General features: G+C 40.6%; 1 non-coding gene and 1 pseudogene across 1 annotated transcript; one reads left to right on the top strand and one right to left on the bottom strand.

The window, feature by feature from the left end:
* The first annotated feature begins 18,212 nt into the window (after positions 1-18,212).
* Positions 18,213-18,543, top strand: LOC138435183 (SH3 domain-binding glutamic acid-rich-like protein 2; annotated as a pseudogene).
* A 21,626-nt stretch (positions 18,544-40,169) lies between these two features.
* On the bottom strand, positions 40,170-40,280 carry LOC138438430 (U6 spliceosomal RNA). Its single transcript, XR_011256365.1, has one exon. It is a non-coding gene; the product is annotated as a U6 spliceosomal RNA (small nuclear RNA).
* Positions 40,281-72,089: the final 31,809 nt, after the last annotated feature.

The following is a 72,089-nucleotide window of genomic DNA, read 5'->3' as shown; positions in this document are numbered from 1 at the left end:
GTCCATATGGTCTTAATGAATTCCCCAGGTGCTGTTCACCATCCAACCTGTATTTTTGGCAGCCTGCAGAGGTACTTAAGCTTGCCTCTGTCTTTCTTCCTAATGCTGCTTAAGATGTTTTTTAGAGGAGAAAGTTTGAAGTGGTTACTGGAAACAGTTGAGTTTTACATGCTTATATTTATCAACGCAAAAGTACTGTCAAGGAGAATTCACTTCTGAGAGAAGGAAACAAAGCTGTTCGCTTAATAACTACAGAGAACTACTATTGGAATATATGTTTGATGTTATTTTTTATACTTTTAGATTGAGTTTACTGCCTTTCTGGGCTTCCCTGGTGGCTCAGAGGTTAAAGCGTCTACCTGTGATGCAGGAGACCTGGGTTCGATCCCTGGGTCAGGAAGATCCCCTGGAGAAGCAAATGGCAACCCACTCCAGTATTCTTACCTGGAGAATCCCATGGACGGAGGAGCCTGGTGGGCTAAGAGTCAGACACGACTGACTCACTTTCACTTGCACTGCCTTTAGCTCATTATAAAAAGCAATGCACAATATTTTCTTCCCCTAACTGATAAATCTGAGAAAGTTCAGAGTGAGCACAAAATTGGCCCAATTGTCAGCCTTGCTTATTATAGATTACAGATTAATTTTAGAATATCTGCATGTATTATTGGCTGCTGCTAAGTTGCTTCAGTCGTGTCCAACTCTGTGCGACCCCATAGACGGCAGCCTACCAGACTCCCATCCCTGAGATTTTCCAGGCAAGAACACTGGAGTGGGTTGCCATTTCCTTTTCCAATGCATGAAAGTGAAAAGTGAAAGTGAAGTCGCTCAGTCGTGTCTGACTCTTAGCGACCCCATGGACTGTAGCCCACCAGACTCTAGCTGAACTGAAATAATGGCTAATCAGTTAATGATAAAGGTAGGTAGATAATATTAAGACCACTTAGAAAGGAAAAAATGTTTCAAAATCTTCAAACTATATTTAAAAGTTAATATGTAAATCTATCTCTTTTATGTCTTTTTGAAACCTCTACTTTACAAATGTTGCCCACAAAACCCTAGGAGGTAGGCATTAGGAATACATTTACAGAGCAAAGATTAGAATTCTGTATTCTCTAACTCTGAAACCAGGCACTTAAGTACTTATGCTATTTTGCTCAATCTGAAAAATATGTTGGTCATTATAGTGCACATTTTTGACATTTTTAAATGGCTGATCAGAAAATGAACCCCCTGTCCATGCTTTGGGTCCAAAATTGTACAAATCAGTCTCTGCAGGAGGCAGCTCCGTCTCCCATTGCCAGCACCTAGAGGGCCAGACACTCGAGCTCCCAGACCCCTGGCAGCTCAGATTCAGACCCACGTGCTAAATTCAACATTCTGGCCTCCCAACCTAGGATTTTGAATCTGGCACAAAGATTGAAGGAAAGAGAGAGAGTTTAAAATTCATTTCTAGCTTTGGCAGCATCCAGGGATGATATTTCAGTTTCCAGTGTTGATATTCACAACAAAATCAAGAGTCTTACAGTCTAATCTAAGACTCTAATCTGAGTCACCAGTGGCACTATTATCAGAAGATCATTCCTTGGTGTGATTTGCAAGTATCTGTGGCTACACTGTCTTAAGCCTAGTTCTGTGCCTTATTCTCCAAAATTTTCATCAGTTCTATGATGTCTAGCCAGTCAGTATCTTTCCAACCTTAATTAACTGTAATTGGTCTCTGTAATTGTATGTACTTACAGGTTGCCAAAGCTAAAGGATAATCATCTGTTTACCCCTGTACCATGTTATTTCTCTATTCCCTCAGTTTTACCTGAAGTTATTTATAGTATTATCCATTCTGTCTCAGAATCCATCCTTCACTTTTCCCTTTAATTGTAAAGCCTTTGATTTTTAGCTAGACAGGTGGCCACCCAACCAAAATCTATATTTCCCAAATTTCCTTGCAGCTACATCGGTTCATGACTAAGTTCTGATGTGGGATGTGAGTGAAAATGAGTGGAATGACTTCTGCATCACGACAGTAAAGGAAAGAAGCACTGTCTCCGCTTCTCCTTTTTCGTCATAACTTACTAGAAGGCAGACATGACGGTGAAAGCTGAAGCAGCTATTTCAGACCTTAAGGTGGAAACCACAGGTTGAAAAGACAGAGCAACAATGTAGAAGGAGTGTGGGTCGTGGATGAAGTGCAGCCTTCACCCTGGTCTGCTTACCCTTGAATTGTCACTCATAAAATTAATGAACTTCTATCTTTTTATAGGTCACTGCTATTTTGGACTTTGTTGAAGAGCCAAACTAATGTGACCATTAGCATTTTCTTTAAAAAAAAAAAAAATCTCCATAGCCCCTTTTGGCCACATCATGCATCATGTGGGATCTTTTTTCCGTGACCAGGGATCGGACCTGTGCCCCTGCAGTAGAAGCACAGACTCGCAACCACTGGACTGTCAGGGAAGTCCCTTGGCATTTTCAGCAATATTCTAGAACTTCTTGCCAGTTATCCTCTACCTTGGTTCTGCTGAAGCTTTGTCATGAGAAGAGGAACACTGCTGCATGTGCCTCCCACTTGAACTTGAAATGGATTTAATTGTTAACTTTTCAGCAGTAACAGAAGTGAGAAGACACAACAGTGACCACTTCTGCCACAGAGGCAGAAACAGAAACCCCAATGTAGCATGAAGGCATGTAGCAAATTCTAATGAGCATGTAAAGGTCAGGCATTAGTTTTACATGCTTCTTGAAAAGTGATATGAGGCCTGTTGGCAGTTCTTAAATAATGTTGCAGGATTTGTTTTCATTCTGAGGTTCATGGCACACTACCTAAATAGAACAAATAAAAGAAAACAGCTGTGTTGTGGCTTATGATACTCATGTTTGCTATTGACAGAATTGCAGCTGAGGTTTTCTTTTAATTAATCACACAAAAGTAAGTCTCTCTTTTTCCAATTCAACATAATCTCTATGCCATAAATTAAAATGTAAAAAGTCAAATGCAAAGCAGTTATGAAGATCATCCTTTCTTTTCTAAGCTTACAGTCTGACCATTCCCACAGGCATAAGATAAGAGAGTAGGGAAACAAGTCGCTTTGCTAAACATTTTGGTATGTGGAGAAACCATTTCGGCACTGATGCTATGGCACTGCAAAAAAGTTCAAACACAAATGAAGCCTGCCTAGTGTAATAAATTACTGGGCACGTTAGAGCCCTGATTTGACCCAAAATGCTTCAATAATAGGTGTTTTATTGTGTCTAAACCTCTACTTTCTTTGAGTTTAAAAAAACTGCATCTTTTCCCATCTATGGTTCATGTTCTCTAGCTAGGGGGAATAAAAAGAAACCCTATTTCTGTGCTGTTGGTGTTGCAAAAATGTAAAAGTTTACTGCTCCTAGGAAGTCAGATCAAGTCATTAGTAATTATAAGCACTAAAATTATTATCACTATTAATTTTCTTTGGATTTCCCTGATGGCTCAGAAGTTTCCTTTATCCATCTGAAACACAAGAACATTTTTAAAAACTGCTGAAATTGTCATTTAAAAAGACACACACACATGACATAGCAAAAATGATCTTCTTCAGTCATTATCAACTTCCTTCCACACATGTTAGAAACCCAAGAGATTCAATAACTTCTTCCCTCTGTTCTGTTACTTATCTGGACAAGTATCACTCAATACCGTGAAGATGACCAGCTAAGAGCTCAGCTGCCAAAGATGACTGCTTTAAAGTCCTTGTAATATCAGTCTAAGACAGCCCACTAGATGAACAAGGAGATTAATCACAGACCTTTGAAAATGGGTAAGCAAACCACAGCCAAATGGATACTGTTTCACAAAGAACATGTAATCTTTGGATGCTGGGGCTGATTTTACCACATGTATTCCATAATGGCTATGAAGTCTTCTACCACGAAACACCCACTGAGCTCTAAGCCAAGAGGAGCAATGAAGTCCTGCCTATACAAAGTCAAGATGGCAACTGGTTCAGTTTACTTCACCAAATATTTAATAGTACTCTCCATATGCCAGGCATTAGGGTAGGTGATGAGGATGTAGCAGCGAATTAGACACAGCTCCAACAAACCTTGCTTTTTTTTATTTTTTGCATTTCTTTTTCTTGGGAATGGTCTTGATCCCTGTCTCCTGTACATTGTCATGAACCTTCATCCATAGTTCATCAGGCACTTTGTCTATCAGATCTAGTCCCTTAAATCTATTTCTTACTCCCACTGTATAATCATAAGGGATTTGATTTAGGTCATACCTGAATGGTCTAGTGGTTTTCCCCATTTTCTTCAATTTCAGTCTGAATTTGGCAATAAGGAGTTCATGACCTGAGCCACAGTCAGCTCCTGGTCTTGTTTTTGCTGACTTTATAGAGCTTCTCCATCTTTGGCTGCAAAGAATATAATCAATCTGATTTCGGTGTTGACCATCTGGTGATGTCCATGTATAGAGTCTTCTCTTGTGTTGTTGGAAGAGGGTGTTTGCTATGACTGGTGTGTTCTCTTGGCAAAACTCTATTAGCCTTTTTCCTGCTTCATTATGTACTCCAAGGCCAAATTTGCCTGTTACTCCAGGTGTTTCTGGACTTCCTACTTTTGCATTCCAGTCCCCTATAATGAAAAGGACATCTTTTTTGAGTGTTAGTTCCAAAAGATCTTGTAGGTCTTCATAGAACCATTTAACTTCAGCTCCTTCAGCGTTACTGGTTGGGGCATAGACTTGGATTACCATGATATTGAATGGTTTGCCTTGGAAATGAACAGAGATCATTCTGTCATTTTTGAGATTGCATCCAAGTACTGCATTTCAGACTCTTTTGCTGACTATGATGGCTACTGCATTTCTTCTAAGGGATTCCTGCCCACAGTAGTAGCTATAATGGTCATGTGAGTTAAATTCACCAATTCCAGTCCATCTTAGTTTGCTGATTCCTAGAATGTTGACATTCATTCTTGCCATCTCCTATTTGACCACTTCCAATTTGCCTTGATTCTTGGACCTAACATTCCAGGTTCCTATGCAATATTGCTCTTTACAGCATCAGACCTTGCTTCTATCACTAGTCACATCCACAACTGGGTATTGTTTTTGCTTTGGCTCCATCCCTTCATTCTTTCTGGAGTTATTTCTCCACTGACCACCAGTAGCATATTGGGCACCTACCGACCTGGGGAGTTCCTCTTTCAGTGTCCTATCATTTTGCCTCTTCATACTGTTCATGGGGTTCTCAAGGCAAAAATACTGAAGTGGTTTGCCATTCCCTTCTCCAGTGGACCACGTTCTGTCAGACCTCTCCACCATGACCTGTCCATCTTGGGTGGCTCCACATGGCATGCCTTAGTTTCATTGAGTTAGACAAGGCTCTGGTCCATGTGATCAGATTGGCTAGATGTCTGTGATTGTGGTATCAGTCTGTCTGCCCTCTGATGCATGCTCTCAGCACCTACCATCTTACTTAAATGGAAAAAAGCAAAATGGCTGTCTGGGGAGGCCTTACAAATAGCTATGAAAAGAACAGAAGTGAAAAGCAAAGGAGAAAAGGAAACATATACCCATCTGAATGCAGAGTTCCCAAGGATAGCAAGGAGAGATAAGAAAGCCTTCCTCAGTGATCAGTGCAAAGAAATAGAGGAAAACAATAGAATGGGAAAGACTGGAGATCTCTTCAAAATAATTAGAGATACCAAGGGAACATTTCATGCAAAGATGGGCTCAATAAAGGACAGAAATGGTATGGACCTAAAGGAAGCAGAAGATATTAAGAAGAGGTGGCAAGAATACACAGAAAAACTGTACAAAAAAGATCTTCACAACCCAGAAAATCACAACGGTGTGATCATTCACCTAGAGCCAGACATCCTGGAATGTGAAGTCAAGTGGCCCTTAGAAAGCATCACTACGAACAAAGCTAGTGGAGGTGATGGAATTCCAGTTGAGCTGTTTCAAATCCTGAAAGATGATGCTGTGAAAGTGCTGCACTCAATATGCCAGCAAATTTGGAAAACTCAGCAGTGGCCACAGGACTGGAAAAGGTCAGTTTTCATTCCAATCTCAAAGAAAGGCAATGCCAAAGAATGCTCAAACTACCGCACAATTGCACTCATCTCACACGCTAATAAAGTAATGCTCAAAATTCTCCAAGCCAGGCTTCAGCAGTATGTGAACCATGAACTTCCAGATGTTCAAGCTGGTTTTAGTAAAGGCAGAGGAACCAGAGATCAAATTGCCAACATCTGCTGGATCATGGAAAAAGCAAGAGAGTTCCAGAAAAAAACATCTATTTCTGCTTTACTGACTTTGCAAAAGCTTTTGACTGTGAGGATCACAAGGAACTGTGGAAAATTCTGAAAGAGATGGGAATACCAGACCATCTGACCTGCCTGTTGAGAAATCTATATGCAGGTTAGGAAGCAACAGTTAGAACTGGACATGGAACAACAGACTGGTTCCAAATTGGGAAAGGAGTACATCAAGGCTGTATATTGTCACCCTACTTATTTAACTTATATGCAGAGTACATCATGATAAATGCTGGGCTGGAAGAAGCACAACTGGAATCAAGATTGCTGGGAGAAATATCAATAACCTCAGATAGGCAGATGACACCACCCTTATGGCAGAAAGTGAAGAAAAACTAAAGAACCTCTTGATGAAAGTGAAAGAGGAGAGTGAAAATGTTGGCTTAAAACTCAACATTCAGAAAACTAAGATCATGGTATCCAGTTCCATCACCTCATGGCAAATAGAGAAATAGTGGAAACAGTGGTTCACTTTATTTTGGGTGGTTCCAAAATCACTGCAGATGTTGATTGCATCTATGAAATTAAAAGATGCTTCCCCCTTGGAAGGAAAGTTATGACCAACCTAGACAGCATATTGGAGAAGGCAATGGCACCCCACTCCAGTACTCTTGCCTGGAAAATCCCATGGACAGAGGAGCCTGGTAGGCTGCAGTCCATGGGGTCGCTAAGAGTCAGACACGACTGAGTGACTTCACTTTGACTTTTCACTTTCATGCATTGGAGAAGGAAATGGCAACCCACTCCAGTGTTCTTGCCTAGAGAATCTCAGGGACAGGGGAGCCTGGTGGGCTGCCATCTATGGGGTCGCACAGAGTCAGACACAATGAAGTGACTTAGCAGCAGATAGCATATTAAAAAGCAGAGACATTACTTTGCCAACAAAGGTCCATCTAGTCAAAGCTATGGATGTGAGAGTTGGACTATAAAGAAAACAGAGCACTGAAGAATTGATGCTTTTGAACTGTGGTGTTGGAGAAGACTCTTGAGAGTCCCTTGGACTGCAAGGAGATCCAACATGTACATCCTAAAGGAAATCAGTCCTGGGTGCTCATTGCAAGGACTGATGCTGAAGCTGAAACTCCAATACTTTGGCCACCTGATGTGAAGAAGTGACTCATTTGAAAAGACCCTGATGCTGGGAAGAATTGAAGGCAGGAGGAGAAGGGGACAACAGAGGATGAGATGTTGGATGGCATCACCAACTCAATTGACATGAGTTTGATAAACTCTGGGAGTTGGTGATGGACAGGGAGGTCTGGCATACTTAGGTTCATGGGGTCACAAAGAGTCGGACATGACTGAGCGACTGAACTGAACTGAACTAACAAACCTAGACAGCAGATTAAAAACCAGAGGCATCACTTTACCAACAAAGGTCCAAATAGTCAAAGCTATGGTTTTTCCAGTAGTCATGTAAATATGTGAGAACTGGACCTTAAAGTAGGCTGAGCACTAAAGATCTGATGCTTTCAAACTGTGGTGCTGGAGAAAACTCTTGAGAATCCCTTGGACAGCAAGATAAAATCAGTCAATCCTAAAGGAAGTCAGCCCTGAGTATTCATTGGAAGGACTGATGCTGAAGCTGAAGCTCCAGTACTTTGGCCACCTGATTGCAATGAGCTGACTTATTTGAAAAGACCCTGATGCCAGGAAAGATAGAAGGCAGGAAGAGAAGGGGATGACAGAGGATGAGATGGTTGCATGGCATCACTGACTCAGTGGACATGAGTTTGAGAAAACTTTAGAAGATGGTGAAGAACAGGGAAGCCTGGCATGCTGCTGTCCATGGGTTCACAGAGGGTAGGACACAACTTAGTGATTGAAGAAAAACAACGGTCCAAACTCTACATTCTTACGGGCTTGTGGTGACTACAGAGCCTGAAATAGATCACTTCAATGTGTAAAAAGCCCAGCTATCAGCACACAGACATGTAGTAAAAGTGTCTGGGTTCAAAATCTAACTCTACTGTGTACTTATATTTATCTGTTTGTACTTATACGTTACTTGAATTCTTGATGCCTCAATTTCCTGATCTGTAAAATGGGAACAATAAGTGTATGCACCTTAAAGGACTGTGGTGAAGAGTAAATTAGAAATATATTTAAATCACTTAGAACAAACCCTAGTTAGAGTAAATCCTCATAATTATGAGACATGATCTTTAAAGCAAAACAAAATCTCCAGAGAGTCAAGAGAAGAGGGGTCTAGGAGACAGCCATAAGGAGCTTCATCATTTGAAGATTAGGAAGAGAAGGTGAAATCTTCAGAGGGAAATAAGTAGCCAAAGGTGCTAAGAAAGTCAGAGGGTGTCATAGGAATCAGGGGGGAAACAGGTTTATCAGGAAGAAGTTGGTAAAAACATACCAAAAACTAAAAAGAGTTCAAGGAAGGTGGGAACTGAATATTGTCCTTTGAAGTCTTTAGGTCCTTGGCAGTCTCGACAAGAACCAATCAATGAAATGGTGTGAGAGTGGAAGTAGACGGTGCTCAAAAGAAGAGCCTAGGGGAGATGAGGAGGTCTGGCTGTGACGGGCAGAAGCTTGCTGGGGAATAGCTGAAAGGGCTTACAGGACCCCAGGGAGACTCTTTTAGAGACTAAGATAGAGGAGACGAGAGTATGTTCAAATGCCTGCGATCCATGTGTGCGTGCTAAGTTGCTTCAGTCATGTCCGACTCTGTGCTACCCTATGGACTGCTGCCTGCCAGGCTCCACTGTCTATGGGACTCTTCAGGCAAGAATACTGGAGTGGGTTGCCACGCCCTCCAACAGGGGATCTTCTCGACCCAGGGATCAAACCCATATCCCTTAAGTCTAACTTGCATTGGCAGGTGGGTTCTTTATCACTAATGCCTCCTGCGGAGCCCATGAAACCCATCAATGGGTGGTAAATGTTGGAATCCTGATCACAGCCTTCTCAATCTACAAGGAACAGAAAAACTACCCTTACTTCTCAGGAACTCTTGCTGATAATCTACGTGAAGTGATATACCCATAGAAAATGCCTACAGACCTCTACTAAACCACTTATCATGCTGAAATGATTGGTACACTTGTTGTTTCACTCACTCAAACAGAATGCACTTCATATCTACTCCCATGCTTGGCACGTTCAATTCACTAGTCAAACAAGAAAGTCTAACCCATGAATGAAATTAGTTCCATTTACTTGTTAAACACACATGTCCAGTTCTCCTCATTTTCAAAAAATAGTCTCGCCGAAGAGAAAAACTACAAACTTTTTTTTAAAGGCCTAGATAAAGAGATTTCTAACCTAGACTTGAACTTAATTTTTAACATGTGTTAGAACAGATAAAGCTACACAGTCTGTAGGATTTCCTCTCTAACTTTCCTGTAAGTACTGTACTTTATACATTTCTTTACCTTCCACCGAGTCCAGCAAGGCAGTAAACATAAAGGAAGAGGGTCAATAAATATTTATTGACTGATCTTTCTTTTACCTTCATGAAATTATATATATATGAAGCAGAAACACTACTGCTGAATATTGTGATCAAACAGTAATTTCTCTTCAGTACTGGTCGAACAGCTTGTGTCTCCCAAACATTTTACAAAAGAATGTTCGCACAAAACAGCAGGTAAATGAATCATGGAGTAGACCGCTCATTTGCCACATAAAATAGATGTATTGGTCTCGGTGCAATATGCAATCATTTTTAGCTGTCAGGTGACTAAATTGCAAGCTTAAGTTCTAATTGTTTACATTTGTTGTGTTGAAAAATGGATAATAAAGTTAATCTGCTCCCAGGAATCCCCCTGATGGGCAGAGAAGTTGTCTAGCAGTATAAAAACGAGATCTTTTTCAGTAAGAAACATTTACACGGTGACCAATCTATTGTTCTCTAGGATGAATCAGTACAGGGATATTTTCTTTCTGTGCAAAACATAGTCATTTTATAATATTTTGTTGCTTCTGCTCCTTCTGCCTCAGGCACAGATGCAGTAAGAGAACTAAAAAGTCAGAAAAACTGCTAGAACTCAAGTGTTCTGACATTCAATCTTTCTTGACTAAAGCAACTCAGCAAAGGATGTTATTTCCAGTCCAAGTACATCAGAAAAGTGTCACTAAATGCACATTTCTGTGGCAAAGGTCACTGATTCATCTATATCTGTGTTTTCAGAAGTAAAATAATATTTTCCGGAAGAAAAAAATTAATAGGGACATTTACGCTGTGAATTCAGGACAATACTTGGTTAAAACCATGGCCCATGGTATTTTTAGGTCTGGGGCAGAAGAAAACCCTTCTCCCAGTCATCCTGGCATACCTGTGCTCCCAAAGAAAGCGCAGAATCGCATTCTTACTTCAAGCCATAAAATAAGATGCTGTGCTCGACTAGGGCATTTAAAGTCTATGTGACTTCTGGGAAAGATTAGATAAACACACGAGTCCAGCTCTCCTTCCAGAACCCCACTGAAGTGACCCATGGAATATTCAAGTGGAAATATTGCCTGAGCACCAGATGCTAGAAGAGATCTCCATCGCTCCATTCCAGAAATTAAAAATAGGATGGAAAGCTTCCATGTCAGTCAAAACACTGGGTAATATGAAGACTTCCCTGTTTGTCCAGTGGTCAAGAATCTGCCTTCCAATGCAAGAGATACATGTTCGATCCTTGGTTGGGGAACTAGGTTCCCACATGCCATGGGGTGACTAAGCCTAAGCACCACAACTACAGAGAAGGCCAAACACAGCAATGAGGATCCCGTGTATTGCAACTAAGACCCAATGCAGCCAAGTGAGTAGATAGACAAAAATAGATACATATTTTAAAAACTATATTGGGTAATAAGAGGATACTTCAATAGCCCTTATAAACTAGAGAAAACAGCCAGACACAAGGGCAAAAACACACAACCATGGGCAGATTTCTTCTGTCTGTTGTTTTAGATCCATAACCAACACTGAAAGGCTACTTGGTTTGCCTCTAACACAGGCAGAACCGAAGCAGGCATGGAAGCAGACACGAGGAATATGGGAAGCAACTAATCTGGAATATAGCACAGAGACACAGCCCTGTGCCATGATGTCCCCCAGCACCATTTCCCCCTTAGACTTTCTCATATTGATCAGTTTAGTTCAGTCACTCAGGGTGTCTGACTCTTTGTGACCCCATGCACTGCAGCATGCCAGGCCTTTCTGTCCATCACTAACCCCCAGAGTTTACTAAACTCATGTCTGTTGAGTAGCTGATCCATCCAAGCATCTCATCCTCTGTTGTCCCCTTCTCCTCCTGCCTTCAATCCTTCCCAGCATCAGGGTTTTTCGAAAGCATCAGCTATTCGCATCAAGTGGCCAAAGTATTGTAGCTTCAGCTTCAACATCAGTCCTGCCAATGAACACCCAGGAATGATCTTTAGGATGGACTGGTTGGATCTCCTTTCAGTTCAAGGGACTCAACAGTCTTCTCCAACACCACAGTTCAAAAGCATCAATTCTTCGGCGTTCAGCTTTCTTTATAGTCCAAACTCACATCCATACATGACTACTGGAAAAACCATAGCCTTGATTAGATGGATCTTTGTTGGCAAAGTAATGTCTCTGCTTTTGAATATGCTGTCTAGGTTGGTCATAACTTGTCTTTCAAGGAGTAAGCGTCTTTTAGTTTCATGGCTGCAGTCACCATCCGTAGTGATTTTGGAGCCCCCAAAAATAAAGTGTGACACTGTTTCCACTGTTTCCCCATCTATTTCTCATGAAGTGATGGGACCAGATGCCATGATCTTAGTTTTCTGAATACTGAGCTTTAAGCCAACATTTTCACTCTCCTCTTTCACTTTCACCATGAGGCTCTTTAGTTCTTCTTCACTTTCTGCCATAAAGGTGGTGTCATCTGCACATCTGAGGTTATTCATATTTCTCCCAGCAATCTTGATTCCAGCTTGTGCTTCATCCAGCCCAGCATTTCTCATGATGTACTCTGCATGTAAGTTAAATAAGCAGGGTGACAATATACAGCCTTGATGCACTCCTTTCCCGATTTGGAACCAGTCTGTTGTTCCATGTCCAGTTCTAACTGTTGCTTCCTGACCTGCATACAGATGTCTGAAGAGGCAGGTTAGGTGGCCTGGTATTCCCATCTCTTTCAGAATTTTCCACAGTTTGTTGTGATCCACACAGTCAAAGGCTTTGGCATAGTCAATAAAGCAGAAGTAGATGTTTATCTTGAACTCTCTTGCTTTTTTGATGATGCAACAGATGTTGGCAATTTGATCTCTGGTTCCTCTGCCTTTTCTAAAACCAGTTTTTAACATCTGGAATTTCATAGTTCACATACTGCTGAAGCCTGGCTTGGAGAATTTTGAGCATTACTTTATTAGTGTGTGAGATGAGTGCCATTGTGTGGTAGTTTGAGCATTGTTTGGCATTGCCTTTCTTTGGGATTGGAATGAAAACTGACCTTTTCCAGTCCTGTGGCCACTGCTGAGTTTTCCAAATTTGCTGGCATATTGAGTACAGCACTTTCACAGCTTCATCTTTTAGGGTTTGAAATAGCTCAACTGGAATTCCATCACCTCTACTAGCTATGTTCATAGTGATGCTTCCTAAGGCCCACTTGACTTTACATTCCAGGATGTCTGAGTGATCACACCACTGTGATTATCTGGGTCATGAAGATCTTTTCTGTACAGTTTTTCTCTGTATTCTTGCCACCTCTTCTTAATATCTTCTGCTTCCGTTAGGTCCAGACCATTTCTGCCCTTTATCAAGCCCATCTTTGCATGAAATGTTCCCTTGGTGTCTCTAATTTTCTTGAAGAGATCTGTAGTCTTTCCCATTCTGTTGTTTTCCTCTATTTCTTTGCACTGATCACTGAGGGAGGCTTTCTTATCTCTCCTCACTATTTTTTGAAACTCTGCATTCAAATGTGTATATCTTTCCTTTTCTCCTTTGCTTTTCACTTCTCTGTTTTCACAGCCATCTGTAAGGCCTCCTCAGACAGCCATTTTTGCTTTTTTGCATTTCTCTTTCTTGGGGATGGTCTTGATCCCTGTCTCCTGTACAATGTCAGGAACCTCCGTCCATAGTTCATCAGGCAGTCTGTCTATCAGATCTAATCCGTTGAATCTATTTCTCACTTCCACTGTATAACCATAAGGGATTTGATTAGGTCATACCTGAATGGTCTGTGGTGTTTTTGTTGATTTGGTGGCTTATTTCTTCCCTACTTCCTTCTGTGTAGATTTGAAGGAACTCTGTGAAACATTTGGGGAGAACAGGAAGCACACCAATTTCCAGTAGTACCCACTCAACTCCTACAAAGATTGGCAAGCACAGGCAACCTTCTGGGAGTAAAAGAAAACTGAAAATATCATGAGATCTAAAATGTTAAGGGCATATAAGTGAAGGGAAGCACTTAGAATAATGGCACAGCCATTGACTCAGCAGGTATTTTTTGAGCATACCATGTGCCAGGTGAAGAAAGGAAATGAAACAGTAAAGACATCTTCCTTCCTTCGAGGAAGTAGTTGGCTACCTTGTATATTGACTTACTAACTTACTACTGGAATTGAATAAGCCTTTACATGCCTAGGAGCTCAGTCATGTCCAAATCTTTGTGACCATATGGACTATAGCCCACCAGGCCCTGCTGTCTATGAGATTCTCCAGGCAAGAATACTGGAGTGGGTTGCCATGCCCTCTCCAGGGGATCTTCCCAACCCAGGTATTGAACCCATGTCTCCTGTGTCTCCTACATTGCAGGCAGATGCTTTACCTGGTAAGTCCATCAAATAAGCCTTTAGAAAAGGTCTAACCCATGTATAGTAAGACTCAAGGGACCACTGAATTGACAGTGTAGTGAAAGAGACAAATCTAAGGCTAAAAGCTCACTGAAAATGAAAGCAGAGTCACTAAAGTAAAGCCACAGAAAGGCAGTTAAGAACAGAAAATCAAGTCACTGTTGGATAAAAATGAGAAATACACTCAGAACTCCCATGAAAGCCTTTAAAAATTTAAATTATGAGAGAAAATAAGTGAGAGAGAGCGATCCCAGTGTTCTAAACCTTTGGTTCATCGAAATTCCAGAATTCCAGAAAGAAAGAGACAAAATAAAGTAATAATAGCAGAAACCTTTGCTCATATAAGAAAGACCTACTTCTCTGTGAAACTGACAAACTATTTCTAATATTCATAGATGAAAAATCTAAGCCCCTCCTTAAAAAAAAAAAAAAAACAACCAAAACTGTTGAAAAAGAAACAAATTGAGGATTAACCCTATCTGGTTACAAGACTTCCTATTGTATTGGAGTGAAGATAGAAAGTGTTTTGGGACAGTCTGAGAAATATGGAATAGACTCACTCCCATATGTCCTAGAGACTTCTGACAAAGGCTAAAAATCACTTCAGCAGGGGGAAGGAAAGTCTCTTCCAAACAATGTGAATAAATAATCGGATATTCATATAAAGAATCTTGATCTTTGTGTGCCATACCATACAAAAAATTAATTCAGAATAGATTATGAGCCCAAATTTATAAGTTAAAATGATAAGGCTTCTCAAAGGTAACACAGAAGAATATTCTCACAAGAACAGTTGAAATAAGCATATAATTTTTTTACAAAGCAATAACCAGAAAAGAAAAAATTGAAAAATTAGAACTTATCAAAATGTAGAATCATTGTTCATCAAAGACATCATTAAGTAAATGAATAGGCAAGCCATAGACTGGGGGATATTCTCAGAGGATGAGGTGGTTAGATAGCATCACCAACTCAATGGACATGAATTTGAGCAAACTCCAGAAGACAGTGGAGGACAGAAGAGGTCAGCGTGCTTCAGTCCACAGGGTCACAAAGAGTCAGACACAACATAGTGACTGAACAACAATAACTAATATATAACAACGTTTGTGTACACAGAATATATAAGAAATTCCTACAATTCAAAATAAAAACACATATGATATAATCAGTTCAGTTCAGTTCAGTCGCTCAGTCATGTCTGACTCTTTGCGACCCCATGAATCGCAGCACGCCAGGCCTCCTTGTCTAACACCACCTTCCGGAGTTCACCCAAACCCATGTGCATCGAGCCAGTGATGCCATCCAGCCATCTCATCCTCTGCCATCCCCTTCTCCTCCCGCCCCCAATGCCTTCCAGCATCAGAGTCTTTTCCAATGAGTCAACTCTTTGCATGATGCGGCCAAAGTATTGGCGTTTCAGCTCCAGCATCAGTCCTTCCAGTGAACACCCAGGAATGGTCTCCTTTAGGATGGACTGATTGGATCTCCCTGCAGTCCAAGGGACTCTCAAGAGTCTTCTCCAACACTACAATTGAAAAGCATCAATTCTTTGGTGCTCAGCCTTCTTCACAGTCCAACTCTCACATCCATACACGACCAATGGAAAAACCATAGCCTTGACTAGACAGACTTTTGTGGGCAAATTAATATCTCTGCTTTTTAATATGTTATCTAGGTTGGTCATAACTTTCCTTCCAAGGAGTAAGCATCTTTTAATTTCATAGCTGCAATCACCATCTGCAATGATTTTGGAGTCCCAAAAATAGTCTAACACTGTTTCCACTGTTTTCCCATCTATTTCCCAGGAAGTGATGGGACCAGATGCCATGATCTTCGTTTTGTGAATGTTGAGCTTTAAGCCAACTTTTTCACTCTCCTCTTTCACTTTCATCAAGAGGCTTTTTAGTTCCTCTTCACTTTCTACCATAAGGGTGGTGGTGTCTGCATATCTGAGGTTATTGATATTTCTCCCAGCAATCTTGATTCCAGCTTGTGCTTCTTCCAGCCCAGCGTTTCTCATAATGTATTCTGCATATAAGTTAAATAATCAGGGTGACAATATACAGCCTTGATGTACTCCTTTTCCTGTTTGGAACCAGTCTGTTGTTCCATGTCCAGTTCTAACTGTTGCTTCCTGACCTGCATATAGGTTTCTCAAGAGGCAGGTCAGGTGGTCTGGTATTCCCATCTCTTTCAGAATTTTCCACAGCTTATTGTGATCCACACAGTCAAAGGCTTTGGCATAGTCAATAAAGCAGAAACAGATGTTCTTCTGGAACTCTCTTGCTTTTTTGATGATGCAACAGATGTTGGCAATTTGATCTCTGGTTCCTCTGCCTTTTCTAAAACCAACTTAAACATCTGGAAGTTCATGGTTCACGTATTGCTGAAGCCTGGCTTGGAGAATTTTGAGCATTACTTTACTAGCATGTGAGATGAGTGCAATTGTGCAGTAGTTTGAGCATTCTTTGGCATTGCCTTTCTTTGGGATAGGAGTGAAAACTGACCTTTTCCAGTCCTGTGGCCCCTGCTGAGTTTTCCAAATTTGCTGGCATATTGAGTATAGCACTTTCACAGCATCATCTTTCAGGATTTGAAATAGCTCAACTGACATTACATCATCTCCACTATCTTTGTTCATAATGATGGTTTCTAAGGGCCACTTGACTTCACATTCCAGGATGTCTGGCTCTAGGTGAATGATCACACCATCGTGATTATCTGGGTTGTGAAGATCTTTTTTGTACAGTTCTTCTCTGTATTCTTGCACCTCTTCTTAATATCTTCTGCTTCTGTTACAATAAAATTGAGCAAAAGACTTAGACAACTCACAAATGAGATACACAGATGGCAATAAGAAAGAGAATTTTGTGCAATACCATCATAAATTAGGGAAATGCAAAATGAAATCAAACTACATATCACATATCATAATGGATAATATAATACTGACAATACCAAATAGAGGATGTGAGACAACTAGAATCTTCATACATTTCTGACAGGGGTGTAAAATGGTACAACTATTTCGGAAAATAGTTTGACAGTTTTTTATAGGGTTAAAAAATTCACCAACTTTACTGCCCATATATTTTCCCCAGAGGAATAAAAACGTATGTCCACAGACAACTTGCATAAGAATGTTCATAGAAGTTTAGTTCATAATAGCCCAAACTGATAACAATCCAAATGTTTAGCAACAGAGTTTTGCATTTCACTCTATATAAATTTTGCATCATAAAAATAAAAAGTTATGAAAGGAAGAAAGACCTGAGTCTGAAAATTCACAGTGTGCTTCATGTTCTAGGAAAATCTGATTAACAAAATCACACTTGGTATAATTGAGTCTGATGGCTCAAAATGGAGTAAAATCAAGTTGCACACAGATTTCTTTCAATGACACTCAATCATAGAACACTATGTAAGAGTATCTTTACCATTACAAATTAAAGGGTAATGGTGCCAGAATTCAGTATTTGGCAAAGTTTTCATTAATGTGTGATGTCAATTAAAATACAACGTCAGGTGTGGAAGGACTCAGAAAATACACCAACCACCCAAATATTCTTCCAGAAAAAATCTAACCCAGAAACCAAAAGTTTAGGTTTATAATACCAACTTAAGTTAACAGCAATCAGGAAGGAATTTGGATAGGAATCTAGATCATTGTAGGAAATAAAACAAGCAGTAAAAGAAAAATTGGATTTTTGTTTTAAAAAAAAAAGGTAAGAAACAATACATATGCAGGCAGAGAAAATATGCCTTTTTAAAAAGGACTTAAAATCCCTTATTGAAGAGATTCTTAAAAGGACTAAGTAGTTGGCATATACAGAAAAATGTGAGAGGCAATTCTATTGCAGAGGAGAAACAGAAAATCATGCTGATTTCCTATTTACCACGTCCATGGAGTATCATTTACTACAGGTTCTTCCACTGTAGAGTGGATGCTTCATGTTCCTCATGAGGTTGACCCTCAAATACTGTGGCTTTGGCAGAGCGGGCAGGAGGGCTCCAGACCCCTGCCATCTCCCCAGACCCAAGCACTCTGCAGGGCAGCGGTGGCACCAGCCGAGTTCTGCATTCACGTCCCCGCCAGCCCGGAGCCCGCAAGGGCCGAAGGTCGGTCCCTACCCGGCGAGAGGATGGTCATCTGTGTGTTCATCTCCTCCTCCTCGGACTTCGTGGCAATAAAGAAAAACAGCGGAATATGGTTAGATTTCTAGAAGCCGCAAGATAGAGGCTGAGGAGGTGGACATCCCAATGTCAGAAGCGCAGAGGCAGTGGATGTATAAGAACATCCCCCCGGAGCAGAAACCTGCTCAGGGCAACCCTCTGCCACCCCAGATGTTTAATGATGACCAATACTGTGGAGATGATGACAATTCTTTGGAATCTAAGGAGAGCAATACAGTCCTTTCATTCTTAGGCCTGAAATCACAGCTGGCATCAAAGGCAGAACCTGAGCAAAGATAAGAGGAAGAGGGTGAAGATGCATTTCAGAGTCCCCGGTGGTACTCAGCACACAGCTTCTAACCTAACGCGTCACTGTGGCAGAAGCCACATACATTATCAGTAACTTTGCTTGTCATGGAAAAGGTGTTTGGGGAAGACTTGAGTCTAATGGGATTGCATGATTGCTTTAACCCAAATCAGGACTGTGGTGGGTTTTTTCTTATTTTCAGAATTACCTGCAGTTGCCTCACTTTACCCAGAGGACCTGTCACCTGTCCCAGGTGTGCTTCCTGAATGACTGAGTGATAAGTGGGTGGCACCATCAGAGAGAAAATATTGGATCTGCCCTGGTTTGTAGTCGATGTCAGGATTGCTCAAACTGCCTAGGTGTTAATCCTAGAAATTAGTCTGCCAGGCTATTAGAATATTTTGATCAGAAAGAAAAATAGCAATGTTGGTTGACATAGGACTGAAGGTCTTTGCTGCAGAATCAAATATCACTATTCCAGTGCTTTGTCATAACTAGAAAAAATTAGATGTTCTAGCCTCCTTTTGGTGATGGAAATTCTTACCCCCATAAATCCTCCAAGCCCCTCCTGATGTGTCCAGAAATTGCAGTTGACTATAGTATGTGATAAGAACCAAGTTATAGGGATGAAAAGAACTGCTAGTTTGAAAAATATATGCTTCTTTATCTCTTCAAGGGGCAAGTCTCACCTAATGAATGCTGCTAAGTCACTTCAGTCGTGTCTGACTCTGTGCCACCCCATAGACGGCAGCCCACCAGGCTCCCCCGTCCCTGGGATTCTCCAGGCAAGAACACTGGAGTGGGGTGCCATTTCCTTCTCCAATGCATGAAAGTGAAAAGTGAAAGTGAAGTTGCTCAGTCATGTCTGACTTAGTGACCCCATGGACTGCAGCCTACCGGGCTCCTCCATCCATGGGATTTTTCCAGGCAAGAGTACTGGAGTGAGGTGCCATTGATGAATAAGATTGCTTAAAAGATATATTTTAAAATGTGCACTAATTAGATAGTAAATGTATAGGGACATTATCTGACTTGTATCTGAAAGCATTTCAGCTCTAGCAACTTAGTATGCATAAGAGCACATATATTTTAAAATGCAGCCCCCCTAACTAGTAGCTGTTTATATACTTTTTGAAAGGATTATATTATTTGAGAAAGGAAGATCTTGGTTAGACGTATTTTGTGAACCGTTGATGAGGCATATTAAAAGATAATTAATATTGCTGTACATTTTAATATTTTTTCCTATGTTACTGGCCCTCTAATTCTGCCAACTCATATTTCTGGCCACTGCACAGTCTCAGATTTTCAGAGTAATGTAAGCACATGTACTCATTCCCTTATAAGTATCAGTGATTTTTCAGAACAGAGTACATACAGGAAAGAGGCTGTCAGAGATTCACTCTGGATTGTACACGGCATGTGAAATCTCTCTTTGAAGTGGTTGCAAATAAATACTGAACCTGTCCACTTCATTAAGGCAAGGTTCATTTTCTGCAACTTTGTCCCTTCTCACACTTTTCAGAGTTTTTAGTTGCCAACCTGGGAATAGTCTTGCATAAGATAAACTCTCAGATGCCTACCTATAGTACTCTGCTTTTCTCAGCATCCTGATGGTGGACCTGCCTTTTAGATTCTGAGCAGGAAGTTTGTAAGCAAGGAAAAGAGCAAAATAATTACGTTCCTGTCACCTGTGTTCTCTCTCCCTCCAACTTGCTAAATGTGGACTCTTCTAAAGAACTTGCTGAAGCTGACATCCCAGCTTGAGGTTTGCAGTCCAAGACTACAATCAGAAGAAAAGTATTCCACGGATTCCTACTTGACTAGAACAGACACATACTCCACAGTTTTCTCTGCAAGGAGAGCTGCTGTGAAATCATGAGTATGAGTGTTTAGTTGGTTTAAATACAATCTAGGTCACATTCCACTTGATAAATCCCAGGGACTATTTAGGAAATTGTTTTTGAACTGGGTATTGTGTTAAAGTCTGATAAGACTTAGTATTTCTTTTTAAGATACAGCAAGTTAAAAAAATTAATGTTACAGTGATCTAGCTTACATTTTGTCTGCTCTTGCCGGTGAGTACCAAAAAGCGACTTGGTAGTATTCAGTCTTTGGGAGTTAAATTCTGGGGTCATAAGATCAATACAATACTTGCCAGACCAAGAAAGCGACTCAGACTTGTTTGCCTCAAAACCCTGAATTACTCTGATTGTATTATATTCTAAGTGAATTAGATGAATAGGAGAGCTAAATTATTATCACAGTTACACACTATCTACGCTCACCTGCACTTTTTTGGGGGGCAGCAAAGAAATTGGACAGACCAGCTTGAGTTGGCACTGTGCTTGCTACAAGTGAGCCAGAAGCCCATTGTGTGGCATTTCCCGTGGCATCCAGGCTCTGCGGAGTCCTGAGGGTATTGCTCTCTGGGTTTAACTGAACCACATCTTACCTGAACCTGTTCAGATAGTATCATGCCCTTACTTGTGGTGTTTTACCAGCTAAATTCCAAACATATAATGATTTTCTTCATCCCTTCTTTAGCTAGCTGCCTTTGGATCTGGATAATCATGTAGGACAGAAGTGGATGGGAATTGTAAACATAGTTATTATATTAGGATCATTTCAAGAAAGAATTTTTCCTTCCTATAGCAGGCTTGTTGGGGCAAAGGAAATATGCTGCTAAAACTCAGATTATGCCTTTTTAAAATTAGACAGAATACAGAGTGATATACATATAATTTGAATTTGTGGAAACTTTATCTGTGTTGTCAACTTTGGAAAAAGTATCCCAGTTGTATTGTGTTGTGTTGGCATTGTACAAAAATTAACAGCCATATTGGTCTAGAAAAGTCACTGTATTAAATATGTAAGGTCTTATCTATTTGGGTTTGATTACAGAAACTAATAAAGTATTCTTTAAAATTAAAAAAAAAATACATGTGACTTTGACTCTTCAATCTCAGTTTCAATATCTTTTCCCTGCCCTTACTTCCCTCAACTTGTATCTCATTCTCAGAGGACCTTGCCTTCTCTTAGTTGTAGACAGGATTCTGGGATTCAAGGAAATCAGAATTTCAGTCCAAGACTTGATCATTTCCTAGCTTACCCTAACATATATGAATCTTTTCTGAGTCCACTTTTCTGTTTTATAAAATTAAGATAATGTTCCCCTCAAAGAGGTATTTGTGAAAATTGAGTGATACCCCTGTATCATGCCTCAAATATGGTGATTAATGAAAAAAATGCATCAACTGAAAATGTTTTGAAATATTAACTTTGGTACATTTGCCTTTCAATTAGAGTTTTGATGTGTATCAATAAGTGTATAAAAAGACTTCATATAAATTAAATAGTTTCATTTAATTACTCAAGAATGAATGCATTTTCTAAAGGTAGAATTTCAGTTTGGGAGTAAGTTCTAAAACTTGGGCCGGTTTATGACATTTCTGTGTCCTCTTGATAATTAAGAAGATGTCAAGAATCTAGAAATGAGAATTTAGGATTCATTTCATTAGAAATTTTCACTTTTGTAAAATCATATGTCATGGAATTGTTGAGAGCTGTCCAAAGAGTATAATTATTACATATGAAAGCAAATCTAAAGAATAAGTATCTGTGGATAGAATTCACCTGCACCTAAGGGAAATAAAAGATACAGAGACTTTCTTCCCTTCTGCTCTGCTGAAACTTCCTCGCCAGTGTTTAGCAGAATGAGACAGCTTAGGAACAGCATATTGAGCGGGTGTTTTCAAGTGTTTTGTTCACACAGCTCAAGAGAGAAGATTGCAAAAAAAGAAAAAAAAAACTCTATTTCAGTTAGAAATAAAGTGGATCAGTCAAAGATCTTGAAAGAATTTACAACATCCCCACACTAACTGGACCCTAAGAAGCTCCTGCATTTGAACTGACACCCTTATGGTTAACATTTAAAGTTAGACAACATTTAGAAAAACATTCAGCCTTCCATTGTCCCAATTCACAAAAGATAACTAATAAGGCAGATAACGAGTCTGCCTGGGTCAAAGTGTTGAAAACCTTCATTTGATCACAGTAACATCTCTTTATTTATATGCTTTTAAAATACATTTGAGTTCTCACCACTTCCAGCATTTGTGATCCACTGAGAATCTCTCAGTCTCACTGTACTTCATCTGCTCTTCAGTGAAAAAACGAATTATAATACCCGTACTACTCACCTCACTGAATTGTTTGGGAAGATGACTAAAGAGAATATAAGCAAAAGCATTTGATACTAACACCCTGTAGCAAATTATAAAAGTATCCAGTTTTTTCCCTCCTTGTGGCCATTTACTCTTTGCTATGTGTATTTGCACCTTTTCCCATCAAGAAGCACATTTTCCCACCAAGAAGCACATTTTCCCATCCCTAGAAGCTGGGTTGACATTTTGGCTTGTATTGACCAATAAAATGTGCCAGAAACTGTTGCAGTGTGCTGCAACCCACCTAGGCCTCAACAGACTCTGCAATCATCCGATCTCGAGGACTGGGGATGGGGGGACGTGGTCCAGGTCCCCATGAGCCAGGTCAGCGGTGAGTAGCTAAGCCTAGATCCTCAGCACTCCCTGATCAACTCAGACACACGAGCCAGCCGTACATGGACTACAGAGCTGATGACAGGACAACTCTAGACGTCTTTGATTATGCTTTCTTTTTATGATGGTGGTTGGCATCCTTAAGGAGCTAAATATGAGTTTGTAGAGGCTGAGACATGGAACAATCCGTGAGACAGAATCTGGCCTAATTCATTGAATTATGGACCTTAGAATTCTTCTTGTTAACCTCCCGTGTAATTCTCCAGAGTCGTGTCCTCCTGCCTTTAACAATCCGTTAGAAACTCAGTTATAGTCTTTGGGGATGAGTTCTTTCCTCTAAAGCACCTGAAGTCCTCATGCAGTGAGAGCAGGGGTTCCAAATAAAGGCTTGCATTTTTTTGAAGTGTCAGAAAACTCTTGTAACTATAGAAAAACACATAAAAGTATCCCTCCTACAAGGGGAGAATAAACAAGCCTTTACTCCCTGTGGTTTCTGTCACTAGTGTTTTTTCTAATAAACAGGAGAATTGTTAGGAAAGAGAAATATGAGGAGTACTGCTTAGGAGATAAAAACAGATTAAGAGTGGCATAGTGGTACCCAGGGAGGAAGATAGAAAGAAGGAAATGGGGTGATGCTCTGGGTCCGAGAGAGGGCAGACAGCTGAGCCCAGTAATGGGATCCCTTTAAGGCACAGGAGGGGACGTGGGGAGGACTGCCACGGCCAAGATGACTCTGCAGTGATGCCAGCTCAGGCCAGCCCAGAGGACCCAACCCGGCACCCTGGCTTAGAAGAAGCTGCCTACCCACTCAGGCATCTGCTCTGCCCTCACACTGATTCTCTGCTCATGATGCTCTGGGGTACCGTCATCATCTTTAGCCCTGGAGAATATGCTGCTCCCCAGCACCACTCCTGGACGGTGAACAGGAAGAGAGGGGGGCGCACAGCAGAGCTGCTGCTCCTCTTATCACAAGGTGAGAACGTTCAGGACTTGGGGCCAGACTCAGGACATTGATGAACTCCAAACCAAGGGTAGAGGGGAATGAAAACCATGACTATCCTCCTACAAATGGACACTGGGAAGTACTACTCCCTCCCCGACCCTCCATAAAGTCCTCCAGGTCATTCCAGGCAGCATTGAATCCTATGTCAACCACAACTTACACTCAGTATGGTCTCCCCATTTCTTACTCAATCCTTCTTCCAGACAAAAGGCTCTAAAATACTTGTAGCAGCTATCATGCCCTCTCAGTCTTCTTTCCTCTAGGCTAAGTTTCCCGTGATCTTTCAATTAGAAAATGAGTATGCCTGAATGGAGCCATTTGAAGAAAGCTCCCAGTAGCCTCACTGAAGCAGGAAACCCATCTGTAACTAACAGTAAACATTAAATAGGGAAATCCCTTTGATACTGTCTGCAAGACAGCCATCAACACAGTGGGCCCTGGTAAACAAAGTCATCAGCACTAGAGTGATAAAAATTAGACAAATTAAAAAGCTACTCCCGAGTGAACAAAAGATTGTTTTGTCTTACAAATGAACCATCTGGTATTGTTCAAAATGTAAGCCCTTTGAAGGCAGAGCCAGCATTTCTTATTACTTCCCCGAAACCCTGCCCAGATGTGGACACGTAGTTTTCACTTAATACATCCTTAGGGAGACTTTTATGAATTGAACGTATGCTCTGTCTCCCTTCCATCATCTTTAAAGTCAAAGGACAGAGGTGTCTACAAAAGGCTGCAAAAGGGTACACATTTGTGCTGAGAAAATGGCATGCTGAATGGTGGGACTCCAGGATGGAATAAATTCACTTTTATGCAGAACAACCGAATTCACAGACTTCCACACAGCCCTAATGAAACTATACCCTATATTTGATTAACACTGGGATTATAGACATGCAATGTCCATGAACGTTCATTGCAGAGAGTCTTAGAATCCCATTTTCCAAAGGAATCTATATAATCAATAGGGTAACAATTTTTCCAGTTTTAATTAAAAAATGTTGGCATATATCACTGCATAAGTTTAAGGCATAAAATATGATGGTTTAATTTACATACATGATATAAGACAGTAAGTTCAGCTAAAATTCATCTTATATGGATATGGTGAAAAGGAAAAAAATGCCTTCTTTTGAGGAGAATTCTTAGGACTTAACTACTTTCTTAACAACTTGCTCCAACTCTTGTGACCCCATGGACTATACATTCATGGAATTCTCCAGGCCAAAATATTGGAGTGGGTAGCCTTTCCCTTCTTAGGGGATTTTCCCAACTCAGGAATCAAACCCAAGTCTCCCACACTGCAGGCAGATTCTTTACCAGCTGAGCCACAAGGGAAGCCCAAGAATACTGGAGGGGCTAGCCTATCCCTTCTCCAGGGGATCTTCCCAGCCCAGGAATTGAACGGGGGTCTCCTGCATTGCAGGCGGATTCTTTACCAACTGAGCTATCAGGAAAGCCCATGTCATACAGCAGTGTTAGCTATAGTTGTTGCGCTGTATGTTACATCCCGAGTTACTTATTTATCTTATAACTGGAAGTTTGACCACCTGCTCTAATTCCCCTCTCCCTCCTCTCCACCTTAGTAACCACTTTTTTTGTTCTTTTTCTCTGAGTTTTGTTGTTTTTTGTTCCACATATAAGTAAGGTCATATACTATTTGCCTTTCTCTGTATGACTTATTTCACTTGGCATAATACTTTTCAAGATTTATCCATGTAGTCATAAATGGTAGCATTATCTAGCCTTTTTATAGCTGAATAATATTGCTGTGAGTATGTGTATGTGTGTATCACAATTTCCTTATCCATACATAGTATCCATATACTGGATATATTTTAAGGTGACATATGCTGCTGTTGGGAGAACAAGGGGCAGGAATGTAATCAGTTAGAAGTCATAGCAATTGCCTGAGTGAGAGGTAATGATGGCCTGTGCCGTGATGATGACAGAGATGGTGAAGCACAGTAGACTCAGGTAAGGTACGTGTTAGTGGATTTGGCTGGTCATTATTGGACCTTGTGGGTAGAGATGATGCATGTTTGAAGAACGCCACTTGTGTTTCTGACTTGAGTATCAAAGAATTTCAAAGAAATATCAAAGGAACATGAAAGGGAGAGTGTCATATTCTTCATGGTTAATCCCCCCAATTCCTTCTTTCAAAATGATTGATAAATCCAAGCCAGTAGCCCTCAATAGGGCATGTGCCTCTCCTCTCCTCTCACTCCCCACTGCCCCAGGGTAGTGGAGGGGGGTGTCTTAGAAAAATGTGAGATGGTGAAAGTTTGGAGTTTTCCTAGTGACTGAGAAATGTTACTGCTATTTTTCATTCAGTGCTCCAGAATGGTAAACATCCTGAGATGCATAAGACAAGATAACAAAACAAAGATGTCAACTGTCTGTCTTGCCTGAAGCACCGGTACACCCTGTTGAGAAAGCATAGCCGAGGCCTCTTAGGACAATCTCATTCCACACACTAATAACTGGATTCAGGGTCGACCTGAGACTGTTTTACCTAAGGAGAAATGTGCTAGAGACCTTCCATGAAAGGTTCCTCCTTTCTCGCAAAAGAGAGACAAAGGAAGAAAGGGCCCCCTTTTCCCTCTCAACAGTGTTTTCCCTCTGAACACTGCTTAGATGTGGTATCTGGAACTTCTGCAGACATCTTAGGAACAAGAGGCAGACCAATCTGAGAGCAGGGCTAATGAGGATGAAAGAACAAAATAGTGAAAAGAAATAGGACCTTGGCAACTTCACTGAGCTGCTGAATCAAATAATCTCAGTTCCCCAACCCCAAGCATGATGTTAGATAATGGTCTCCTTACAGTTTAAGTCAGCTTGAGCTGGATTTTTTTGTTACTTGAGTAAAATACGCCCTAAACAATAGAAGAAGGAAACAGGTTTAGGAGTCAAAAAAACTGATTCCCATTTTATGATTGAGTGAGATGAAACCAGATTGTTGAATATGTGGGTTTGGAGTACAAAAGCAATACTGGACCTATCCTTAGTATCAACAGTGGCAGGATATGTGTGATGAGTATATCAATATACATATTGTGAACCAGACCTTCACAGTTACACCATTAAAGATGGCATACCTAAGATCCCTAAGCATTTTGATAAATTGTTCTGGCCTCTTCCTACAGTACAGGCAAGATAATCACTCATCTCAAAGTCTTGAGGCCATAGATTTATTTATGTGTTCTGATTGTTGCATGGATACTTGGTTGCTTCTCCCGTACTAAATCATAATCTGATGAAATTACTTAATCCATATCAACCATACCATCAAATAAAATGCAAGGCACTCAGCAGGTACTAAACAAGTGTTCATTGAACTAAAATTGCTCAAAATATCTGTTTCATTTTATAGTTGTTATACATAAAGGATAATTTTGTGGACTGTATCATGTGTCTTAACCCAAAGATTGCAAATTGGAAACCCACAGGTATGTCATTGTGCGGCTTAATGTTTCAAAAAGTTTGAATTATACAGTCATCAATATTTAAACAGTGGGAGATTTCACCTTAAAATCTGGATGGTTGATGATCTGATAGCAGTGGTCCCATCTTTTTGCCCATCAAAGAACTAGAGTTGAGTAAAGGGTACTGCCCTCCCTCCCTTGTCTCCAATAGCCAACCTCACTCACACTTGAGTGAGTTCCCCTTACTTAACCTCTGTACAATCAACGGGTTCAACAAAGTGATCTTGTTCTAATATTGTGTGCATCTGAAAGCCTGTTTTTATCAACCGAGGAATGGATAAAGAAGGCTTGGTGCATACACAAAGTGGAATATTATCAGCCATTAAAAATAGTTAAGTAATACCTTCTGCAGCAACGTGGATGGACGTAGAGATTATGACACTGGGTGAAATAAGTCAGATAGAGAAGAAGAAATATCCTATGACATCCCTTATACATACAGTCTTAAAAGAAATGATACAAATGAACTTACCTATGAAACAGAAATAGATTCATAGACTTAGAGGATGAACTTATGGTTGCCAGTGGAGCAAGAATGGAGGGAAGAGACAGGAAGTTTGGGATGGACATGTACACACTCCTATATTTAAAATGGACTTGCTGTAGGGTCCAGGGAACTCTGCTCTGTGTTGTGCGGCAGGCTGGATGGGAGGGGAGTTTAGGGGAGAGTGGATACAGGCGCATGCATGGCTGAGCCCCTTTGCTGTCCACCTGAATCTATCACAACCTTGTTAATGGACTGTGTGCTGTATGCTCAGTCGCTTCAGCTGTGTCTGACTCTTTGCAGCCCTGCGACTACAGCCCGCCAGGCTCCTCTGCACACAGGATTCTCCAGGCAAGAATACTGGAGTGGGCTGCCTTACCCTTTCTCAGGGGATCTTCCTGACCCAGGGTTTGAACTCACATCTCCTTGTCTCCTGAACTGCAGGTAGATTCTTTACCCACTGAGCCACTTGGGAAGCTCGTTAATTAGCTGTATTCCAATATAAAATTGTAAGTTTTAAAAAATAAATAAAAGCCTGTTGTTATAATAACACAGTAAATTAGTGATATTTCGGATTGCTTTTTCCCTTCTGTCCATCACTCCTGAGTATTCAGCCATAATACTGTCTGTCCCTAGTTTTAACCTACATGTAATACCTGGTGAAAATAGAACAGTCAGAGCTGTTCTATTCAGCTGCCACATGGTTTGGTTAAAGATGAGCCTACATTTTCTCGTTTCCCACAAGAGAGTACCTTCCATTCGTAAGGTGGAAATCTAATAAACCAGATAAAAACCAAGCAATGCTGAAATGACCCAACCAGCAAGAACATAAATAGACCCACCCCTCCATCTTACTACAGAAAGATAGATAAATAGCTTTAAAACAGTTTTTACCTGTGTGTTGATCCATTCAAAATTTACTTATAAGTCAAGATAAATGTAATAATATTTATTATTAGATTAACAATAGATAGCTCAACTGGATACTATGAACTTTATATATGACTCCTTTTCTTTTTTGATGAAGGAATATTATTACCTATTTTCAGTCCCCTCGAGATGCCCTAAGGATGCATTTTCCAGCTTTCATACCACCCTGCTGTTCTATTCACTCTGTGACACTAACAGTCCACCCTCATTGAATCCATTTGAAAGATACACAGTGAGGTGAGACATCAGGATTTCAGCTTATTTTCCCTTATCATATAAGGTTTACTAAAATAAAATGAAGCCATGGTCAATAGCTGTATTAAGCAACAATTGTACATTTTTGTACAGGGGTTCCTAGGGCCACCCTCTTAACTCTGGTAACTGCATATCTAAATGCCTCTTCTGCAAAGCACTATATTTAAAGGCTTTGTATTGACACCTAGTAGGTGGTACTCATGAAGAAAAGGAAGAGCTGGTGTTTCTAATTGCAGAGAAAATAGGAAGCCATCCCCTGTGAACAGTGAGTTAGACAAATACCCTTTATGTCATTTATGTCAAGCAAGGCAAAGAAAAGTAGGGAAGGAGAATGTAAATCACTTGCTCAGATGGTCATGGAAACACCGTGACTGTTAAGGCTAGCCTTTAATAAGGATGAAAAATGGGATCACCACGCCATTTATCTTCAAAATTTTCTTTTGCTCTTTTGAACATACAATATACTGATGCATTTACTTCACAAATATAATGCACTGTTTTTCATCCTCACTCAACAGTATGCTTAAACAGAGTGTGCAATTAGGGATAGACAAGCAGCAATAAGTAGCAAATGGACAGAATGATCTTTTATTCGTTTAAAACGTTGAAGAAAAGATGCCTAAGTTTTACGATTATGATGACTTGAAAATTCTTTTCAGCTATGAAGGAAGGTATTTAAAATAGAGAGTACATTCTAAAAGTTTTCAAATGGAATTATACCAAAGAGCAAGTACATAAAACAAGTCTCAACTTCCATGTATAAGGAAAGATACCTTTTACTAAGATACTTGGGAAAGAGGCTTGAGCTTCTGCCTTGTCTAAGCGCTGCAGCTAGGATGCGATGTGATTCGTGGGCATAACATTATCGGGAATGAGGCTTCACTATTCTGTATTCTCCTAACACCCTCCCTTGAAGAGACAACAAAATGTCCAATAAAGCTTGAATCAATAGAAAAGACAAATTAGCGCTGGCAAAATGCCTACTTGCTGTTGTCTCAGACACGGAGTTAAAGTTTCAAGATGCTTCTTTTATCTACATTTTGATAAATTCCTTTCACAGTCATATTTTCTACAATTTTGACCTGGTTAATCCCATTATTTCAAACTGATAATCTTTTCTACACTTATTTGAAGAATGTAAGTATCTACTCTGAGTATGAAATATATATTACTGATGTAATCTAGAATACAGTGATGGAGTCCATTATTATAACTTTATTCTGGAGCAAATTACTATATGGCATGTATAGACATATGTATTCAAATCAAAAATTTGTCCCATGAATTCCTTGGTTTAGAAATTTCTAAACACGAAATTGAATGATTTAATAATATATTCTTAAGAAGCAGGTTCAAAGCCAGGGTTATAAGATAAAAAGAAGACAAAAAACAAAGCCATCACTGTTTAGGTCTTTGGCTGGATTAATAAAATATATGTCAAACATTTAAGAGCTTTCAACCTTATTTTAAAAGTAAAATATGGTGAAATACTTAAACTTTTTCAGAGAATTATGTATGTTGGCTGCTCGATACTTTTATCTCTTCACACGTTGATTTATTCAATGTTTATTGAATCCTTACTACATACTAGGACCCAACAGAAGTTTTGAAAATACCAACTGAATGACATTTTCCATAATCATAAAATATATAGAGACACACTGCTCTTATATTCCTGTGTCTGTTCATAAAAAATATAAAACATGTATTGATCTGCTTAGCCAGCCAAGGAAGTAGACAGGGTAATAGTGTATGGCTTAGCACTTTTGCTACCTAGAGAAGACGCTTTGGAACTACCACCTCCCTAGGGAAGATGCTGTCACATACGCCTTTCTGGAAGGGATTAAGAAAGCCAGAGCAGCTGGGACCCATTTTCAAATATAAAACTGGCATGAAAGGCTTTATGTGAACGACTAAAATGCTAAGTTCAAATAAGCTGGAAGAGCCTAAGAAGAGGAGGCATTAGTCTTGGTGTTAAACCAAAGAAAATTGATTAGATCGCGAAATAGGCAGGTTTAACTTCTGATCCAGTAAGCCTAGGAAAATGAAAAACAAAGATCTGTCCCTTTATTCATCAGTGTTCTTGCATATTATAGCCAGAAGATCGTAAGAATTGAAGGCTACATAAGAAATGCCCTAGGCCTAACTAGAATAATCAATACTATGATTTGGGTTAAAAAGCTTCCACGTTCCAAAATTTTAGATGACTTTTGGTATATCCTATTTTTGAAATTTAAAAGATGAGATTTTTGCTGAAACAAGGTAGCATTTGTCACAGTTTATTCCTTTGCCATCTCCTACTGGGAGTAGCCCTTCATTGGTTAAGCGACACTTTCAGGGAAAACTGTCTATATCTTCTTACAGAAAAAGAGTTTAATGTCAACTTACAACAGGTTTTTACATAATATTCTTAGATATCAAAGTATTTTGGCCCTTTGTTTAAACTGGAATTACAGTCAAATGAGATTGCAAAAGAGGTTAGTGTGTATATGTTAGTCCCTCAGTCATGTCCAACTCTTTGCAACCCCATGGATTATAGTCCGCCAGGCTCCTCTGTCCATGGGATTCTCCAGGCAGCAATATTGGAGTGGGTTGCCATTTCCTTCTTCAGAGGATCTTCCCAAACCGGGGATCAAACCCAAATCTCCCATATTGCAAGCAGATTCTTAACCGCTCTGAGCCACCAGGGAAGCGGGAGTTTGGAGTGGGGTCAAATTACAGAGAAAATAATGAGACAGCCTTGTTATACTTCCTGTCTTTCTATAGTCAAGTGATGATAGTGATGATTATTAAATTTCTAGACATATGGAAACACCACCTATGAAACAGCACTTTGAGGTTTCTGAGGTGCAAATTTCCTAAAACAAATATAGAAACCCAACAATTATTGTAAGCACTTTCCACCATCACATTGCAGAATTAGTGAAAATAAAGAGAAACAGTATACTACTTAATAGTTGACAGCCAGAAATGTTTGTTCATGAACGCTTTGCTGACTTTTATCAAATATAGCTTTGGCAATGGCACCCCACTCCAATACTCTTGCCTGGAGAATCCCATGGACGGAGGAGCCTGGTAGGCTGCAGTCCATGGGGTCGCTAAGAGTCGGACACGACTGAACGACTTCACTTTCACTTTTCACTTTCATGCATTGGAGAAGGAAATGGCACCCACTCCAGTGTTCTTGCCTGGAGAATCCCGGGGACAGGGGAGCCTGGTGGGCTGCTGTCTCTGGGGTCACACAGAGTCGGACACGACTGAAGCGACTTAGCAGCAGCAGCAGCAGCAGCTCCAGATTTTACATGGTATGAATACTATAGAATATAGGTATCATTTAAATATCACAACCTCAGATTGTAAATAAAAAGTCATTTCTAAATTACACATATTTCATTTACTTACAGAAATTACATTTCAATATTTTTTGAAGGCAGTAACATGTAATTTTCATATTTCCTAAAGTTTTTTTCTGCTGAGAAACCAAAGAAACATTCCCATTCATGAAGGAAATGAATTTATTGGTGTTGGAGGGTCTAGAAAACCTACTCTCATCTTTTCCTCTATGGGTTCTGATAAACTTGAAGAACAAACGAAGGAGACTAGATGGGGGTCAAAAAAAATTGCTGAATGGATTTAGCCCTCTCTAGCACTGGCGATGGCACCCCACTCCAGTACTCTTGCCAGGAAAATCCCACGGATGGAGGAGCCTGGTGGACTACAATCCATGGGGTTGCAAAGAGTTGGACATGATTGAGCAACTTCATTTTCACTTTTCACTTTCATGCATCAGAGAAGGAAATGGCAGCCCACTCCAGCGTTCTTGCCTGGAGAATCCCAGGGATGGGGGAGCCTACTGGGCTGCTGTCTATGGGATCGCACAGAGTCAGACACGACTGAAGCGACTTAGTAGCAGCAGCAGCACTGGCTACATTATAGTACTAGTAAAGTTTCCTAATACTTGTCCCACTCTTTCCCCAAATTTCGACGTTGGGGTCTATCTTGGGAAAGGCTGAAGCTACAGAGCTATCTTAGCCAAACACCCATGTGGAGCAAAATGGACTAGCATACCCTCTGTGACACACCAGAGACCGGGGTGCATTACTACAAGCCAATGAATGGCTTTCTGATCCCATCTCACCAACCAATATGTCAGTTAGAAAGAAATCAGCCATAGAGAGAGACTCTTCCCCTTCACTACTGCCCTCCTTTCAGGGTTTAGGGCACAAGCTGCTCAAGAAAATCAAAGAAAAGATGACTAGGTATTCCCCCAAAGTTACTTTTATTAGCGTATTTTTATTAGAAAATTTATTATAGCTTTCATATTTCTCATGTTTTTATGTTTTCTTGGCTGCACTGCATAGCATGAGGGATCTTATTTCCCCCACCAGGGATTGAACTCACATTGCCCTCTGCATTGTAAGCACAGAATGCCAACCACTGGACCACCAGGGAACTCCCTACTCATGTTGTTTAAAGAAAAGAAACAATTATTTTGCCACAGGACTTTCCAAAATTACCAGATTACGCAAGATCATCTGGCTGTTTTCTCTCTTCCCCAGTGAAAGTCACTAACAATTATTGGCCATCTGTTCTATTGACTTGATAGAAAGTCATCACAGGATGTGCAAATTGTATCAAGTATATCACTTCACATGTGCATTTGAATATTTGTCAGATGAGAACCCTTATTTGTATAATGGCAGCTGAGACGATTCTGAGGGATACTGGCCTATGGGGTAACACCGGAGGAAGCTTTCTTTCAATGTTCCTTCATGCATGGACTCACCCACCACATGCCAGCTAGTGTTCAAAGCACTGGGGCAACAGGCTGGGCCCTGATCTTATAGACATTTTTTAAAAATTATTGTTTGTTCATCATGGATTTTTTTGTATCAGTTTTAATTTTTATTTATTTTTTGGCTGTGTCTCATAGCATGTGGGATCTTAGTTCCTCAACCAGGGACCGAGTCTGTACCCCATGCAGTGGAAGCTCAGAGTCTTAACCACTGGACAAGTCACCAGGTAAGTCCCCTCACAGACTTTCATTCTGTAAGGTGGTAATAGTCAATAAGCAAAAGACATACATAAGCAAGATAAGTTTATGTACTGATAAGTATGGAAGACACTAAATCCACTTGATGTCATAGCTGCAGTCAGCTGGCAACAGGAGAGAGGGGAGGAATTTGACGTAAGTGGTCAAGAAAGGCTCTCTAAGGAGAAACCGTCTGGACTGAGAACCAAACTGAAAGGAGCCAGCCAGATCCAAAAGGAAGCACATAAAAAGTCATAAGATGCCAAGGTCTAGAAATGAGAAGCTACAGTTTCAAAGATCCAGCCTATTTTATTCCAAGAAAATTGCTCTATAAGGTGTTACCATACAGTCAAACAGCTTACTGCTTTGTAAATAACACGCGGTAAACCAGTGGGAAATGACAGCCGACTAACGATGAACCCTGTGGTGCTGATCTGTGATGCGGGATGAACGAGTGAACATATACCCACTCTCTACTAAATGCCAGGCGCTGATAATGGTTGTTTCATACCCTGTTCCCTTTGAACAAATATATCCATTTTTCATTCAGTGACTTTGTTTCGGGTCCCTCTGTGTGCCAGGCACTGTACATGCATCTGATTTCATTGTGAGCCTGACAATACTGCCAACAGGCCCCTGTGCTCAACTGAGGGAATTGACAATTAGAGAAACAATTCTTAAAGAAAGAAAGAAAGAAACAACTGTGATATAGCTTGATCAGTGCTAGCAAATGAGTAAAACAGGTACTTCAAGTGGATAGGGTATTTCTCTTAGGCTCCCTGGTGAAGAGGGTCAAGAAAATCTTTCCGCATGAAGTGTCACTTAAACAAGATTTTACAGATGTGCTGGAAATAGCCAGGCTGCGTGCCTAGAGAAAAGAGGTTAGGAAATTATAAGTTCTTCTCCAGGTCTGGGGCCATAGAAGGTAAGAAAACTGCTAAGAGATAAGACTGCCAGATCAGCAGCAGCAGATCAAGCAGGGCCCTGTATACTGAGCAAAGGCTTTATGTGGACGCAACGGGGAACCGCGAAAGAGCTTAAAGCAGGGGATTGACAGACTTGTGAGTTTTTCAAAAATATCTCTAGCTTCAATGTGGAGACTCCAAGGTGGAGCAAAAGAAAAGCAGGTTGAACACAACGTGAACATAACCCATTCAAGTACTTTCTTATGAAAACTTGAAAACCTCCACAGAGCTGGATTTCTGCCCAGATCTCACAGTGTGTTGCTTTAAATGAGCTTAAACCTTACTTATAAATTGCACTCACATTTTTAATACTCAGGTGGTGATTTTAATCACACGACGTTGCATTGTATCACTTACTTCAAGTATTTTTGAAATGCGCATTTTTTGCTGAGTCAGCACAGCCATATCACTTAGCTCAGGAAAACATGGAATCCTTGTGCCCCTCAAAACTGCCATTAACACACATAGCATCAGAGGTTTCTAAATGATAAAAAATTAAATCATGACTCTTTGCAATGTATTCTAATCAGCTACTCCATTTACTGTTTTCAAATGGTAATCAATTTGGCTCCAAATGAACAGTTTCATATTCAGCTTGCTCCATGAAATCTATGAATGCATTTATGATTACAAGTTATAATTATATTACTTTCAAAAGTCACTTACAGCAACTGCACAAACTAAAGAGAAGAGATTCTTGTGTGCAGTGCAATTAAACAATATGAACTGTAAGACTCTACTTCATAATCAAAATTTTAGTTATGATGTATTTTCTGAGAAATGATATTTTGAAACAAATACACATATTGTTCAGGTTAAGACTTTATGACTTCAAATTATGGGCCACCAAGCAAAATTATCAAATAATACATTATACTTGATTATATGCCAAATCAAATACATCTCGAAAAGAGAGAAATCTCTTTCAATAGGGAGGCCGGTGGATATGTCTGCAGCAGAAAGACTGCTTGGGAAAAGCCAATTATAATTTTGCAACACCTACTATGTGCTGATGCTTCTTTGGCCACCTGATGCGAAGAACTGACTCATGGGAAAAGACCCTGATGCTGGGAAAGATCGAGGGCAGGAGGAGAAGGGGACAACAGAGGTTGAGATGGTTGGATGGCATCACCAACTCAACGGACATGAGTGTGAGCAAGCTCCAGGAACTGGTGATGGACGGGGAGGCCTGGCATGCTGCAGTCCATGGGGTCACAGAGTCAGACCCGACTGAGCGACTGAACTTAACTACGTGGCAGACACTGCACTCTTGACGGTATGTATTTTGACCTGGGTCATCTATTTCACTTGAATTCCTGAAAGAAGAACCCATCTTCCTCAGATCAGAATTCATCTATTTCAGGTAGTTAGGTAGTTATAAAAGGGACTACAACATTATTTCAATTATCCATTGCTACATAACACAGCACTCTCAAACTTTAGGAGCTTTAAAAAGCAACCACCATTAATTATCTTTCATGATTCTCCGCATTAAGCAGGCAGATCCACCTCCGTGGTGATGGATAGGATACAGGGCTAGTTGAAAGGTCTAAAATGGCCATGCTTACAGGGCAGGGAGCTGCTGTTGGCTGCCAGCTGGGAGGTCAGATAGTAGTGTTGGCCTTAGGCCTTGAGTCCTCTATGTGGAGGCCTCCCTACATGGTTGCTTGGACTTTCCCACAGTACAGAAATTGTGTTTCAAGAGGGGGAATTCAAAGAGTGAGCATTCCAAGAATATAAACACACAAAGCAACACGTTAGGGGTAGGTAGTACAATGCTCCCTATAAAGATACCCTTGCTCTAATCCTCCAAACCTGTGAATATGTTATCTTACATTGCAAAAGAGATGGTGCATATGTGATTAAGTTACGGTGAGGTGGGAGAATTGGCCTGGCTTATCCTAATGGTCTTAATGTAATCACAAGAGTCTCTATAAGCAGGAAGAAAGAGTAAGGGAAAATTGATAATGTTGTATTGATCTCTTTGAAGGGGCAGGAAGGGGCCATAAGCCAAGGAATGCAGGGACCCTTAGAGCTGGAAAAGGCAAAGAGATAGATGCTCCCCTAGAGCCTCTAGAAGGGATGCAGTTCTGCTGAGATCTTGACTTTTGGCCCACTGAGACTTCTGATCTATGAAATTATGTCTGTTTTGTTTCAAGCCAGTAAATTTTTGTAATTTGTTTAAAAGTCAATAGGAAACAAATACATTTGTTAAGTCTCTGGTGTTATTACATTTGTTAATATCTTTGGCTAAAGCCCAAAGTCACTGGACTAAATTCATGGAGGCATGATTCATTGTAACAGTCTACTATCAAAGTCACAATCCAACACAAACACCATTTTCTTCCAAATGTTTTCTGATTTAGTTTTCCAGTGATACTGTGACAAATTGCCACAAACTTAGTGACTTCGCAATAGCACAAATTCATTATCTTAGTTTCTGTAGGGCATAAGCCTGCTATGTGGTTCACCAAGCTAAAATCAAGATGAGGGCAAGGCTGCAACTCCTTACCCAGAGGTCTGGGAAAGAATCAAGTTTCAAGCTCATTCCCATTGTTGGCTGAGTTCACTTCCTTGGGGTTGTAAGACTAAGGTCCCCATTTCCCTACAGGCTGTCAATGAGGCTTGGCCCTAGCTCTCTAAGCTTCTTTTCAGCCCTCACATGTGACCCCTGACCTCTTAGAATGACCAACAGTGCATAGACTCCTTCTCACACTTGGAATTCTCCGGCTTTTTCTTCTGCTACATCTTGCTTCAGCTGGAGAAGAGTAGCTCCCTCTGCTTTTAAGGGATCATGTGATTAGACTGGCCACACTACAATCATCTCCTCATCTTAATATCTATAACCTGAATTACCTCTGCAAATCTTTTTTTTTTTTTTTTTTTTTGCCGTGAAACAGCATATTCACAGGTTCCAGAGATTAGGGCATGGACATGTTCAGGGTCATTATTCTGCCTACCACAGTTACCAGCAACCAGAACCTTCATGCCAAAGAGAGGTGAGAAGTGCAGCATTGATCTGCTTTGTGCTCTGTCCAGAAAAAAAGCCCTCAAAGGCACAATTAGCACAGATAAACTCATCATCATTCTGCTGTTCACTGGCTCCAACAGCATCTCCAGGAGACAGTTTATGTGAGACGTCACTCCTCCAAAATTAGTCACAGTTGGGTATTTCATAACTAGCTCTGCTCCATCGTTAAAGGGAAAGTCTTCTCAAAAGAGCCACAATGCTGTTTTCTGCAACAATCACATAAACTGCCCTCCAAGACAAAGAAGAGGGATGACAACTCAAAAATCCATTGGTTCAAGATGATCTCATGACATCGTATGGCAGACTGTGTACCTACAGTGAAGGATGCATCTTCACACTCCTCTTTACGCTCAAGGATCTGGACCTTCTGTTCAGTATTCTGAATCTACTAGTGGCTTCTTCTTCTTCTTCTTTTTGTTTTTACTTAAAAAACAATAGAAAATTATTCTCTTACAGTCCTAGAGGCCAAAAGTTCTGAAATCAAGGTGTCAGAAGGACCCTGCTAAGAGGTCCAAAGAGGTAGAGTCGTCCCTTGCCTCTCACTGTCTTCTGGGGGGGGGGGGGGCACAATCCTTGGTGCCCCCAGGTCTGCAGCGGCTTCACTCCATTCTCTCCCTCTCTTGTCACGCAGCCCTCTTTCCTGCGCGTCTCTCTGTCTCTGTGCCTTTACACGGCATCTTCCTCTTATATAGACTCCAGTCATATTAGATTCAGGGCCCACCCTAGTGACCTTATTTTAGTTTGGCCACAACTGTAAGAATCTATTTCCAAATAAGGTCACATTCACAGATCCCTGGGCTTAAGACTTCAGCCTATCTTTTTGGAAGACACAGTTCAACCTGTGACAAGTTTTATTCATTTTTCAAAGCTCTGTCTAATACCCTTGGGACACATACCTGCCACTGGGTGGCTTCTTCATTGATAAAAGCAATGTAATTAGAGCATCTGGGATGAGTGAGATTATCCTATGCTATACACATGAGAAATGTCTCACTTATAGATACATAGGCTATATCTTACTTATACATATATACAAAGAGGGATAAGCAGGTAGAAGCATAACTATACTTTTAAAAAATCCAAATGCCTTACTGATTCATTTCAAAATAGTCTTAAAAATCATATTGGAGATTTAAGGACAATCTTGAAAAACAAAGCCATAAAAATTAAGCTAAGGAATGTCGAAATTTCCCAAGTTAGTGGGGAGTGTTTTATCCTAATATTTTTACTAATTGTTATTCAACTAGAAGAGAAATATATGACTGAGCTGGAAGGGAAGAACACTTAACACTCACTTCTTATCCATGATTGCAAATTTAAATTCTGTTCCTCCTGGGAAATTTTCAGGGTGCTGCCTCTGCCACCACCAATGACAGAGATGGCTTGGGACACTTTAGATCCACCTGGAAGAAGTAAGTTCACAAGTTTTTAGTCTAACTTCATACAGTGAGGTGGAAGAGAGCCTCCTTCTGGTCAACTAAATAGAAGAGAATTTTGTTTTGCATGGAAAGTTCTTTGCCTATTTTAAAGTTGAAATTGCAACCAGCTTCTCTTATTGAAAAGGTTTCTGCAGTATTAATAGAAGAAAAACAATGAAAATGATTACACTGTACTACCTCAGCAAAAATGTGACCAAACATACATGCATTTCAAAGTAAAGAAAATTCTGTACTGTTTTAATCACCAGATAATCATTTCACACAGCAGTCAAATTCCAAAGAAAACACAGCTTACACATATGTTCTCAAATTATGGGTAGATTTGGGACAAATCTTTTAAGCTAAATGACTTGAAAGTGAATTTTTTAAGTGACATTTTCTTTATTAAAATATTCATTAATTTGATGTAGCCTTGATGTAGAGTTCTAATGGATTTTTTTAAAATACAGAATGCCTCACAAGTTTGCATGTCATCTTTGCACAAGAGCCATGCTACTCTTCAATGTAATATATATTCCAATTTTAGTATATGTACTGCTGAAGTGAGCACTAGATTTCCAATATTTATTACAATAAATGAACTAAAGGAGCATAAATCCTGATTCATATATTTTAATTTGTAAATATATCAGTTTGACGAATGGAGTCATTTTTCTGTCCAATCACATTAAATTACTTCGATAGCCAAATCCCTGGAGTAAGTTATGAGCTCATTCAGGAAATAGCCTGCCAAGAGAAGATTTCGCACACAGTAGGCAGTCAATAAATACTGGAAACAACATGTATTCTATTAAGGCATCCATAGTATAGATTTTCAACCACATGTAAACTCTTCAGTTGAAATGTTAAGAGCAGTCATTAGCCTCTCATCCAACATGCCCGAGAGTTGCTTCCCCTTCCATTAATTGAAATGCTTTCTGGAGACACACATTAATTAGTAATAATCTAGCTTCCTGTACAAGTAAGCAGTGATTCCACCAATGTACTCTGAGATCATATAATAATGATTTTAGAGTCACTGCATTCCTTGTTCCCTCAGTTGATGTTGATGTTGAATTATATCTCATAATAGAAATAATCATTTATCAAGAATAATCAGGGAGGGTGAGGGTCAGATGAGTTCTTTCCCATCATCTTGGAAGGCTTCCTAAATTCTCATTCATAGATATTGAGCCAGGGCGGGGTGGTGGGTGGTGGGTGGTTCCCTGTTCTAGGCATTGAGTATGCAGATGTGAAAAGATGTGATTCCTGTCCTCAAGAAGCTTCTAATCTAGTAAACAGAAGTTTAAGCTCATAAGTGCAATAAAATATTACACTAAGTGCTGAGAGAAAGAATGAAAATATCAATAAGGGGGACTTTCTGGTGGTCCAGTGGCTAAGACTCTGCATTTCCAAAGCAGGGGGCTGGCTTCCGTCCCTGGTAGGGGAACTAGACCCTACAGGCTGCAACGAAGATCAAACATCCTGTGTGCAGCAACTAAGACCCAACCAAGTAAATAAATAAATATAAATATTAAACACACACACGCAGATGAGGAAGCTGTCAGTTCAGAGCTAGATCTAGGTGGGAAAAGCTGGAAAAACCATTCCCGTCATACCCGAGCACATCAGTTCCCTGTTGTAAAAGGCATCTAAGTGCTCCATCTACTTGTGAGAGCTGTAGGAAATATTGAAGAAAATTAAATGCAGGAATAGAAGGCCTGGGAAAACTTGACAAGGACTCATGATCAAAGCATGGTCTGCAATAAGCCATTCCTTAACCAACAGGCATAAACATTCAGAAGCCGACAGCAAAGAGAAGACTCTAAGTTTCTACTGGGTGTTGCACTTGGGCATCACTATAAACACGTGATATACTGCTTTACACGGTAGCTAGTTTTTCCCTTCGGTTTTCATTCACCAGCCCTAGAGATAATCAAGGGCTTGAGCCCCTGATTTACCAGGCTCAAAACCTCCAAAAGAGTTGTATGTCCTACAGGAAAATAAAGGACTTCTGGAGGTATGTTTAAAAGTCCCCAGTTATCTGAGTTCCAGGGGCCAGCGAGCTCCGTCTCACTCTCGCCTCCCTGAAGGCCTTCCCCCGCCAGTTCTGACCACTAGCATGTCACCCCAGCGTGGATTATGTCTCACACTTCCTTCTTGGTACCCTCCATAGCTCCCACCACAGTGCCCTGCAGCTAGCTCATTTGATGATTGATAATAATGATGATGATAACAAGCACAGACTCTCCAAAGATGCCCAGAATGGTAAAATCTCAAAATGTTTCCATGTGTTAGAAGTTCTGCAAAAAGTGCAACTGGTTGACAGGTTGGCCTATTAAATACATTCTGTGCATTTCTATTCCCATCCTCTCTTCCCGACAGTATTGTAGACGATAGTGGTTAGGTTGACATACGTCTTCTTCATTTATACTGCCCATGAAGAATCATGGAAGCTCCTGTTGGTGCCAAACAAGCCTTTTTATCTGCTTAACATAAGTCAGCATATGGAGCAGGTCCTACCTGAGGCCTGCCTGGGTGAAGTCCAAGTCATTGTGAGACCTTATGTCCAATTTATCTAGGGTTCTGATTTACCAAGGAATATCCCAAGGAGCCACCACAGATGCCAGGCCTGTGTTAATAAAATGAGACACAAGCACCCTAACCTGGGTCCAATAAGCAGAGGGAAATCTTTGATCTCTCTGGGCAAGTCACACTTCTGCTGCTTGTAGTCCTTTTTGGACCTGTAAAGCTCCTATTTGTTGCAATGGCACTGATTTGTAAAATTAAGGGACAAAGGGCTTGTTTGCTTTAATAAAAGCAAAGAATAAGCTCAATCATTTATGGGAAATTTCATTTGACTCCTGGGTCAGTGGTTTAATTTTGCATATGTTCTCATAAATGTAACTGCTGTGTTTTGTGAGACAATCATCTTGTAAACTAAATGTGCTGGCAAAGGAAAATAAGTTTGTGGCACCCAAGACACTAGGGGAACTGGCAGACAGGGAAAACGCCTGACATGCTTTCCTCCCCAGCGTCATGGCTGTCTAGCAGAAAAGGAACACCCTCCCTCCAACACTCTCCTTGCAAGTGGTGAGCTCTCCCACTGACCTTTACCTTCTGGGTAAACTTTAATATCGAAAAGAAGCTGGAAGTAATGCCAGTACTTATCTCAGCGCTGTTGCGCTGAAGAAAAATGTTTATGACTCAGTAATCAGTCTGTCATGCATTTCTTGCATGTGTTCATGCTCAGTTGCTTTAGCTGTGTCAAATGTCAGTGGCAAATTGAGTAAACGCAAATTAAATGGAGAAATTCTCTGGTGTGTGCATGTGTATATGTGTGTGTGTGTGCATGTACATGAGCACACGCCTGAGTTCACATGCCTTGTTCCCAAGAAGCCAAGAACCACATCAGTTCAGTTCAGTTCAGTCGCTCAGTCATGTCCAACTCTTTGCAACCCCACGAACCGCAGCACACCAGCCTCCCTGTCCATCACCAACTCCCGGAGTTTACTCAAACTCATGTCCACTGAGTCAGTGATGCCATCCAACCATCTCAACCTCTTTCATCCCCTTCTCCTCCCGCCTTCAATCTTTCCCAGTATTGGGGTCTTTTCAAATGAATCAGTTCTTTGCATCAGGTGGCCAAAGTATTGGCGTTTCAGACCCACATAGTAAAATATATTTATGGGAATTTTAGAGCCTTGTACATTTACCTCAAACTTACCAGGGCTGAAAACCCAAAAGTGCAGACAATCTCCATCTGAAGCTGCCACTATTAAATGTAAGTTGGTGTTATCATGAAATTGATTCAACACAGCCTCTTTGTCTTCTGTAAGCAATACTGACACCAGGGTTCCCTATTGATAAGACTGGAGCTATGCCTGGAGCTACTGCTTGTGATTAGCACCTACCGGATGACACTGTACTAAGCATATTATCTTTAACCCTTTTCCCATACAGCTGAAATCTTACAGGACATACATACTAATCCTTGTTTTACAGATCAGGAAATTAAACCTCAGAGAACTTAAAAAGTGGGAAAATATCATACGTGAACAAAGATTAGTCTGACCCCATGGTCAAGCTTTTCCTACGCACACATAGCCACTGATTTTATATATATATATATATATATATATATATATATATATGCACACACACACATACACACACATCTGGGTGGTTAATACTCGAGTGTTAACTAGTATTATAGTCAAAAGTGCTATTCCTCTGGCTTCCCAGTTGGAAGCAGACACAGTCACTTACCCAGTCTGCTAGCCAGGACAAGAGGACATCCCTCCTCCACCTGAGATAATCAAGACGCTAGGAATAAGGTTTATGGAACATCAGCCACTTTTATGAAAAATCTACTGCTCATTACACAGTCATTCACTCATTCAACAAATATTTACTGAGGGACTGGTCCATGCCAGGCAGTGTATAATGGGCAAAACTTGGCAAGTACAAGATAGCACCCACCTTTGAAACACTCACAGTATTAGGGAGAAAGTCAAAGTGTTAGTCACTCAGTTGTGTGCAACTCTTTGCAACCCCATGGACTGTAGCCCACCAGGTGTCTCTGTTCATGAGATTTCCCAGGTAAGAATGCTGGAGTGGGTTGCCATTTCCTTCTCCGGGGGATATTCCCTACCCAGGGAATGAACCTGTATCTTTTGCATTGCAGGCAGGTTCATTACCGTCTGAGCCACCAGGGAACCCCAGTATTTTGTGGAGAGACTATCAAAAGAATGATTCCTATGCAAAGTGATAAAAGCTAGTACCGGAACAAGCACGAGATTACTGGACACAGAGCAAGGACTACCACTGGTTGTGGAGTGCTTCAAATAATTTACAGAAGAAAAACAGCATCCAGACAGACTCCTAAAGAACAAATTATGGTGAGCCTGGTCATTGAAGGGAGGTGGTTAGATTTCCAGGCAGAAAGGACGGGATGTACATGGACCTAGAAGTGAGAGAAAGCCTACATGTTCCCAAACCTGCAAGCTCTTCCGTGTTATGTGAGGGGCAATGGAGGAGAAAATAATGACGTTGAACAACTGAAAACAGGACAAATGGTAAAGGTCCTGGTGAGAAATGTTAGGACTCCATCGTGGAGGGAACAGTTTCCCTAAACAGACAGTTTAGGATCTACTCTTAGTCATCCAAGAAGAGTTTCAGGGAGCTCAGAACATTGCTCACCTGACCCATTTGGGAGCAAAACATGACACTTGTAAGGCTTGTCCCCATGTGCTCCTCACTCAGCCCTAAAGAGTGACGGTGGTGTTGTCCCCTCACACAGGGATGTGATTCTCTCACAGTCCCATGGATATTCACGCGCGACCGAGGGGCCCAAATCAGGAGACGGTTGGCTGCTGTCAAAGAGGCTGTTGCTCATTCATTTGTCTGTTCATTTAATCCAAGCAATGCAACAATATTGCTGTATTGGCAGTCGGCAATCTGTGCCTGTTCAGTCAAGTGTGACCTACCATCCCTTCTTGTAAATAAAGTTTTATGGGGACATAGCTATGTCTGTTCATTTATGCATTGCCTGTGACTGCTTTCACACTATTAGAGCAGAGGTAAATTGTAGTCACAGACCAAGGGTATATATCCGTTAGTCAATCACGTATATTTAAAGACACAGAACTAAGTGGAGCACTAGGGGGAAAAGGTATATGTAGAAACTAGTTCAGTTCAGTTCAGTTGCTCAGTTGTGCCCAACTCTTTGCGACCGCATGGACTGCCGCCTGCCAGGCTTCCCTGTCCGTCACCAACTCCCAGAGCTTGCTCAAACTCATGCCCATTGAGTTGGTGATGCCATCCAACCATCTCATCCTCTGTCGTCCCCTTCTCCTCCTGCCTTCAGTCTTTCCCAGCATCAGGATCTTTTCCAGTGAGTCAGCTCTTCACATCAAGTGCCAAAGTATTGGAGCGTCAGCTTCAGCATCAGTCCTTCAAATCCTATTGAGGTTTGTGGGTATAAATCTATGGTTAGAGCAGTAAGCATTGCTGCATATTTCCAGATATATTCAGTTGTGTTGATACAGAGGTGAAATAAGAAGAAAGTTGACTTTACCAAGGGTTGGAATTTTGCCAGGCAAAAACAGAAGAGGTGGGGCAAGGGAGCTGAATCAATGTACATGAAAACCACTTAACAAAAGACCAAGAAATCTTAACTAGGTATAGATGGATGTTTGCCAGTGGGACAACAAGGTCAATGGACTGGAGTTCCTAAACGTGCCCAAGAATTACTGGAGTGGAATCATTTTCTGCTTACTCACTTACACTAGAGTAGGTGAACTGGAGAGATAGGAAGAGGCGGTCAAAAAATAGACAGAATAGTGATGTGAGAAATTTAGTAAACTAATGACTAAAATCCTTAGTTCATGGGGGGAAGTAATGCGGAAGAAAATAGATTGCTGTAAAAGGTGGGGGGTGGGCGGGGCAAAGTGGTATGCCTAATTCCATGTGCTTCAAAACACCAGAGGGAGCAGAGAGCAAGCAGAATTAAGTGTATAAAAGCAGTCTGGAGGAAAAGGTGGGCACCTCCCCTAAATAATTGCAGCCAGGGATAAGCAACTAAGAGAGAAATACTTACACAGTAGAGGCTAAATGTAAATAATGTAAAGAGAGTACATTATTAGGGTAATACTAGCTGTTGTAAGAAATAGATAAAACCCCAGAACTCAGGCTCTTAACTTAATAGGAGCTTATTTATTGTTCAATAAACTCAATAGAAGTTTATCTCTTGGAAGAAGGACTCTTTCAAATGTAGATATTCAAACACTCAAGCAAGTTGAGGGAGGCTTTCTTATTTGCAATATGTGGTTTCTAAAGCTGTTAGGGGTGTTGACATGAAGACAGTAAGAGAGAGGGGGAAGAGCATTGCATTATGGGCCAGGCCGGCAAGTGGCCAACATCACTTTCTCCTGTTCAGTAATCTGGCTGGGAATGGAGTCTGTATTTTGTGCTGAGATACAAAGGAAAATAAATTTGATTCCTTGCAGTGGAAGTCTAAGGTACAGTTTAAACAGTATACTTTGATGGAACTGTATCAGAAAAAAAGAAACCACAATATAATTTTAAAAAATCATGGACTCAGAAGAATTTGATTTAAAAACCTAGCTTTGTCAAACACGTGACCTTAAACAGGTCACATAAACCTATTCATCCTTATTCATAAAATTGCTATAAATAACAGTTCCCCTGCTATAAAGGGTACAAGAAAATGCCAAAATGAAATATGTGTTAAAACATTAAAAAGTCTTATGTACTCTGAAGTACTGCATTTTTGTTGTTCAGTTGCTCAGTCATGCCCAACTCTTTGTGACCCCATGGACTACAGCACACCAGGTTTCCCTGTCCTTTGCCATCTCCCAGAGCTTGCTCAAATTCATGTCTATTGACTTGATGATGCCATTCAACCATCTCATCCTCTGTCATCCCCTTCTCCTGCCTTCAATCTTTCCCAGCATCATGGTCTTTTCTAATGAGTCAGCTTTTCACACCAGGTGGCCAAAGTATTGGAACTCCAGTTTAAACATCAGTCCTTCCAATGATATTCAGGGTTTATTTCCTTTAGGATTGACAAGTTTGACCTCCTTGCAGTTCAAGGGACTCTCAAGAGCCTTCTCCAACCCCACAATTTGAAAGCATCAGTTCTTCAGCAGACGGCCTTCTTTATGGCCCAACTCTCACATCTGTATATGACTGCAAGAAAAACTATAGCTTTCACTGAAGTGAAGTTGCTCAGTCGTGTCCGACTCTTTGAGACCCCATGGACTATATGTAGCCTACCAGGCTTCTCTGTCCATGGGATTTTCCAGGCAATAGTACTGGAGTGGATTGCCATTTCCTTCTCCAGGGGAATCTTCCCAACCCAGGGATTGAACCTGGGTCTCCCACATTGTAGGCAGATGCTTAACCGTCTGAGCCACCAGGGAAGTCTAGCTTTGACTAGAAGGACCTTTGTCTGCAAACTGATGTTTCTGCTTTTTAATGTGCTGTCTAGGTTGGTCATAGCTTTTCTTTCAAGGAACAAGCAGCTTTTCATTTTGTGGCTGCAGTCACCATCCACAGTGATTTTGGAGCGCCTCCCCCTGCCCCCGCCAGATAAAATTTGCCACTGTTCCCACTTTTCCTCCATCTATTTGTCATGATGTGATGGGATCAGATGCCATGATCTTGGTTTCTTGAATGTTGAGTTTTAAGCCAACTTTTTCACACTCCTCTTTCTCCCTCATCAAGAGGCTCTTTAGTTCCTCTTCCCTTTCTGCCATTAGAGTGGTATCATCTGCATATCTGAGGTTGTTGATATTTCTTTTCTGCCTATCTCATAATACTGCGACCCAAGTTGTGGGTTTCCATCTTGGTTTTGCCCTCTGATACATTTGTGTCCTGTAGGACACAAATCTATTCCTGTTAACACCTGTGTCTTTATACACAGTGACCCAGGCGGACTGCTCCATTCCTGTCCACTGTCTTTCTTCTTTTGAAGGGCTTCTGCATACAGTTGTGCAGGATGTGTACTGCATACACCCGTGTGTGCCTAACCCTAGAAGCCGTTGTTCCTATAGTTGCCTGAGTTATTATGATAATGTTCTAGCAGATGACAGCAAAGCATTTTGCTCTATCAAGACAATATTCTGTCAGAGAGAAGCTATGTGTTCAGTCTTCAGAAGTTCAGGCTTCAGAGAGAAGCCACTTTTCATAATCCACACTAAGGTGGCGTATAGGCTTGCGGTCATTCCTCATTAGAGATCTGTTCCTGCCCAAATGTGAAGGAGAGTTGCACGTCCTGTCCAGTAAGATTAAGCACAAAACTAAGAAGAGACTGTACCTGAAAGAACCAGAGCTGTAGAGCCTTGTCTCTTTGCAAGTCATAGATTAAAAAAAATTTACCATTTCTTAATGACATGGAATTGTTGATTAAAAGTAATACAGAATATTGAAATATGCTATATTTGTGCCTATATTCATTATTACATAAACCCATACATAAAATTTCCAGTGTAATGTTTGTTTCTTCAAAGAAAAATGAAACAACAAAGACCTCTGTTTCCAAGCCAAATCAAAATACCCCATTCCGTCACAGTTCAAGCAAAGACAAATGAACCCAGTGTCCATGCTTCTGGACTCTAGGCAAGAGCTTCTTTGTCTTCTGGACCATGATTTACACTGATGAGTCTTATACAAATGACACTGCTCTGAGTTGGGAACTGCAGCTAAAGTCACATGGAGACAATCACAGCAAACAGCACCCAAAACACCCATAACCTGAGAGTATTGGCCCAGATCAGTCAGTTCAGTTGCTCAGTCATGTCCAGCTCTTTGCAACCCCATGAACTGCAGCACGCCAAGCCTCCCCTTCCATCGCCAACTCCTGGAGCTTGCTCTAACTCATGTCCATTGAATTGGTGATGCCACCCAGCCATCTCATCCTCTGTCATCCTCTTCTCCTCCCACCTTCAATCTTTCCCAGCATCAGGGTCTTTTCCAATGAGCCAGTTCTTCACGTCAGGTGGCCAAAATATTCGAGTTTCAGCTTCAGTATCAGTCCTTCCAATGAATACTCAGGACTGATTTCCTTTAGGATGGACTAGCTGGATCTCCTTGCAGTCCAAGGGACTCTCAAGAGTCTTCTCCAACACCACAATTCAAAAGCATCAACTCTTCAGTGCTCAGATTTCTTTGTAGTCCAACTTTCACATCCATACATGATTACTGGGAAAACCATAGCCTTGACTAGATGGACCTTTGTTGGCAGAGAAACGTCTCTGCTTTTTAATATGCTGTCTAGGTTGGTCATAGCTTTTCTTCCAAGGAGCAACTCTCTTTTAATTTCATGGCTGCAGTCACCATCTGCAGTGATTTTGGAGCCCAAAAAGATAACGTCTGTCACTGTTTCCATTGTTTCCCCATCAATTTGCCATGAAGTCCTGGGACCAGATGCTATGATCTTAGTTTTTTGGATGTTGAGTTTTAAGCCACTTTTTTTACCCTTCTCTTTCACTTTCATCAAGAGGCTCTGGAGCAACTTTGAGGAGATATCCCTCATTCAAGGGCAGAGAAACCCCAGCAAGATGGTAGGTACTGGAGCAGAACATAGCCCCTTTTATCTCTGTCTATTTAGTCCTCCCATCTTTAACTACATAGCTCAAAATCAACATTCTTCTTTAAAAGACAGATACTGTATAACCCTATTTCTTTAAGGGGCCTAAAATAGTCAAATTCACAGGAACAGTACGTAGAAAGGTGGTTACCAGAGGCCTAGAGGAGGGGCAGGGGGAGGGGGGCTGTCCTTTAATAGGGTTAGGGTTTCTGTTGGGCAAGACAAAAATGGTCCCTGAGAGCTGCTGCTCAGTCATGTGAACATGCTTAACGTCACTCACTGAACACTGAAAGGTAGTTGAGATGGCATATTTTATGAGTTTTTTTAACCACACTTAAAAAATAAATTTTTAATAACTGAGTCACTTTGCTGTACAGCAAAAATTAACACAATATTGTAAATCAACTATACACCAATAAAATTTAAATCAATCAATAAGAATTTTAAAGTTCTACATTCTTCTTAAATCCTTTGTTCAGCCACCCTGTTTTAAAGTTGATTGGTTTAATGCTTTTGGCTGCGTTGGGTCTTCTTTGCTGCAAGCAGGCTCTTCTCTAGTTGCTGCCGGCAGGGGCTCTTCTCGAGTTGTGCTGCACAGGCTTCTCGTTGCGGTGTCCTCTCTTGTTGCAGAGCACAAGCTCTAGGCTATGTGGGCTTCAGCAGTTGCGCTTGCAGGCTCTAGGGCACAGGCTCAGTAGTCGTAGTGCATGTAAGCGCTTAGTTGCCCTACGGCATGTGAAATCTTCCCAGACCAGGGATCGAACTCATGAGCCCTGCACTGGCAGGTAGATTCATAACCACTGGACCACCAGGGAAGTCCCAGTTCAGTTCTTGCCTGAAGTTACCTTGCCCTCTTCCCCAAAATTCCGGTTTGTCCTCTTACTTGTTGCTTAGTCATGTGCCTACTTGGAACAAGTACTTTTGTCTGAAACTGTTAATTTAGCATTTTAGCATAATAACTTTTCTCTATTTTAGTTTCGATTAGACACTAATAATGAAATTGTTTTAAAATCAGTATCTGCATCTTCCATTATTCCCTCTCGGTGCCCTTCTGATAATAGCATTCAATAAGCACCTGCTGTTTTAACTCAGCTGTGTCACAGTAGGCACCATCAGATTTGGAGAGCTGAGGCTGAATCTGAATTCAGTAGAAAGGCTAGTGCGGGGAATAGGTTAAAAGTAAAAGTCATCAGAAAAGGCAGAACGGGCTGTCAAGGACAACTAAGCTGATGGTGGCCACTTTCATTTGCTCATCCTTTTATTCAATGAAGTATTATTGAGTTCCCATGTCTAAGGTAGAATACTTATTCTGTGAGATAACAAGTCTGACACAGTATCTGCCTTTAAGAATTTATTATCTTATAGTATCTGACTCTTTCTTCCAAGAAAAGTTGGAGGAAAAGGGCCAGCTAGGTTGGGTCATGTCAACCTAGGTTTTGAGAGGTGAAAGCCAGGTACAGTAGCAACTCAGGGAGGACAGAAACATCTGCTAAAATACGTGCAAGAAAAAAAAAGTAACAATCAGTTCAGTTCAGTCGCTCAGTCGTGTCCAACTCTGCGACCCCATGAATCGCAGCACGCCAGGCCTCCCTGTCCATCACCAACTCCCGGCGTTCACCCAGACTCACATCCATTGAGTCCGTGATGCCATCCAGCCATCTGGAAGTTAAATTTGGCATCAGGTACAAGAAGCAAGCACAAAGGCCAATATATGATATGAAGACTAAGGTAAGGTCAATGCAGTAATGGAGCAAGAATTAAGAAACAAGATATGTATTAGACATATACTAATATGTCTAGACCAGACAAAATTGAAAAGGATGTTGGCCATTGTAAGAAACAGGGTACCCCAAATTCTCCCTTCGTGGGTTCATTTCCAGTTACAATAGGCGGATTCACCAGGGGTAAAAGCAGAGCAGGCAAGTAGGGTAAGTCAGTCTACAAGCAATCAAATTGAAAGTACTAAGTCCCATTAGGAAGGAGCAAAATAATATGAAACTGCAGAAGAGACAACAGAGCAGGTAACAGCACAGATGCTGATGTCAGAGAACCTAGGTTCAAATCTCAAGTATGATAGTCCTTTGCTATGTGACCTTGGATGAGATAAGGATATTCCTCTGTGCTATGTGACCTTGGATGAGATAAGGATATTCCTCTGTGCTATGTGACCTTGGATGAGATAAGGATATTCCTCTGTTTTCTTATCTGCAAAATAGGAACTATATTATGCCTGCCTTACAGCAGATGTTTCAAGGATGAAACTAGTTAATATATGGGAAAGCCTGAGGAGAGTGCCTAGCACAGGATAAGCTGTGTGTCAGAGTTAGGTGTTGCGACTTAAAGGCAGGAAGGATCACCTCGGGCTGTGAGGGAAAACTTTGTACAGGAACTGGCATTTGAGTTTGCATTTGAATTACAGAGACAACTTGAATATACAGGATGGGAGTGTAGGGACAAGTTCAAAGTGGCATGAATGCTCAAACTGTGTTTAGAAGCATAGATATAAATACAGGCTATGTGCCAGAGAATAATAGGAGATAGGGCTGGAAAGGTGATTTGCAGCCAGCTAAGTTGAATGTCGGGCTAAGGGGCCCAACTCACTCAGAAAGTAAAGGAGAGTCATCACAGGCTTCTGAACAGGGAAGCAGTCTGGTCAGAGCAGTAAGATGAATCTGGTAGCCGTTGACAGCATGGGCTACGAAGTGAGGAAACTGGAAGCGCTGTGTCCAGGGAAGTGGCAAAACCTCCCAGGTGAGGTATTAAGATTCAGAGAAAAACAGTTAATAACAAAGGACATCACTAAGGCCTTGCAAAGCAGACAGTTGTAAGAAAAGTGCCCTTAAAAAGAGATTAACACAGAAAGTGTATACTCCATGTTCTAAAGTCACAATGGAGAATTGGAATCCCTATTCATGATATTTTTCTCTACCTGGATTGTTCATTACTATGAAAATTCCTTAAAAAAGAATTCAGACTCCTCCAAAATACTGCCTTAACCTGGGTCTCCAACCTTCTCTCTCTCCTGCCCCAACAGCATACCCTGTGCTAGTGTCAAATTGTATTAATTGTTACTCTTGCTCAGTGAACATATTGTAAATCATGAGGCAATGTGAAAACCTAAGGTCTTATTTACTCTTTTCTTCACTTTGGGCATTGGCTCACCCAGGTTTCTCTCCCTGGGAGAATCTTCTCATCTCCAAGGACCAAATTCCTACGTACCCTTCGAGGCCCATCTGAAACTCTGCTTTCACATGAAGCTTTCCTCAGTCTTCCAGCAGAAAATGATTTATCTTTATCTATACTTTCAAAGCACTTGATATATTACCCTCACAACACTATAATTTAGTGCAAACAAATTAGATTATTAATAATTGCTATAATTTAATAGCAACAAACACTGTGAACATGTCATAACTATGGCATTACTAACAACTTTTTTCACTGCAATATTGCTGGAGAGCTTACAAAGCCATCTTTTTTAATCTATGCATAGGATAGTGGTGTTGGAGAAGCCTCTTGAGAATCCCTTGGACTGCAAGAAGATCCAACCAGTCCATCTTAAGGAAATCAGTCCTGAATGTTCATTAGAAGGACTGATGTTGAAGCTGAAACTCCAATACTTTGGCCACCTGATGTGAAGAACTGACTCATTTGAAAAGACTCTGATGCTAGGAAGGATTGAAGGCAGGAGGAGAAGGGGACGACAGAGGATGAGATGGCTGGAGGGCATCACCAACTCGATGGACATGAGTTTGAGTAAACTCCAGGAGTTGGTGATGGACAGGAGGCCTGGCGTGCTGCGGTTCATGGGGTCGCATAGAGTTGGACATGACTGAGCGACTGAACTGAAATGAACTAAGGAAAATCTAATCCTTTTAATCATTTGTTAATAGAACATGACTTAGCAACTAAACAGCAACAATACAAAAGGCTAGAAAATTATTATGAGTCTCATTCTTTACTGCTGATAAAAATAAATGAATGACCCAAATCACACAGGTAAACCCAGATCCAGGGAATTTTCCACCATGTGCTCTCCTACCCGCTAAGCTCCTCTTATCCTTCCTGCCTGAACTGCCGAACCCTAAACCTCTCAGGTAGCGCCCGTGATGTGTTGGGCTGGTCCAGTGAACAGAGCCCCCACTGCGTGCCGTTCCAGTGGCAGAGGCTCTGTCATTTTCACTTTTCAGTTTCCAGGTCACGTTACACCACCTGCCCACTGGACGTTGTGCCCACGGTCACAGTGCTCCATCTCAGCCCGTTCATTGAAATGCCCCAAGCGGCCAGGACCAACTGACCAGAGCTGCAGTCAAAAGGAAGACCATTTGCCTCCCTGGATGCAGGAAACATGGAGGAATCACACTGCCGGTCTCAGAAAAGCAAAGACTGAGCCAGATTATCTGGTACCTGACTACCACCGGCTTAGCACAGTCTTCTTAGCACAGATGCTCAGCAAGATGTTGGATATTCTGCCCAGATTCCACCCAGCGCAGGAAGAAGAAAAGAAAGAGGGAAGTGAAGGAGTTTCCAGAATGTTGCACGAATTTATAATATTCTGTGACTTCGCTCAAGCATCTTGCTTTTTCTGTGACTGAGATATAATAGTTTGTCATTTTCATTTTCTAGCTGAGTTAGACCAAAATGGACAGTCTAAGGGAGAAAAAAATGATTGATTGGTACAAGGACCTAATTTATGAAGTATAACATTTCTCCCTGCCAAATGCTTTTCCTTGTCAAAATTTTGCCAGAATCAATTGGTTATTTTTGGAATTATTAAATATAGTACTGAATCAGGGAAATTATGCTACAAATAATATCACAAATACTATGCAGAGACAGAAAATAATAGATGATTAAATGTCTCCATGAGTTCTTCCTAGGATAGTATTTTCTAATGAATTATGTAATTTAGATATTTAGGAAACTATTTTCCCTCCAGAGGAATGCTCCTTTACTGCCTTACAAAAAATCAGAATACAGTCTCACACAAATAGTGCAAATTCTTGGTTTGAGTGGTTTCATTTAAATAACAAATGCACAGGTGGAATAATGCTCAATGATCCAATTTCACATTTTGAGGACTTTTCTCCCTTTGATTTTTTAAAATCTTTACAGAAAGTCTGGTGCTTCATCACATCTTTATTTTAATCTTCACTGCTTTTTCCAATTATAAGAATAATGCATACTACCACAAAAATTCAAATTTTTCAGAAAAGCATCACCGAGAAAGCCAAGAATCCTGCAGTTACTCAGAACTGCTACTCTTCTAAAAATCTGTAACTATAGCTTCAGATTTTCCCAATATATTAACCCTCTTCTGAAGTCTCAAAATCAGCCCAGTTGCTTCTTTCACATTACAGCTCTTCCTTCCTGTCCACATGCTGTTAAACATCTCCCATAATTTTTAAAAAATGCTCTTTGACCCTTCCATTTCTTAGACTACAGTTTTTCTCTCTTTTTCTTCTCACTTAAACATCTCAAGAGTAAGTTATATTTGTTCCTCAGATTAGTTTGATTTCATTTCTTTCCCTTTTATTCAACTAAAGCCATGAGGTTCTAATGTCCAAATACAGCAAACATATTTGGTATCTCCGAAATCCTCTCTTCAACTTTAATACTGCTCATGGTTGGCCATAGCAGTTTGTTCAGATTTTTCTGAAAGACACTAAGAAACCCCCAAAAAACTTTTTGGCCCACCCAATACATATCCCACTGGTTTACATTTCTCTGTCCTGGTTCTCTTCCTGCTTCTCTGACAATATTGTCTTGATCTCTTTTATTATTCCCTTCTCCTCTGCTTGTCCTTCCTATGTTGGCGTTTTGTCTCTGGTTCATTTTCCTTCTCATTCTATGTGAGTGGTCTCATCTGAGTTGTCTAATTGATAAGTGGTAACTCCCAAATCTTTTTCATCTCCAGCTTTTAACCTCAGGCTTCCCGGGTAGCTCAGCTGGTAAAGAATCCGCCTGCAATGCAAGAAACCCAGGTTCAATTCCTGAGTCAGGAAGTTCCCCTGGAGAAGGGATAGGCTACCCACTCCAGTATTCTTGGACTTCCCTGGTGGCTCAGATGGTAAAGAATCTGCCTGCAGTGTGGGAGACCTCAGTTCAATCCCTGGGTTGGGAAGATCCCCTGAAGGAGGGCATGGCAACCCACTCTAGCATTCTAGCCTGGAGAATCCCTAAGAACAGAGAAGCCTGGTGGGCTACAAGCCATGGGGCTGCAAAGAGTTGGACATGACTGAGTGACTAAACTGTCTGTCCATATTCATACACGTACCTGTGTTTCCCAAGGCACCTTGAAATCAGCATTGCCTAGAATGTATTCTTCTTTGCCTCCTCTTTTTCCAAGCCCAGAGATCTCCTTCTGCTTTATTCCATGTCAGATATTGATAGCATCACCCACCTGATTGCCCAAGCAAGAACTGGGCAGTCATTTTTTTACTTTTTATTCTTCTTTATTCTTTATATAGACTTAACCATCCAAGCATATCATGAATCTGTACCCTTTTTCTAATCTAGACCATAATGTTCCCTTTATACCTGTTTTTTAATTAATTAATTTTAATTGGAGGCTAATTACTTTACAATATTGTAGTGGTTTTTGCCATATTTTGACATGAATCAGCCATGGGTGTACATGTGTTCCCCATCCTTAACCTGCCTCCCACCTCTCTCCCCATCCCATCCCTCATAGTCATCCCAGTGCACTGGCCCTGAGCGCCCTGTTTCATGCATTGAACCTGGACTGGCAATCTGTTTCACATATGATAATATACATTTCAATGCTGTTCTCTCAAATCATCCCACCCTCGCCCTCTCCCACAGAGTCCAAAGTCTGTTCTTTACATCTGTGTCTCTTTTGCTGTCTCCCATATAAGGTTATCATTATCATCTTTCTAAATTCCATATATATGCATTAATATACTGTATTGGTGTTTTTCGTTCTGGCTTACTTCACTCTGTATAATAGGCTCCAGTTTCATCCACCTCATTAGAACCGATTCAAATGCATTCTTTTTAATAGCTGAGTAATACTCCATTGTGTATATGTACCACAGCTTTCTTATCCATTCATCTGCTGATGGACGTCTAGGTTGCTTCCATGTCCTGGCTATTATAAACAGTGCTGCGATGAACATTGAGGTACACGTGTCTCTTTCAGTTCTGGTTTCCTCGGGATGTATGCCCAGCAGTGGGATTGCTGGGTCATAAGGCAGTTCTACTTCCAGTTCTTTAAGGAATCTCCACACTATTTTCCATAGCAGCTGTACTAGTTTGCATTCCCACCAACAGTGTAAGAGAGTTCCCTTTTCTCTGCATCCTCTCCAGCATTTATTATTTGTAGACTTTTTGATAGCAGCCATTCTGACTGGCATGAAATGGTACCTCACTGTGGTTTTTATTTGCATTTCTCTGATAATGAGTGATGTTGAGCATCTTTTCATGTGTTTGCTAGCCATCTGTATGTCTTCTTTGAAGAATGTCTGTTTAGGTCTTTGGCCCATCTTTTGATTGGGTCGTTTTTTTTTTTTTTTCTGGCATTGTGCTACATGAGCTACTTGTGTATTTTTGAGATTAATTCTTTGTCAGTTGCTTCATTTGCTATTATTTCTCCAATTCTAAAGGCTCTCTTTTCACCTTGCTTATAATTTCCTTCGCTGTGCAAAAGCTTTTAAGTTTAATTAGGCCCAGTTTATTTTTGCTTTTATTTCCATTACTCTGGGAGGTGGGTCATAGAGAATCCTGCTGTGATTTATGTCAGAGAGTGTTTTGCCCATGTTTTCCTCTAGAAGTTTTATAGTTTCTGGTCTTACATTTAGATCTTTAATCCATTTTGAGTTTATTTTTGTGTATGGTGTTAGAAAGTGTTCTAGTTTCATTCTTTGACAAGTGGTTGACCAGTTTTCCCAGCACCACTTGTTAAAGAGATTGTCTTTTCTCCATTGTATATTCTTGCTTCCTTTGTCAGGGAGGAGGTGTCCATAGGTATGTGGATTTATCTCTGGGCTTTCTATTTTGTTCCATTGATCTATATTTCTGTCTTTGTGCCAGTGCCATACTGTCTTGATGACTGTAGCTTTGTAATATAGTCTGAAGTAAGGCAGGTTGATTCCTCCAGTTCCATTCTTCTTTCTTAAGATTGCTTTGGCTATTTGAGGCTTTTTGTATTTCCATACAAATTGTGAAATTATTTGTTCTAGCTCTGTGAAAAATATACCGTTGGTAGCTTGATAGGGATTGCATTGAATCTATATATTGCTTTGGGTAGTATACTCATTTGCACTATATTGATTCTTCCAAACCATGAACATGGTATATTTCTCCATCTATTTGTATCATCTTTGATTTCTTTCATCAGTGTTTTATAGTTTTCTGTATATAGGTCTTTTGTTTCTTTAGGTAGATTTATTCCTAAATATTTTATTTTTTTCACTGTGACAGTGAATGGAATTGTTTCCTTAATTTCTCTGTCTTCTCATGTTAGTGTATAGGAATGCAAGGGATTTCTGTGTGTTAATTTTATATCCTGCAACCTTACTATATTCATTGATTAGCTCTAGTGATTTTTTGGTAGACTCTTTAGGGTTTTCTATGTAGAGGATCATGTCATCTACAAACAGTGAGAGTTTTACTTCTTTTCCAATCTGGATTCCTTTTATTTATTTATTTATTTATTTCTCTGATTGCTGTGGCTAAAACTTCCAATACTATGTTGAATAGTAGTGGTGAGAGTGGACACATTTGCCTTGTTCCTGACATTAGGGGAAATGCTTTCAGTTTTTCACCACTGAGGATAATGTTTGCTGTGGGTTTATCATATATGGCTTTTACTATGTTGAGGTATGTTCCTTCTATGCCTACTTTCTGGAGGGTTCTTTTTTTATCATAAATGGATGTTGCATTTTGTCAAAGGCTTTCTCTGCATCTATTGAGATAATCTTACTGTTTTTATCTTTCAATTTGTTAATGTGGTGTATCACATTGATTGATTTGTGAATATTGAAGAATCCTTGCTTCCCTGGGATAAAGCCCACTTGGTCATGATGTATGATCTTTTTAATATGTTGTTGGATTCTGTTTGCTAGAATTTTGTTGAGGATTTTTTCATCTGTGTTCATCAGTGATATTGGCCTGCAGTTTTCGTCTTTGTGGCATCTTTGTCTGGTTTTGGTATTAGGGTGATGGTGGCCTCATAGAATGAGTTTGGAAGTTTACCTTCCTCTGCAATTTTCTGGAAGAGTTTGAATAGGATAGATATTAGCTCTTCTCTAAATTTTTGGTAGAATTCACCTATGAAACCATCTGGTCCTGGGTTTTTGTTTGTTGGAAGATTTTTGATTACAGTTTCAATTTCCATGCTTATGATGGGTTGGTTAAGATTTTCTATTTCTTTCTGGTTCAGTTTTCTAAGAATCCATCCATCTCTTCCAAGCTGTTCATTTTATTGGCATATATTGCTGATAGTAGTCTCTTATGATCCTGTTGTTGCCTGTTGCGATTTCTCCATGTTCATTCCTAATTTTGTTGATTTGATTCTTCTCCCTTTTTTTCTTGGTGAGTCTGGCTAATGGTTTGTCTATCTTATTTATTTTCTCAAAGAACCAGCTTTTAGCTTTGTTGATTTATGCTATAGTCTCCTTTTTTTTTTCATTTATTTCTGCCCTAATTTTTATTATTTCTTTCCTTCCTCTAACCCTGAGGTTCTTCATTTCTTCTTTTTCTAGTTGCTTTAGGTGTAGAGTTAGGTTTTTTATTTGATTTTCCTCTTGTTTCTTGAGGTAAGTTTTTATTGCTATGAACATTCCCCTTAGCACTGCTTTTTACTGAATCCCATAGGTTTGGGGTTGTTGTGTTTTCATTTTCATTCGTTTCTATGCATATTCTGACTTCTTTCTTGATTTCTTCTGTGATTTGTTGGTTATTCAGAAGTGTGTTGTTTAGCTTCCATGTGTTTGAACTTTTAATAGTTTTTTTTTCCTTTAGTTGACATCTAATCTTACCGCATTGTGATAAGAAAAGATGGTTGAAATGATTTCAGTTTTTTTGAATTTACCAAGGCTAGATTTATGGCCCAGGATGTGATCTATCCTGAAGAATGTTCTGTGTGCACTTGAGAAAAAGTTGAAATTCATTGTTTTGGGGTAAAATGTCCTATAGATATTAATTAGGTCTAACTGGTCCATTGCATCATTTAAAGTTTGTGTTTCCTTGCTAATTATCTGTTTATTTGATCTATCCATAGGTGTGAGTGGGGTATTAAAGTCTCCCACCATTATTGTGTTACTATTAATTTCCCCTTTCATACTTGTTAGCATTTTCCTTACATATTGCAGTGCTATGTTGGGTGTACATATATTTATAATTGTCATTTCTTCTTCTTGGATTGCTCCTTTGATTATTATGTAGTGTCCTTCATTGTCTCTTTTCACGACCCTTATTTCGAAGTCTACTTTATCTGATATGAATATTGCTACTCCTGCTTTCTTTTGGTCTCCATTTATGTGAATTATCTTTTTCCAGCCCTTCACTTTCAGTGTGTGCGTTCCCTGTTTCGAGGTGGGTCTCTTGTAGACAGCATATATAGGGGTCTTGTTTTTGTATCCATTCAGCCAGTCTTTGTCTTTTTGTTGGGGCATTCAACCTATTTACATTTCAGGTAATTATTGATAAATATAATCCCATTGCCATTTACTTTGTTGTTTGGGGTTTGAGTTTACAAACCTTTTCTGCATTTCCTATCTAGAGAAGTTCCTTTAGCATTTGTTGAAGAGCTGGTTTGGTGTTGCTGAATTCTCTCAGCTTTTGCTTGTCTGTGAAGCTTTTATTTCTCTTTCATATTTGAATGAGATCCTTGCTGGGTATAGTAACCTGGGTTGTAGATTTTTCTCTTTCATCACTGTAAGTATGTCCTGGCATTTTCTTCCAGCATGAAGAGTTTCTATTGAAAGATCAGCTGTTATCCTTATGGGAATCCCCTTGTGTGTTATTTGTTGCTTTTCCCTTACTGCTTTTAATATTTGCTCTTTGTGTTTGATCTTCATTAATTTGATTAGTATGTGTCTTGGGGTGTTAGGCCTTGGGTTTATCCTGTCTGAGACTCTCTGGGTTTCTTGGACTTGGGTGGCTATTTCCTTTCCTATTTTAGGGAGGTTTTCAACTATTATCTCCTCAAGTATTTTCTCATGCCCTTTCTTTTTGTCTTCTTCTTCTGGAACTCCTATGATTAGAATGTTGGGACAGTTGACATTGTCCCAGAGGTCTCTGAGGTTGTCCTCATTTCTTTTAATTCCTTTTTTCTTTTTTTCTCTCTGCTCCATTTATTTCCACCATTCTATCTTCCACCTCACTTATCCTATCTTCTCCCTCCATTATTCTACTGTTGGTGCCCTCTAGAGTGCTTTTGATCTCAGTTATTGCATTATTCATCATTGATTGACTCTTCTTTATTTCTTCTAGGTCCTTGTTAAACATTTCTTTCATCTTCTCAATCCTTGTCTCTAGTCTATTTATCTGTAACTCCATTTTGTTGTCAAGATTTTGGATCATCTTTACTATAATTATTCTGAATATTTTTTCAGGTAGACTCCCTATCTCCTCCTCTTTTGTTTGGTTTGGTGGGCATTTATCATGTTTCTTTACCTCCTGAATATTTCTTTTCCATTTCATTTTGTTTATATTGCTGTGTTTGGGGTGGCCTTTCTGTATGCTGGAAGTTTGTGGTTCCTCTTTGTTGCGGAGGTTGCTCCCTATGGGTAGGGTTGGACTAGTGGCTTGTCAAGGTTTCCTGGTTAGGGAAGCTTGCATTGATGTTCTGGTGGGTGAAGCTGGATCTCTTCTCTCTGGAGTGCAAGGAAGTGTCCAGTAGTGAGTTTTGAGGCATATATGGATTTGATGTGACTTTTGGCAACCTGTATTTTAATGCTCAGGGTTATATTCCTGTGTTGCTGGAGAATTAGTGTGGTTTGTCTTGCTCTGGAACTTATTGGCTCTTGGGTGCAGCTTGGTTTCAGTGTAGCTATGGAGGTTTTTGGATGATCTCTTGTCTATTAATGTTCCCTGAAGTCAGGAGTTTTCTGGTGTTCTCAAGTTTTGGATTTAAGCCTCCTGCCTCTGGCTTTCAGTTTTATTCTTAGAGTAGCCTCAAGACTTCTCCCTCCATACAGCACAAATGATAAAACATCTAGGTTAATGGTGAAAATATTCTCCACGGTGAGGGACACCCAGAGAGGTTCACAGAATTACATGGAGAAGAGAAGAGGGAGGAGGGAGATAGAGGTGACCAGGAGAAGAGGAGGAGTCAAAAGGAGAGAGGCCACTCTAGCCAGTAATCAGTTCCCTGTTTTCCACAGCCCAGAACACCCAGCGAGATTCACAGATTTAAGTAGAGAAGAGAAGGGAGAAGGAGGAGATAGAGGTGTCCTGGGGGAGAAAAAGCAGAGTCAAAAGGGGAGAGAGCAATCAAGCCAGTAATCACACCCCTAAGTAAAAATGGATACTGAATAGTCAATTCTTAAAGGTAAAAAATTGATAACAAATACCAAAAAACAAAGATTAAAAATCTAGTGTAGAGGTTAGACTCTCAAAAATACAATATTAAAAATATAAAACAAAATCAATCACAGAAATTATATTAAATATATATATTAAATTTGCTTTAAAAATAGGGTCTTTTTTGCAAGGTAATAGGTTATAAAAATGAAAATTAAAGGAGTAATAAAGAAAGTAAAATAATTTTTTAAATTAAAAAATGATAATACTAAAATATATCTAGGAATTTCTCTGAAGCTGCTGAGGGCAGTGTGGGGTCAGTTCAGTTTCAGATAGTTCCTTGTTCCAGCTTATACTTGTTTTCAAGGTCTATAGGCCCTTTCCAATGTGTAGTCAATGCTAACTACAGGGTTTTAATCTGTTGCACCTGTCACTTCCAGAGTGGTTGCCTCTTCTTTGTTTATTTTGGCTTCCTCTGTTTGCAAGTCTCTTCAGTGTCTAATTTCTGCCCTGACACAAGGGGGCGAAGGTGGTCACTTATTTAAGCTCACTTGTCCAGTTGTACTGTGAGGAGGGAGGAACACTGCAAACAAATATCACTGGCATCTGTGGGGAGTGCTTGCAGTGTATGGACCACACTGGGTTTGCACCAGCTCACGGCACGTGTGCTTTCCCAGTCTACACTGCTCAGTCTCCAGGTTGCTCTGCAGGGGAACTGTCCAAAGTGGGCCCTGGGTTTTGTGCACTTCCCAGGTCTAAGCTGCTCAGGTTTAGGTTCTTGGTTACTCCACAAAGGCACAGACTCAGTTGGGCATGTGTTTTGTGTCCTTCCCAGGTCTGAGCAGCTCAGGCAAGCAGGTGCTTGTTGAACACACTGTCCCAGGTGGTCTGTGCATCTTAATCACTTCCCCAGTCCCAGCCACTTTGTTTCTTGGGTGCACTTGAGTGCACCATGAGAGCACTGTCTCAGGTGGGCCATGTGTCTCCTCTGGGGAGTTGAATCTGGCTGCAGCCCTCCTGGCAGATGTCAACCATCCAGGACCCCAGGAAGACTTGGTTAGCAACTGGGAGCCTGCTCACAGTTTGGTGGAGGATGCCGTCTCTGGGGCTGAGATTGCCCCTTGCCTTCTGGCTCTGGCTGTCGCCCACCTGCCTCTCTGCCTCTGGCAGGGGATGGTCCAGTCTGCAGCTGGCTAGCTCTCCTCTGATACCTACTCAGTCCTTTGTTCTGTGAGCAGGCTAGGCTGTGCCTTAGGTTAGAGCTTTTCGAGGGAAAGTTCTCTCTCTTTTTTCTCTTTTCTCTCTCTGGCTATCCTACAGTTTGAGTTGCTATCTCATGTTAGCTCCCTCAGATTTCCCTCAGGGCATTCAGGCCTGGTCCTTAGCTTAAGCATATAACTGGCACCTCCCTGTTCAGCCCCCACTTGCTGGTGGTGGACGCGAGCATCTGGGCTACTTCTCCGCTGGTAGTTGTGGTTAGGCACGTATTCTGTGGGGTTCCCCACTCTCGGTTATGTTGCCCTCCGAGATTCCAAAACTCCCTACAGCCCAACCGGTGAGAGGGTTTCCTGGTATTTGGAAATCTCCTTCACAACTCCCTCCCTGGGATGGATCTCTGTTGCTAACTCTTTTGTCTCTCTTTTTGTCTTTTATATTTTGTCCTATCTCCTTTCGAAGAGAATGGGCTGCCTTTCTGGGTGTCCAATGTCCCCTGCCAGTGTTCAGAAGTTGTTTTGTGGAAGTTGCTCAGCATTCAAGCGATCTTTTGATGAATTTATGGGGAAGAAAGTGGTCTCCCCATCCTACTCTTCCACCAGCTTAGGGCCATCCCCACTTAATACCTTTTTAAGAGACTAATTTTCTGGAGTCTAGTCTCAGTCCCTCATATACATTCCCATAATGATTTCAAGATAAATTTTGGAAAATTAAAATTTGATCCCATTGCTTCCTGTGCTAAAATGATCAATGATTCCCAAGAGCTTTCAGATAAAAATCCAAGCTCTTTAGTTTGGCATTATTGTTGTTGTGTAGTTGCTAAGTTTTGTCTGATTCTTTGGCAACCCCATGGACTATAGTCCACCAGGCACCTCTGTCCATGGGTTTTCCCAGGCAAGAATACTTGAGTAGATTGCCATTTCCTTCTCCAAGGGATCTTCCTGTCCCAGGGATCAAATGTGTGTCTCCTGAATTGGCAGATGCGCTCTTTACCACTGAGCCACCTTGGAAGCCCTCAGATTGGCATTAAGGTCTTTTATAACATAGCTTCTATAATTTTTCTTTTATTGTCTCATAATTTATGATCTAACAACACTAAATTTCTTACAATTCCTTGTACACATCATACTCTTTTCTTCATGTATACTATTGTCTCTGTCTTTCTCTGTGTATCTCATTCACCTGTATAACTTTTATTCATTCACTTCTTCTTTAAGAATTAAGTAAAGTTAGCTTTTACTGTTTCTGAGGTTCAAAGGACATCCGTAATAGATTTCCAATTTCAGTAATAGTCGGTTAGACTACTGCAGAACCACCTCCTGCTAGGGCAGGCAAGAACCAAAAAAGCTAGACAAAATGTATGTGCTGAAGTTTTGGCTGCACTGGGTGTTTGTTGCTATGTGGGCCTTCCACTAGTTGTGGAGCACAGGCTGTATAGCAGAGCCTCAGTAGTTGTGGTATATGGGCTTAGCTGCTCCACAGCATGTAGGATCTTCCCAGATCAGGGATCAAACCCATGTCACCTGCATTGGCAGATGGATTCTTTACCACGGAGCCACCAGGAAGCCCTAGAAAAAATATTCCTAAAGATTTGATTAAAGACATATGAGAGGTTCCAAAGCAGTGAGGACTGAGGTCACAAATATCTGAGAGAGAAGGAAAATATGGAGAGGTGGGCCCAGTTTTTCCTATCAGAAAATTTTGTGGTGGACATTATACAACCCTTTCAAAAAATGTTTGGGAGTGTCTACTAAAGTTAACTTCTCATGCCCTATAACAAGCAATTCTACTCTTAGGTTTTTACTCCACAGAAATGTATATCAGAAGCCATGCAGAAGAATTTACATAGCAGTGTTATTGATAATAGCCCCAAACTGAACGTGAAATTGAAGTCGTTCAGCCATGTCCGACTCTTTGCGACCCTGTAGACGATAGCCTACCAAGCTCCTCTGTCCATGGGACTTTCCAGGCAATAGTATTGGAGTGGATTGCCATTTCCTTCTCCAGGGGATCTTCCCAACCCAGGGCTCGAACCCAGGTCTCCCACATGTAGACAGATGCTTTACCGTCTGAGCCACCAGGGAAGACTATTTCCATCAAATAGCAGAATTAATGAATAATCTGTATTATATTTACACAGTGGAATACTATACAACAATAAAAATGAACTACTGCTATACAAAGCAACATGAATGAATTTTCTAAACAAACTTAGTATGAAAAGTGCCAGCATAAAAGAGTATATAAGACTTCATTTATATAAAGTACAAAGACACAAAACAAATGCATACTGTTAAAAGTCCAGATAATAGTTTTCTCTGCAGAGAAAGGAAAGCAAGACAGTTGGATCCAGGTAATATTCTAATTCTTGATCTAACATTGCTTACCTAAAAGTATTCACTTCATGATTTGTCAAGCTGAACCTCTACAGTTTGTGCAAAGTTTGGTATAGATGTTATACTTCAATAAAAATATTCTTTAAAAAAAAGAAAATAGGGCATCTATATCTAAATAGAAAATAGTATTATGTACAATTGGAAAAGATATAAATATAAAGCTATATTTTAGAGAAATAAACAGTTTTGGAACTGGGTTTCTCAGCATCTGTGCTTTAACAGCTATTACCACTAAATTACTGGAGAATTACCAACCACAGGGAAGTGTCTGACACATACATATTATTTGCCATCACAAAGAACTCATGCAGAAACTTTATTTAGACATGACCAGAAAGTTTTTCTTTCTATAAAATATACTTTACTTTTCAAAGAAAGCCAAAATCAAAAATAGTTCTAAGTCATTTTTTCCGCTGATATCACCTAGGAGTTACTAACCAATTTCATTTGTTTTAGAGTCTGGCAAATGCTTTGGACTCAGGCTTCTGGAAGGCCTTTACCAGACCTTACAACAGGTAATTATTTTCACAGTATATGAGTACCTAAAGACCTTTCAGGATTTTTGCCTTTATGTTCTGATGCAAAGTGGACCTGCATAAGACAGTCTGTGCCTATCAAATTGCAAGAAAATATTTCAATATCTTTCCGGTGTTTTCCTAGTCTTGGGGAGGTGGGATGGGATAAGGAAAAAACTTACATTGAAAGATCTTTATCTTTAAAAACTAAGGATCAGATTAACTATGAACATTAGATCAGAGCTTCCAGTTAGTAAAAATGGTGTCTAAATTAGCACCTTCAGCTTGTGGTCCAACAAAAATAGAGGAAGTGACATGCAGGGCTGCCATCTACGGGGTTGCACAAAGTCGGACACGACTGAAGTGACTCAGCAGCAGCAGACATGCAGGGAAGTGCAGGAATCATCATCCACCTTCTGGCTACCTGTTGCAGCAGTTACAGAGTTCAGCAGCTAGTCATCACCACATCTGACCACTGCGCTTGCTCACACCCAGGCACAGCACTACTTACTTAGGCAGACGTAGACAGGTGGCCTTGGCCAATGGCAATAAGCAGAGAGCCCATATGTGCTTTTTCCTCTTAGAGAGGAGCAGTCTCCCCACTCTGTCATGTCCTCAATTAATATTTAGCATATTTATTGACATATCCAAAGACGCGTTCTTCTTGTCTCTCAGAATTCCAAGCCTATGTGGGAACTCAAGTATTTAAAAGTCTCTTCCTTTGCAATTTTGATAAATAGGCCTTTGCTTTGTTCCCCTAAATACAAGTTTCTACTTCAGTAAATTTATAGGAAGTTTCTACTTCCTATAAATATGTAGTTTCTCTGGCTTACTTTTGTCAGGGCCCCTCAGGGAACCAGAATCTGCCCCTTCCTCCCTTATCACGTGTTACTGAAATATTTCTCTGAAGTCGGCTACTTACTATTAGTCTGGCGTTATGCCTATCTATCTGCCTGGCCGCATAGAACTCCAGAAGAGCTGTGCACGTCCCATTGCCTGTTCACCTACCAGTTGGGATTTGCTTATCACCTTGGATTGGGCTCCCACTCCCATCTTAATATCAAATGCTTTCTGACACTGAGACTGATTGGGAAGACAGGACACCTCCCAAACTCCAGCGACTGTGTCTAACGTTCCTGTAAGAGGCCAGCACTACAGTGGCCTTAATCATCCCTGCCACCCGGTTTCCACACCTTTGTTTCAGTTTCTAGCATTAATCACATGAACCTGGAAGAGGCTGCTGCCTCAGTCAAGCCTCGGATGAGACCGCATGCCTGTCAACAGCCTTGATTGCAGCCTTGGGAGAGATTCTAAAACAGGAGATCCAGCTAAGCCATGCCTAGATTCCTGAGTCACAGAAACTGTGGGACAATAAACGTGTGTCATGGTAAGTCACTGAGTTTGTGATAATTTGTTACACAATCGTAGATCATTAACATAGTTTCCATTATCTATGCAACCCTCAAAGATCACTGAATCTAAGTGGCTTAGTCCAGACCCATCCCAAATTGTCACATTTTTGATAAAAACTTCTCTCTTGATGTGCTTTTGAATGTGAGGAAATAGCAGTATATTTACAGAGATCAGTGTCTAATGCTATTAAATTCTGCCTCTTTTGAGTGGTGAGGCAAGTTGGTAAACAGTTGGCAAACTCCAAAATATTTCTTATTCCAATTGACAGAGATGTTCATTTTTATCTTCTATAGCAGAGTATGCGCTTCTTGAAGATGACTACAACAATATCCTCCATCCTCCTACCTGCTCTCATGCAATACGACTTCTTCATCAAAGATGGAATCCAATTCCCTCCTCTTGGGTCTTTCTGATATTTGCACTCATAAACACAACTAGGACATAGTTTTAAAAGACAAAACTTAAACGAAAGATGCTGAAATCCAGTAACTGAAAAATGTCATCATCAAGGGGAAAGAAATAAAGGCCAAATGCACAATTATTGAACATGCCTCAGGAAGGTGAAGGGGACTTCCCAGGTGACACAGTGGTAAAGAATCAGCCTGCCAATGTAGGAGACATGGGTTTGATCTCTGGGTCGAAAAGATCCCCTGGAAAAGGGAATGCAACCCACTCCAGCATTCTTGCCTGGAAAATCCCATGGACAGAGGAAAGTAGCAGGTTATAGGCAATGGGGTCTCAAAGGGTCAGGCACAAATGAGCAGGCACACATGCAGAAAGGTGAATGATAAAGCAGAAGTTCTTCAGCCAGTTGATGAGTCACAAAGGATCGAGATGAGTTAACTTCACTTCATACTGCATTAGAATGAAAGATCTAAAGTATGAGTATTAAAAGCAGAATCAGCCAAATATCATGGTGCAGAAAAGCGAAAAGAAACCCTGAATTTGACTAGTGTAAATGATTTCATTAGTCTCAGGTCAACAGAAAAATTAAAACTTTCAGGGTTTTGCAAAAAATGTGTATATTTAATGCTGGGCAACTGCTAAACTATACAGTTTTTGTGGAAGAAATTTAAAATAATTAACTCACCAACAGTCTACAATTTTATATCCTTTTGGCTTAAAGTGAAGGGAAGAAAAACAGAATTACAGCAGAATTCAATGGTTATTGTTTACTTCCCATACTTTTTATCACTTTAGTGGGTCTTTTCCTTTGTTTGTTTTAAAGATTTTTATGTGGACCATTTTTAAAGTCTTTATTGATTTTGTTATAATATTGCTTCTGTTTCATATTTTGGTCTTTTTGGTAGCTAGGCATGTTAGATCTTAGCTCCCCCAACAGGATTGAACCTACACCACCTGCTGCTTTGGAAGGCAACGTCCCAACCACTGGACTTGCAAGGAAGTCACATCACTTTAGTTTCTCATTGGTCAACGTAATCAATTTGCTCTTCCAAAAAATAATAATATTTATTATTAGAAACATTATAATATTTCATTATAATTACATTATAAATATCATACTATTGTAAATCTTGCCTGATTTGTAGGGCTAGATCAGAAAAAGCCACACAACTTCTGCCTAGTTCTCTTGACACTTTGCCTGTCAGTGCACTGCCTTTCCAGTTTATCTCAGAACTCTGCTGCCAGGCTGTGAGAAGCCAAAGCAAGATGGAGAGGCCATGGGTAGGGGCTCCAGATGACAGAAACTGCTGAGCCCAGCCTTTAAGTCAGGTACCAGTCTCACGAGTAGAGATGTTTTCTGACAGTTTCCCTGTCAGAACACCACTCAACATCACCCCAAGCATTTGAGATTTTCTGGCTAAATTCCTGAACATTGTGGAGCAGAGACAAACAGTGATGGTCAGTTTTATATGCCAAACTTGGCTAGGCTACAGTGCCTGCTTATTTAGTCAAACATTCATGTAGGTGCTGCTATGAAGGTAAGATATAATTGACATCTACAGGTGGCTTTATGTTAAAAAAAGAAAAAAAGATTATCCTGAAAAATTTGGATTAGCCAAATCCAATCAGTCAAAAGGCTTTAAGAACTGAGGTTTCCCTGAGGAAGAAGAAATTCTACCTGTGGACCAGCATCAGCCCTTGCCCAAGAGTTTCCAGCCTGCCCTTCCTGACCACCTACCTTGCAGAGTCCAGTTAGTTTAGCCAGTCTCCACAATCATGTAAGCCAATTCCTTGCAATAAGTTTCTTAATATTCATGTATCCTACCTGTTCTGTTTCTCTGCTGCTGCTGCTAAGTCACTTCAGCTGTGTCCGACTCTGCGCGACCCCAAAGATGACAGCCCACCAGGCTCCGCTGTCCCTGGGATTCTCCAGGCAAGAACACTGGAGTGGGTTGCCATTTCCTTCTCCAATGCATGAAAGTGAAAAGTGAAAGTGAAGTCGCTCAGTTGTTTCTGACTTTTCATGACCCTTCATGACCCTTCATGTCCCCATGGACTGCAGCCCACCAGGCTCCTCAGTCCATGGGATTTTCCAGGCAAGAGTACTGGAGTGGGGTGCCATTGCCTGTCTGTTTCTCTGATGGGCATCTATTACAGAAATCATCTGGCTGTGCCCCATCTGAATTCCATATCCATAGAATCCACAGCATAATAAAATGGTTGCTTTTTTATACTGTTAATACTGATTGACTTTTTTGTTATGCACCAATGGGTAACCAAAACATTTTCTGTTATTTAGCCAGCTTCTAAAGAATTCTCTAAATCAGGGGGAAACATTGGTTGTGAGTATGTACTTTGCATCTCTCTCATACTTCAGTCAAAATTAAAGGAAAAGTAGAATATTGTTCCTGAATCCAAACACATTTTCATTCATTATATGGCTGAGCTCAAAATCTAAGACATCTTTCTTCTTCAGTCAAGACTATACTAAAAATAAACAAGACAAAAAGCTTCCTAACCTATTCTTAGAGAAGGCAACTACTTTAGTAACCTGGATTTTCTCTTGATAATATCAATGTCTCAGAGTCACATAAATAATAATAACAACAACATTGATAGTGATAAACAGTAGCTCTATAGCTGCAGCCCTATCTTATTTAAGAGAGCCTCTATTCTCTAAATTTCCCCTTCCCATCCCCAGATTTTTCTGAGAATAAACACACTGTCTCTGCTTCCACCTGGTGCCCACCACTTTTCCTGCACACTTCTTCAGCACCCTTTGGAGTATCTAATGCTGAATCTTCCACTGAGTGCAGCCTGTGAGGGTGGTGCCCCAGCACGCCGCCAGCACCTGCTGTCCATGGTGCTAATTTTTGCACTGAGGCACAGTACTCTAACGACACAAAGCACTGTCTCACGTTACCAAAGACTCCATTGACCTCAGACATCATAGCCCTAGACTCAGACACTGGATTTTCTCAGGTATTGCTGTGAAAGGTCTTGAGTATTCCCAGGGTACTAGAAGCAGTGTTTAGCTGAAGACACCAGTATTATTAACATTTCAATACCCTAAATATACCAAAGTTCCATGTACCTAAATATACCAAGTTCCTGCACCCACATTATCCATCTCTCCATTGGTTGAACTATGCTCTTTGTTAATGGACACCTATGCAATGGTGCTTACTGCTCTTAATGCCCAAGTACTTAGTAAAAATGAATTTTTCTGTTTTATCTTCAGCCCTCAGTCTCCTAGAGATTCATTCATGGGCATCGTGTTGAAAAGCAAATCTCAGTAGCAAACAGTATGTTGTACTCAAAATTGGTTCTCACTTCGAATTACCAAGCTTGTTGTTAATTCTCTCTTGTCTTGGACTAATCTCACTATCAAGTTTTATTAGACCTTCTTCCAGACACACCTGAGTGAACCTGCCCTGATGGGGCTAATTAAGGTGAGCAGCACTTAAGCTTTCACTGGGAGTGCCTGCACCACAGTTCTGAAAAAATTTAGATTAGTTGAAGGAAAGTTGGATGTTCTTATTCCATTCTAACAAGTGAAGATTCCAGAACACCAATTTTAATTAAAATATTTTGGGGTGTTGGCTTCTTCAGATTTACTGATTCTAGTCTTACAAGGCAGAGAAGGCGATGGCACCCCACTCCATTACTCTTGCCTGGAAAACCCCATGGATGGAGAAGCCTGGTAGGCTGCAGTCCATGGGGTCACAAAGAGTCAGAAACAACTGAGCGACTTCACTTTCACTTTTCACTTTCATGCATTGGAGGAGGAAATGGCAACCCACTCCAGTGTTCTTGCCTGGAGAATCCCAGGG

Source organism: Ovis canadensis, chromosome 3, assembly GCF_042477335.2.
Source record: "Ovis canadensis isolate MfBH-ARS-UI-01 breed Bighorn chromosome 3, ARS-UI_OviCan_v2, whole genome shotgun sequence".
Lineage (NCBI taxonomy): Eukaryota > Metazoa > Chordata > Mammalia > Artiodactyla > Bovidae > Ovis > Ovis canadensis.
This window is presented reverse-complemented; position numbering and strand designations above follow the sequence as displayed.